The sequence below is a fragment of the Rhinolophus sinicus genome, chromosome 15, assembly GCF_057876585.1.
Source record: "Rhinolophus sinicus isolate RSI-liver-muscle chromosome 15, RSI-T2T, whole genome shotgun sequence".
NCBI classification, from domain to species: Eukaryota; Metazoa; Chordata; class Mammalia; order Chiroptera; family Rhinolophidae; genus Rhinolophus; species Rhinolophus sinicus.
Window position 1 is genome coordinate 89,306 of NC_142515.1, and position 60,948 is coordinate 150,253.

At 48.9% G+C, this 60,948-nt stretch overlaps 2 protein-coding genes across 2 annotated transcripts; both read right to left on the minus strand.

Annotated features, from left to right (window-relative positions):
• Positions 1-16,198: 16,198 nt before the first annotated feature.
• Positions 16,199-29,198, minus strand: LOC109439856 (scavenger receptor cysteine-rich domain-containing protein SCART1-like). The gene is made up of 12 exons (XM_074338731.2): positions 28,823-29,198; positions 28,139-28,462; positions 27,256-27,546; positions 26,269-26,583; positions 20,885-21,190; positions 20,439-20,756; positions 20,049-20,363; positions 19,660-19,974; positions 19,121-19,189; positions 18,735-19,049; positions 17,969-18,112; positions 16,199-17,542 (listed from the first exon to the last, which is right to left on the minus strand). The coding sequence occupies exons 1-12, from the start codon at positions 28,881-28,883 to the stop codon at positions 17,220-17,222; spliced, it is 3,096 nt and encodes a 1,031-aa protein (XP_074194832.2). The 5' UTR covers positions 28,884-29,198; the 3' UTR covers positions 16,199-17,219.
• Positions 29,199-29,559: 361 nt separating this feature from the next.
• On the minus strand, positions 29,560-41,111 carry LOC109445733 (scavenger receptor cysteine-rich domain-containing protein SCART1-like). Its single transcript, XM_074338730.2, has 14 exons — positions 40,572-41,111; positions 38,906-39,223; positions 38,439-38,735; positions 37,208-37,516; positions 36,578-36,883; positions 36,132-36,449; positions 35,742-36,056; positions 33,847-34,161; positions 33,609-33,677; positions 33,217-33,531; positions 32,908-32,943; positions 32,279-32,404; positions 31,776-31,993; positions 29,560-31,328 (listed from the first exon to the last, which is right to left on the minus strand). The coding sequence occupies exons 1-14, from the start codon at positions 40,636-40,638 to the stop codon at positions 31,212-31,214; spliced, it is 3,126 nt and encodes a 1,041-aa protein (XP_074194831.2). The 5' UTR covers positions 40,639-41,111; the 3' UTR covers positions 29,560-31,211.
• Between the last annotated feature and the right edge of the window lie 19,837 nt (positions 41,112-60,948).

The window sequence follows — 60,948 nt, forward strand, 5'->3', positions numbered from 1 at the left end:
CATTCCCTTCCACAGAAGAAATCTAACTGTAAGATAGTATTATAGTTTGAACTTCCATTACTTGGCCGACTTTCTTGGTCACCTAGTTTGTATTGGGGCCAGGCTTCTGAACAAAAGTATTTCAGACGCTGCTTCTTCAGGGTTTGGGGTCAGACTTGTCCCCATGTTTTAGAATACAACCCAAATGGGTGCAGGCACTTGAGAGCTTGCTGCCCATATGAAAAAGAGGCGGGAGAGAAGAAAGGCATCCTTTTGCTGTCTCTTCCCTGCCATCACCTAATTCCATGGTGTCCCCTGGACCTGTGGGTCCTGACGCTCTGTATGACCAGACGCCAACAACCGAGGAGGCATGGGCGCCAGGAGTAGTCATGGTTGCTGGGCTGTGCCACCCATGCTCCCAAACCTTGCTTTGCTGTACCCATCGGGAGGGGTATTTCTTTATGATTGTCTTTTTTCGACTTGACCATGGGCGATAGAGTTGATGGCCAATGATTAAATGCCCAGTAGTAGAAGGTTGTATGCCATGACCTCTGGCATCTTGTAGGCCTGCCACCCATTTCCCCGTATCTTTTTCCCTCATCTAACAGGAAGTGGACTATTGAGATGATACTCAGAACTTGTAGGGGGGCCACTTTTATAAGAGGAAACAAACTTTGATAGCTAGACGAAAGCGATTCAGAAATCCTATAAAAGACTCACAGAGGGATGCTACATGGCCAAGATGTGTAAGGTCAGTGAAAGCCTTACTAGTATTCCGGCAGCGGGAGAGGTGGACTAGAAACTGGCTGAGATGTTCTGGCTTCGAGGGGTGCAGTCCTAGATGTATCCGGTGGATGGTGCAATCACCAGGAAATTGACACTGAGTATATGCTACACAAAACAACATGCTCCTTCTCCTTCCATTGACTGCAGGACCATCGGCTTGGGCAAAAGAAAAGATGACGAAGACGTGCAAGCCAGAAGACTGGGCTGAAACGTAGCCTCTTAGTGAGAGGTGCCCAGCTGAAAACAGAAATGGGGCCGATAGAATATGGCCCCTCATAGTGAGAAATAAGGCAGAAAAGGAGGAGAGCTTGAGGTCCCCCGAGGAAGCTGGCAAGGTGGCAAAAGAACAGAGGGGATGACAAATGAAGTCTCCAGAGAGACATTGTGCCATTCAAACAGACCTGACAGGTGTTTGGGTTTGTCTTGAGTCCGGCAGGTCCTGAATGAGCTGTTCCAAGACCGGGTTATCCTGTCACGGAGTCTTCAAGCGGCAGACGCCGTACTGTCTGTTTAACTGTCCGACCATGCCCACAAAGGACGGCAAACAAAAAAGGTTACAGAAGAATTAGCCAGAGGTTTTGGGGTACCCTAAATGGGGCTTACCTCCTGGCTGGCTCACCAAAATATGTCACCGGAGAGTGGGCGTTTCTGGGCACTACATCCAGGTTCCTGGCATCTCGAGCAAAGAATTGAATGAGATACCGAGGTAAAGTAGTGAAAGAGCAGTTTATTAGAAGGAAAAGTACACTTCAAAGAGGTAGAAGCGGCAGGAGCAGAAGTCAGTGGCTCAAGGCCATTATTAGAAGAGAAAGTACACTCCAAAAGGATTGGGGCGGGCCTGAGCAGAAGAGTGGGCTCAAAAGGCTCAAAGGCTCAAAGGCGCTCACTGGCGAGGACTTGGAGTTTTTATCCCTTTTTTCTCTAGAGTGGGCTGTTCCTTTCCAGTTGTGGGACCACTTGATTGACACCTCTGATTGACAAGGGGTTATTACCTCATCTTTTTAGACTGAGCATGTTCCCTCCCAGAATGCAGTCTGTTACAATGATATTAATGAACTTCCGGGCATATGCATGCTATTATAATGATGGTATAATGAGGCCCAGGTGAAATGAAGGTCATTGTGGCCTTTACTATGCAGGTGTGAGTGACGGGTTTAATCCAGCCAGGTATTTTGTACCCATTTGTTCCCTGATAGAGGCAGATAATTTTAGTGAGAAGGGGAAGTTTTGGACAGAGGGGAGGTCTTCTGGGTGGTCGCATTCTGTGGGTGCAGGAGTGCAGAGACCCGATGTCTATCTCTAACTGCCTGCCTTATTTCCCCATAAAATCTCTATGGGAAGTTGAGGGACAGAAGGTCTTTTCTTCTGTATCTGCTTCCTGCTGGACAGGGGCATAGAGTTGTCCCTACCTATTGAGGATTCACGGAACTCTCGCATTATCTGATTCTTAGATGAGAGGAAGGAATCTCGAGATCCTCATGGAAGACCGTGCTGGCTTCTTTGGTTGGGACTGGTGATCTTGCTGGGGTATCCTCTGTATCCACAAGGCCCCTGAATGAGGAAAAATAGATTTTGGTTAAACAGAGTTAAAAGTGTTGGCCCAAGAAGCAGGACCCAAAGCCATCGACGCAAGGGCTGTGGGATAGAAATTCCGTTTAGCTTTGTGGAGCCTGTGGCCTTCTCCTCTGGTTAATCTGGTCGTTTAGGTGGCGGTGTTCACCCAGGAGCTGGGCCTGGAATGGAGCAGGGGGCAGGGGACTTCCTATGATTCAGGCTAGGAACAGTCTTTTGTTTAAGATGAAACAGCTGATTTGAAAGGTGATTCAGGCAGGAACCAGGGAGCTCTCACTATTTATGTGCGGGAGCTCCGCAGACCTCCATGTTACACACCTTCTGCACCACCCTCCTTCACATTGACCCACTTCCAGCTTCCCATTAGAATGGTTTCTAGGTATTTTCCAGAGCTTTTTTGTGTGTGGTTAGAACTGTTGACCTAAAATGTAAAAGGCCAAACTGAGAGGCAACACGCATCTATTTAAGATCCAAAAGAATAGCTGCTCAGGAGGCACTGGATCCAGGCGCGGCGTCTCAATTGGGAGATCACCAGGAAAGACACGGGGCGTTGGGAGGTGGAAGGGAAGCAATTACATGACAGAAGGAAGGAATTTCTGTGGGTACACATAAGCCAACAGTGATGCTAATCCCGGGAATTTGTCTTTAATTTTCAGTCGTAGTCAGTGTCTGCTTTCCTGTCACCTTTGCAAACAGTTGTTTGGGACAGGAAGCTGCGAAGCTGCGAGGGCTCGGTGCAAAGGTCACTTTGTCTGTTCTAACATCCGAAGGTTTGAGGACTGAGATGAGCACAGCCAGGCAGCTCCTCTGGGACAGCAGCTCTCACTCCATTTGAAGTGGCTCTGTTTATATAACTTTCTAGAGAATAAAGAGAATGTTTTTAATTGTCTCTTCTAACTGGTGACATAAGGGAGATCTTAAATCACAGGTTATAATTTTACATTTTTTATAAGTCATGCATATTTGTGCACAATAGAAATCTTTGTATATGTTGAAAGATGAAAAGAAAAACATCGCCTTTTATACTTTTATTTACATAAAAATGAGGCTGTACTCCATACACTGAATTCCAACTCATTTTTTTCTCAATTTATTAGCAACACACACAGGCAAGCCCTTGATTGTTCTGCTTTGAAAGTGCAGCCACATTACAGGTGCTTACTTGTTAGCTCTCTTGTATTATGAAGGGGATGGGCTTCAGGCAGGACTTCAGGAGTCTTTGCTCCTTTCCAGCGTTTTGCACTCCGCGGACCTGGGAACTGACAGGGCAGACTCTGCCCCACTTGCACTTTCTCTGAGCAGTGAGGATGAGGACAGCATGCGTGTGAGGTAGGCAGGGCTCCTGGCTCGCCTGAGAAAGGCCACACTTTCACAGCTCACCTGAGCTGTAGTGGGCGTGGGGAGGCAGAGGGCAGACCACAGGTGCTGCTGTGGTCCAAGTGGAGTAGCCCTTCTCTGGGCACCCAGACAGGTGTGGGGGAGCACGAAGGGCATGGAGTGGGGGTGGAGTTGGGAACGCGCTCAGAAGACTTGATTTAAGGAACCTAGCCTGGAAATTTCCTCTTGTTTTGTGTGGTGAAAGGGTAGCGAGCCCCAAATTAGAAATTTGAGCAGACAAGTCTGTCATGTTTAATGTGCTCTTGGTTAAAAATAATGACCTTGAGAACTGCCAAAAATCTTTTCCAAGTAAAACAAAAGCAGAGGATACAACATTGCAGTGTCCAAAGGGCAAGCGAGCTTGGCTCAGGGACACACGCGTCCACTCAAGGGATCCACAGATTACATGTGTGTTACCTTATTTGTCACTCAGCTCTGTGAGAGATTCTGGGAGCAAGCCTACGTGCAAAAGTGTTACCCCCTCTGGGTGGAATCAGGACTCTCACGAACTCTGGATGGCGACCCCCAGCTAACAAGACTCCAAAGGAGATGCCAGTTGTTCACCTAAAAATAAAAGTCCTTTCAAAGTGAGAGGCAACAAGCATTTATTGAGACTCCAAAAAAAAAAAAAAAAAGAAAGAAAAAAAGCTATTCTGGAAGCACTGATTCAGGCAGAAATCCAAAGAGTGTTCCAATGAGGACACCAAGACCAGGGGTGTTTATGAGAAGGGGAGGGGACAATGACATCCATAGAAGGAAGGCATTGGTGCAGATAACGTGACACTAATTCTAAACAATGTTTTCAATTTTCAGTCTGGTTGGCATTCGTCCTGTACTCATAACATTTGCTTTCTTGTTGTCTTTGCAAACAGTTCTTTGGGACACAAGGTTGCTTTAGGCCCCGTCCTAAGGTTACTTTGTTCTAACATCTGAAAGTTTGAGGAGAGAGACATGCCAGGCGGTTCGTCTGGGATGGCAGCTCCAGCTCCATTTTGAAGGGGCTCCTTTCATGTCATTTTTTCACACAACCCATCAGTGGTGTTGGGTTTGGCAGCTGAAGGATGGCAAATAACTCACTAGGGAAATGCAAATTAAAACCATAATACAACACCACTACTCACCTACTCAGAATGGCTAAAATGCTTTCCTGTGTAATTACCTAAATGTTTGGCAACCTCCCTTCCACCTACATCTTGTATCACATCCCACAGCCTCCCTCCACAGGTAACACTGTCCTGAATTTTGCTTCGAATATTCTCTGTGATTTGCTTTACATGATTTTACATTGTATAATTGTTCTTACTTTTGAATTTCTAAAAGGGATTTCATAGCACGTATATTCTGAGGCCTGAATTTTTTATTCATTGTTACCCCTGGATGCCCAGTGTGACCTGTGGTTGCAGGGCACTGATTCCATGCCTTGCCTGCTGTCCTGTCAAATCACTCCCAAGTTCTTGGTGTCACACAAGAGTCACTCAGAACACTCGTGCATACTTCCTGGAACACTTTGCAAGAACATGTCTAGGTCAGGTGTGTACATGGGACACATGACACCATATTATTGCTCAAGTATTTGGACCCATTTCCACTCTGACCAGTGTGTCTACATGGTTCTGTATGGTGCATACCTCTCCAACACTTAATACTAGTAGGTTTCTTAATTTTTGCCCACCTAGTGCTATAAATTGTGTGTAATTGTGGCCCCAATTTGCATTTCCCTGATTATGAATGAATGAAGCATAGAATCTCTTTATAGATGTTTATTCATCATGATTGTATCCTCTTCCATAAAACTCCTATTCATGTATTTAGCTCTTCCCTTGGGGTTTCTGTCTTTTCTCATTGTTTGTAGGAATGCTTTCTATATCTGGTTAATAATTCTTTTCTAGCTTTATGCGTTATAAGGATTTTTTCAACTCTTTGGGCTCCTTTTTCACAGTATTTATGGGTTTTTGTTGTTGTTGTTGTTTGTTTGTTTGTTTGTTTTGATAAATAGATACGTTAAAATGATCAGACTTTTATTTTGGGGTAAGCACTCCAAAGGTTTAAAAAACCTTTTCTTTCTTTCTTTCCTTCTTTCTTTCTTTCTTTCTTTTTTTTACCCCACAAAGATTAGAAAGATAGCTGCCTGTTTTAACATTCTACCTTTCACGTTGACATCTTAAATCCATGTGGAATGAATTCTTTGTGCTGTAGGGCTAGGATAAAATCGGTTTCCCCAGACAGATATTAGTTGTTAGTAAGCCTGAAAACACCTTGCTTACAGTCCATTTTGCTTGGTGTTACTGTAGCTACCCTGGCTTTCTGTAGAAGGTGTTAAAGCCCAACACAGTAAGTGGGCAAAGGGCCTGGGACAGGGCACGTGCTGCCCGTGAGCACCTGCTCTGTCTGTGGTGACACCAGCCAGGGACTGAGGCAGCACACACACACACTTTGAAGAGACTGTGATTTCCAAGCACATGAGCCTTTTTCCAGTAATTCACTTGGATTATGCTTTTTAAAAATATTAGCCCATAATGGGTTAGAAAACAGCAAAAACCATAAACTAAACTAATTCTTTACTACAGACAGTCTGAGGGCACTGGTCTAGATGAAGCCCATCTATGTCTAAAACGGTTATTCAAATGTCTTTACTTCTAAAACTGTTTGTTGGCTTGCTTGACTTCATGATGGACAGAGGACCATCAAAATCTTCCAAATTTCTCCCTGTAGGACTATCCGTTTTTAAACATTTTGAGACTACTTTTTGGATGCAGTGAAGTTAGTAAGCCTGAAAACACCTTGCTTACAGTCCATTTTGCTTGGTGTTACAGTAGCTACCCTGGCTTTCTGTAGAAGGTGTTAAAGCCCAACATAGCTGATGGTACCTTGTGGGACCAAAGAGTCATGGGTGGGTCTGTTGCTTGCTTACATATGCCTGGATTCTGATTCTGGGATGCGGTGCTTGGAACAAGACTTACACAACACACAAGAAACTTCTGCCCAGCTCAGCAAAAGACAGTCTTCTCTCAATTTCACACCCCTTCACCCAACACAGGACCACACATTCAAATGTGGGGGCAGAAGGAAACACAGGGCATGAGCTTGTCATGCATTGCCACCTGTCACGCCGAGGTATGATCTCTAAGTGGAATCAAAGACCCTCACCCATGCTACTGGCAGTTCACCTTTTCTCCTCCATCTCTGACTCATAAAATGCATTTCAGTTTTCTCATAGATTAGCTAAGAGATAATGGAAACATGAAGATAAGCTTGGGAGAAATATTGGCCTCGAAGAAAAATTTACATTGGTAGAAGCGATAAGGTAAAAATAATAATGGATATCAAAAAAAAAGAACCCACTAATTGATGAATGAAATTTTCGCTGGGTAAATTAAATGCATAAACTAATATAGATGAAAACCATTTAAGTGAAATTAAAATGGAAAACAGTTAGGGATATTTTACCCTCTATAGGAAATTGAGCAACATACTAGACAATATTAAGTGAGTTTTAATGAAATGTTATCAATGGTGACACAATTCTGTTTTACAAGTGTGTATTTATGAGAAAATGTCACTGGAGTTAAAATACCTTGCAGTCTATGTGCAGTATAGAATTGTTGGGGATCAAAGGTCTCCTGCCTTCCTGTTAAATGTCCTCCAGGAGGATGACTTCAGCAGCAGTTGAGGACTCCCTGGTTAAACAGCGGGGGGCTGGAGATTCCCCCCCACACACACACACAGGCATATGTTTCAGCTCTACAGCCTGCATGTTCTACTTTAATAAATAGACTTGTCTGGCACTTACCACCTTACACTTGTAATTAACTTTGCCCACATCCTGGCTGCCCATCAGCATCACCAAGAGAGCATTCGAAATACCCAAGTCCAGGAGCCCCTAAAACAATCACACTCGCACCTCTGGGTGTGGGGCATGGCACGGCACGAGGAGAAGACACATGCAGCCTGGATGGAGAGCGCTGCCTCACAGACGACACCTGTAAGGGGGATGGATGGCTTTTCAAAGGGGATGGCTCCAAGTAAGTGGAAAGGATGAGGGAAGGCGCAGAAGAGAGTGGAGAGGACCACAGAGTCTGGAGAATGAAAACAAGCAGGACGGAAGAGTGTGGTTAAGAGATGGTGTCAAGGATTATAAAGTTCTTCTGGGTCTAAGTGAAAAAGGAGCAAGCACACCCAAGCCATTGTTTTCCTTTCTATGATGGTGATGACAATAGTGACAATGACAATAATGACTGCTGATGGTGCTGATGGTGGTGGTGATGGGTGTGAACCCCAAGAAGAAATGCATCTGTCCAAATGGATTTCTCGTGGTTAACAGGGCTCAAATTCATAACCAGAGTCTAGCAGCCGTTGCTGGCAGAGGCCTCTCAGACACTCTGCATTTCAGGTAAAGCCACAGACTGAGCTTTCATCCTCCTGCCACCTGAGTCAACCCTTATACAGAAGTTTCAGGTTTCACATTTCCACCCATGGACTGAGACCTGACTCATCCAACCATAACTGCACAATTATATCCTCATTTGCATCTATATCAACCAATCAGAAAGCATGATACTGACCAATCTGAACTGCACAGTTAGGACCAATCTGAACTGCACAGTTAGGACCAATCAGAAATGTACAATTTGGAAATGTGGTTTGCATAAAATGGACCACATTGGGACGCTAGGGTGGGAAGTTTCTCTATAAAAGGTGTCGTCCCCTTTGTGGAGCACATTTTCAGTCTCCACCATAGGCTACATCTCCCCAGTTTGCAAACTGTTCACCTGAATAAGGTTTCTCCTTTCCACACCTGTTTGGGAATTTTTGCTGACATGGTAATGGCAATGATGGTGGTAATGATTATGATGGTGATGGCGATGGAAGCAATGATAGCAATGACAGTGATGATGACGGTGATGGTGGTGATGATGGTGATGCTGATGGTGATGGTGATGATGGTGATGGTGATGGTGATGGTGATGATGGTGATGGTGATGATGGTGATGATGGTGATGGTGATGATGGTGATGGTGATGATGGTGATGGTGGTGATGGTGATGGTGATGGTGATGATGGTGATGGTGATGGTGGTGATGGTGATGGTGGTGATGGTGATGGTGGTGATGGTGATGGTGATGGTGATGGTGATGATGGTGATGGTGGTGATGGTGATGATGGTGATGGTGATGATGGTGATGGTGATGATGGTGATGATGATGGTGGTGATGGTGATGGTGATGGTGATGGTGATGATGGTGATGGTGATGATGGTGATGGTGATGGTGGTGATGGTGATGGTGGTGATGGTGATGGTGATGGTGATGATGGTGATGGTGATGATGGTGATGGTGATGGTGGTGATGGTGATGGTGGTGATGGTGATGGTGGTCACTAAGACTGTAAGAGGCCTCCATCTCAGGAGATGGGGGCATTATTTCTTGGACTTAAGTCATATGGAAATTGTGATGTGTTCAATATATTTATCTTCTTGGAAGGGTTCATAAGCAGAGAGGTTCTCAGTTTTGTTAACAGCCTTGGATACAAAGCTCTATCTAACATTCTAGAATTTACATCATGGTTGTTCTTTAAAACTGCTGTTATTTATGACAGTAATCTTCTGTCATACACTGTGTAAGATACTATGTATCCAGAAACAACCCCTGCAAAGTCCAGACTCCTAACGTGCATGTCAGGAGATGATAGCCTTTAGATGAACTTCATCAACAAACTGTCACATGAGTCGACCTAATTGCCAAAGTCCACATCAAAGTGATGATGGCAGCATAATGGGAAAAGCTAGTAATAAGGTGCTTCCGAGGACAGGGATGTGGACAGCAGTGGAAACCACTTTCAAAAGTCCTATTTTTTCAAAAATTTGGTTTCATTTCATAATTAGTGACTATGGGAGGAACTGCCTTTTAACTACTTCTAGCTCTATTGATTTCTTTTCAAAATAGGGGGACTGTAAAATGTTTCCATTTTATAATTTGTTAAGATTTATTTTGTTCCCAAGTACATAAATGTTTTTGTTTATTTCAAAATAGGCTTAATGATTACATTACTCAATTCTTTTCTGTCCTTACTAGATTTTTGTACAAATTTGTCCAATTCTGAAATACTGTTTTGAAAGACCCCACTGCAATTCTCCTTTCATCTGGTTTTCCTTCTAGTTCTAGTTTATATAGTTAGTTCTCAGTTTATAGAGTTAGTTCTACGTTGTCTCGGCATATACAGATTTGTGGCTGTTTTATCTTCTTTATAAAGTACACATTTTAAAGAAAACAAATTTTGATTGTATTTTTTTTCTTTATGGAAAAATATGCTACAGCATTTGTGTAAAAAAAAAAAAAAGAAGAGAAAAAGGCATAAACATGTCACTAAAGCCACCAAAATTCACTATGCAAAGAAGATAATTTGAAAACAAAATGTACTTTTTAAAGCAAAAGAAAAAATGTTATAGCATTTCAGATGAATTTTAACCCATAATCATACACCTACAGGTAGATGAGTTGGGTGGGGGATCAACATTCTAATGCTAGCTTTTATCACAGCTCAAACAATTTCATTTACTCTGAAATTTAAAGAAGCTTGTAGGAAAAAGGCATGAACACTTTGTGCTCCATATGTAAGCACCCAAAGTATAAAGCAAAATTATTGTAGTTTGAGAAAAAAGTGAAAATCTCACCAACAGAAAATTTTAGAGTTTGGCTGAAATAAACTCATAAAAATTCTCCACAGGTTTGGACTTTCTTACATGGACAGTGAGAAACAAGCCATGTCTAAACCAGGAAGGGCCCGCCTCTGACTGGATATGCAGGTCCTCAGCGTGGACTTCCAGCCTCCAGCACTGAGAGACTAAATGCCTGCTATTTACTTGGCCTTGGTCTGTGGCATGCAGTTTTACGTCTCCAAAGGAACTAAGACCACATCTGAACAAGTGTTAGGTCCTCCTGGCTTTGTGGGGCCAGTACACTCAGAGATGGTTCTCATCGGGTAGGTAGGAAGGGCGAAATGAGCAGGGAAGGTAGGAACCAGCCCCGTTAGGAGGCCCCCTGGCAGCTGCTCCTGCTTGGGCCAAGGCCCCTGGCAGATGCTGTCACTTGGGGCAAAAACACCCCTGCTTGCTCAGCAGGATACTGAGAACAAGATATGTTATTAGAAGGAAGAAAAGTGCTGGAGAGGGAGGGAAATCATCCCGCTTATCAGAATGTACACCCTGCTCATCAGGGCCATTTTAAGGACCTTCTCAGGTAAATCATGGGAAATGTATGGGGTCGCACTTTTGCCATGAGAAACAACCCTGGGAACCAGAGGGGAGGATGGAACACCTCAGCAGAGAGAGAGGAAGGTAACAGAGAGGGAAACGGGAGATGGTTCTAAGAGATAAAAACCCTCCCACAATGGAAGGAGGCTGCTTCCTCTCTTGGGTCATCCCGCTCTGAGTCTCAACTGTACTGGCTTCTGCTAATACACTTCTTGCTGTCCTAAGCTGCACACACTCTGTCTCCTGACTGAATTCTCTCCTTCAAGAAGACAAGAGCCGAGGTGCAATATCATTCCTGGTAACAGTCTTAACTGAACATGGTTTTGGGAAAGCGAGGGAGTGGCCGAGACCCAGCCCTGACAGACCTGGGAGGACGTGAGAACAGCCATGCTTGCTATGCTCCCGGTGGCATGTGACCCCACGGCTCAGGAGTCAGGTGTCACCAACGTGCTGCTGTGCCAACGTCCTCTCTGGCTGAGCTCAGATGCCCTCGCAACTGGAAGTTGCAGCCAGCTCCGACTGAGAGGGAGGTGTCAGTGCTGCCATCGAGGATTCAGAGAGGGAAAGGCCCTGAGCCTGTGCTCCTCGCTCACCTGCCAGGTGGTTAACGAGGGAAGGCGCTGGGCTCCCGCCAACTGCCCAAGTCACCCACCAGCCACGCACAGCGACCTCCAGTCTGCTTTTGCGTGAAAGAAGTTCCCACAACCCTGAGCTGTGACCAGCTGTCTGTGCAACAGGAAGCACAACCTAGTTCGGTGGCAAGAGCAGCCAGGCAGAGGGTCACTCTGGGGGAGCTGAGGGTTTGCAGAACCGAACACTGTGGGGTAACCAATGGGGCAGAAACCCGTCTCCCCACCGTGGGAGTGGAGAGGTTGCACTTGGGCTCAGCTTGGGGCCTAAAATCGCAGTAGACACGTGTGATGCAGGGACTCAGCTCCCGCTCCCCGCACAAGAACGCAGGATAAGGCCAAAAAGGAACACCCACGGAGCCATGGATAGGGGAGTCACACCACTATATTCTCACCGGCGGCTGGTTTGTAGACACAGGAAGCAGGAGCCACATGCTAGCCACAACCCACCGTCCGTTCCTCTGCAAACCAACCAACCAACAACCAACCCCCTAGTGTAGCCATGGCAGTTATATTACTGGCTGATGGCTAACCGGTAACAGCTGATGGCCACCCAACCACAGCTGATTACAGCTGATGGCCATCTAATAACTGAGCCAGCACTTTTCCACGTGAGGCCGAGAGGCTGGACACTGCTCTCTGGGGCTCTGTCCCCACATAGATGGACCCGAAGCCAAGGAACATGTTACGTGGATCCCAGAAAAACTGAGCGTCCCGGCAACCAGGGCCTTGGGGCCAATTCCCGGAAGAGTGAGGAGATGGAGGGCTGAGTTAGGACAAGGAACGGTGGACAGAACAGGGCAGACACGTCTCACATGACCCATGAGCCCACGACACATAGGTCTCCCAGGCGGGCGAGAGAGAAGCATGCTGAGGAGTCAGGGCCTGGGTGTAGGCCATGGCCGTGACAATGAGGGCTCTCCCGCAAGAGCAGCTAGGGAAAGGAGGGGAAGTCAGGCAAAGAGGAGCCCCGCGCCCAGCGACCTCTAAGAAACCACAGGACACATTCCTCCATGGCCACGCGGTAGTTGTGGCTACTTAGCAGGTAAGCCCCTCCAGCCTGCAGGGAGAGGCACAGGGGGGCGGGACAGCCTCTGGGGACACTCACTGTTGGCAACTCTGCTCCAGGAAGCACATAATTAAGATATCAGCAAAGGCCCCGCCCCAAGGAGACAACTGGAGAATAAGTTCTCCAAGCTAGACCCCTGCACCCCTCCCAGTCCTGCAGCTGCCCCTTACCATGAACCCTGCCTGTGGCTGGGCCACCATCACACATAAATTACACAGCATGAGCTTTCCTTCACGTTGCTCCCAACACTCCCCACACGTCCAGACACAGGGAAGCTCACTGTTGCAGCCTCTGTCGGCCTGTTGCTGTGTGGGGGGGTCTCTGTCAGCAAGTCAGGCACAGCAGGTCAGATTCCCAAAAACAGGACCCAACAGCTGGGACTGGGCCTCAGGACAGGACGGAACTTACGCCCGTGGCTGCTGCAAGATGGGCGCTGAGGCTGTGGGGGAGCAGAGAATAGGGTCCAGGGGGCAGTGAGTGGCTGGGGGCACAGCCTGGACACAGCTGGGCACCAGATGGCTCAGGCTTTTTTGGGAAGGTCCTCCATTGTCAGAGTCAGCTGTGGATTGACCTGGCCACAGCCCATTAGCCTCTGCCTGGGCCACTCCAGGCCGCTCCCTTGGGCAGGGCAGACCCCCATGAGGCAGGAGGAGTGCAGCTGTCCTGGCTCCTGGTTCTACCCCATCCTCTGCTCTGGGGCTAAGCGCTAGCTCATCTCCTGAGGGAGTCAGGCTGGGCTAGGGGCTGGGGTACAGGGAAGAAGGGCACAGACTCAGCTCGCTGCAGCCCCAAGACCTGCCGACACACCCACCCAGCTCCCAGGCCTGCACCACACCCCTCCCGCCTCACACCCCTCCCAGGGCCCTGGCAGGACAGGGCCTGGCTGGGCTGGGGCCCCTGCTGGGCAGGCTTCTCTTGGAGAGCCTGGCCTGCTTAGAGACCAAGCACACTGTGGTTTCTCCCCGCTGCTCATCTGTGCAGTGCTGCCTGCCCCTGGGGCCCACTGAAGTGGGAAAACACATAGCAAAGCAATTGTGGTACATTTTTTCCACAGGAAAGTAGGTCAGGGCAAAAACAAACTTGACTTTTCAGAAACATCAAAAAGAAAATTAAAGACGATCGTCCACAAGGCGAGGCAGGAAAGTTACTCGCTGAACATGGGGTCGTGCCCCCACTTGTCTCCTGTCTAAACATGAGACTTGAACATTTTCAGGAAAAGATGCATGAAGTTCTTACTCTGGTGGAAAATGAGATGTGGTGTGAGGTAAAGGCTGTCTCTCCCAGTCCAGTGACTCTTGTTGGTTGTTGACCTTTAAGCAGAGTCTGTTCCCTTGGGGTGAACATTGAAGTGCTGGGGAGCTCAGAACGCCCCGGGGGACGGCTCTCAGGGAGCAATTACTCCCCCTCACCAGAGGTAAACGGGGAGCCCTGTGGGCACAGAGAAGGCCCAGCCCAGTGTTCAGGGGACAGAGAGTCCTGCCTTGAGGACAGAGAGTCTGAGGAGAGTCAGCGCTGGTGGGCTGTCCCCGGCCCCACGCTCAGCGGGCCCTGGCGGTGATGCTGAGTCACGGTGAGCTCATCGTGGCTGGTTCCTTCCACAGCTGATCGATACAGTATCTGTTGATGGTCTGTTCCCAATATGCCCAACATACAGAACTGACAAAATAACAGGTACAAGGGAAATCTAGCAACTTATCTCAGCGACCAAGTTCAGAAAAAAAGACGTACAGAAATTACTCATTGCAAAGGAACCAAAAAAGGGGCCAGTATTAATGTAAAGTGGTTCTTAACAAAAGAAATAATCACTGGTCCCAATTGTCCTCAGGCCTTTTGACTCAATCGATCAACACATATTTTTAATCTCTGACCAATAATTATCTATTTCATGTGACAGTAAATGCAATCGTTTCAATGACTCACGATTTTAACAATTCTTTCAACTTACTTAGATGCAATATTGCTTCCAATTGTGTCTGATTTTCCTAATCGATACGCCATGTAATTATAGGGATGATGTGGGTTCCTAACAGCAGCCAGTGATGAAGGGTTCCTGCACCACTGTTTATGTCATGGCCAATGACCACAAAGCCATACTTTGTAGCATATGAACCTCAATATTTGTACTAACTGGTTAATAACAACCTGCCACAAGCGTAGAATTGTCCCAGAGCTGTGAGGGTTCTCAAAAAGGTGCAAGAGTCTCTGTCCTCCAGAGGGTTCCAGGTCCACAGAGCAGCAGGATGGCCCACCAGCGAGGCTTCACATTGCTTCCTGATGTCACACTGCTACAAAGCTACAGTAATCAAGACAGTGTGGCACTAGTATCAGAACAGACATATAGATCAAAGGAATATAACTAAGAGTACAGAAAAAAACCCATGTAACTACAGCCAAATGATTTTTGACAAAGCTACCAAAGTCATTCGATGGGGAAAGAATAGTCTTTTCAACAAATGATATTAGGACAATTGGACAGCCACATGCAGAAGAATGAAGTTGGACCCGTACCTCACCATATACAAGAATTAAGTACAAAGGGTTAAAAACCTAAGAGCTCAAACTATAAGACACTTAGAAGAAAACATAGGGGTATATCACCATGACCTTCAATTTGACAATGGATTCTTAGATATGACACAACAGCACTTCCAAACATCTAACAAAGAAATAAAACCAACGCTACACAAATTCTTGCAAGTATTTCTTAAAAGAAGGAAATGTCCTAATTTTTATGAGACCTGAACAATCCTCATACCAAAAAATGAAACAGAAACATTTACAATAAAGGAAAATTACACATCAATCTCTGTGGTAACTATTGATCCCACATATTGCCAAACTGATTTCTGTCATAAATAAAAAGAACAATACATCATGACAAAGGTTAGTTTCTTTAACCCAACGTTGATTTCAGGTTTGAAAATCAATCAATCTATAGAGGCAACCAATGCAATATTTAGTGGGAAAATAATTGCAATATTCCTTTATAATATTTTGAGTCTGGCATCATGTTAGATAACCTTTTTTTAAATCTCTTAATTCTATCCCTTATTTCTATTTAGCAACTTTTCTCAGCTCAATAGGCCCAAATGACTAAGAAAAAACACAAAGTAACCAAGGCAGAGAGAAAACCCAGATTTTCTCAGATACTTTTGAGGTAATTTTAGTCTGATATCCAGCAGAGACAGAAAAATTTGTTTTACTTGAAGACAGCGCCCTCTCTTTTTATGAAGGTCTCATGTGTTGTGGCCCTGCCCAGACAACTGACTGATTTTGCTTCATGTTGTAAAGGCAGGAAGCAAGGAGGGACCTCTGAATGGGAAGAAAAGAAAAAGAAAAAAAAAAAGAAAAAAAGAAAATCAATCAACATAACTCACCACACTAACCACAAAAGGGAAAAAAATCATATATCGTCTTAATAGATGCAGGGAGAGCATTTGATTAAAGTCAACACTTTCATGATAAAAACCAAAACTCTTAGAAAATTAACAGATACACTGGATTTCCTTCAGCAGATACATGGCATCCACAACAAAACCATCAGACATTACGTTTAATAGCAAAATGAGATCTGGAGCAGTCTCACCACGGTCAACAGTGAGACCCAGGCCATGTGCTGCCTGGGCCGATGCCGGGCGGAGGCGTCCAGCCCACGGAGTCAGGCACAGAAAGGAAAGTGGAAAGGAACGGACAAGCTGACAGTGTTCACAGATGACATGATTGCACGTGCAGAAAACCTACAAGATATTTTGGGTTCAGTGAAGTAGAGTTTACAAGAACACAATGAAGGCAGAGGTTGCCGGGTGCCACAGGCCACCAGGGTGCTGCTGGCAGCAGCAGGTTATAGATAATACACGACGATGGTGCTACTTATGCTTTTTTGTTTGTTTTAAAGAAATAGTAAACACAACCATGGATTTCTATATGCGTCAGCACTTATCGTGATGCACAGGAAGTCTGCAGGTTATGAGGCGGAACTCTCCACAGGGAAAATCTCCCAGAGGGGACGAGGACAAGAGGACAGGCGGGGCGGGGGAGGACAGGGCACCAAGAGTGACGTCTCTGTGTCATTCTGAAATTCGACGCATTGAAAAGAAGCAGAAACAACTGTGACTCCGAGGACACGTCAGCTGGTGTGTTTTTCTCCAGGGTCTTCACGGTGTCATCTCCTCCAGCGGAATTGCAGCATCGTCATAACCCTCCTCCACTGCAGACTCTTCATCCTTGAGGCTCGTGGCCTCTCCTGAAATGACGCATGAGACACCATGTCACCATATTGCCTCAGAAGCTATATCTGACTCGTCATGGGTGGCCTGACCTGCTGGTTTCCCTCTCGTTAGGGTAGCATAGCGATGTCACCAAAAAGCACTTGACAGAGCTCAGAGCATCTGGACACGGGCTCCTCAATCTTCCCGTCACAGCGATGTGGGTGGTTCCATTCATGCGCTCCTCCAGGTGAGGACACTGGCTGAGTGAGATGCAGCGCAGCAGAAGCACAGGAGCTACCCACCCCACCCAGTTGCCACCTGCTGGACCCACGCACCTGGCCTCCCCCACCTCAGACATGCCCTCTCTGACTGGAGTCCGGCAGCCCGTTTGCCCTCATTGGTTTGATCCTGCCTTCCCCGTACCCAACGGACTCCTCATATCCAAGCCCCCTATGGTCAGCGGCCCCCTCCTGCTGGTCCTCCAGAGCCCCACCCCTAGGCTCACCCCCAGAGCTGCAGACACACCTGCCATTGCACCTGGCCACACCCTGGTCCTCCTCACCCTGTGGCTTACCCTCAGCCTCCCCAATCTCCTCGTATAGCGACACTAGAGGCAGTTCCCCAATGACATCATACAGGGGTTCTTCAGGAGATGCCTCAGAGCTTCCCAGACCTGAGGCAGAGGCAAGCACAGTCACATACAGAAGACCGGTATGGACGCGGCCGTAGGGGGTGGCGTGGGGGCAGGACTTCCAGGTGGGGACCTCACTCAGGAAGCAGAAAGGCAGAGTGCTCTGGGCAGAGACTGGGGGCTTCAGTGATGGGACCAGGCCCCTCGGTGCCTCCTGCCCTGGACACCATCATCCCCTTGTCAGGAAAGCCAGGCACTGCCCCCAATAAGCCTCAATGGGGCGTCACGTGGGAGCTTCTAGGGTTCAGCTCTGACCAGGGGCCTGAGGCCGACTAATTTCTAAGTCTCTCTCTTTGGCCAATAAAAGGCCGCTTTAAGCAAAACCCCACCTCAGAGACCCCAACACCAGTTGTGAGTTTCCACTCATTTCTCCCACACTGACAACAGGACCCGAGTGGGTGTGTGTACCTCTCTGCCTGGCTCGTGAGATTCGCAGTAGGATCAGGAGGCCCAGGAGGCCCAGCAGGAGACCGAGAAGTGTAGCCAGGACGGTACTGACCGCCCTGAGCGTCAGGCAGGGCTCTGGGGCCGGCAGGGGGCGGGGGCCAGGCTCTGCAAGGAGAACAGGAGTGGCTTCAGGGTGGGTGAGGGGTCCATGAGCCCCTTAGAGGGAGAAGGAGGCCCCGCAGGGCCCACACCCTCACCCTCATGGGCCACCATGTGGCTTCAGAAGGGCTGAGGGAAGCATCTGCTGGCCCCTGCTGGGCAGAGCACCCCAGAATTGGCTGGTGTGTGGTGGGGGAGGTGCCAGGTTTCTGCTCTCATGGAGAAGTCCACCCTTGTTAAAACTATCACTATCGTGGCCCCAAAACAGAGGCTCCTGAGCAGCCACAGCAGGTGACTTATGGGCACAGAACCGAAGCCTGCCCACACCGCAAGCTGCTGTGATGACGACTCTGGTCACTTTTGTTCTCTGCAAACAGAATGAGGTCCAGTGCTTCGGAGTAAAGACACAGTAGGGAACAACAAACGCAGCGCTAGATCCAAGGTGACCCCACTCCCCAGGAGTGAACATGGATTGAGGGTAAAAACAAGACATGTCCACAAAATAGTATTGGAAACCACAACGAAGCAGCTTTTCCCAAGAGACTGCAATGAGGAAACCTCCCACCACATGGACCATTTGCCAGACCACAGAAGGGACACAGAGGGACCTTGGGCCTTGTCCACTCACGGGAGCAGCGCACGCCCGCGTCCTCCTTGTGTCCACAGTCTGCATGTCCCCACGGTTCCGCCGGGCAGCCCCACAGGGACGCCTCGCTGCCCCTGCACGCCACCTCGTCCAGCCACACGGGACCCGAGCCAGGACCAAAGGCAGCCCCCGCCAGGGCGCCCACGGCCCGGCCACAGCCCAGCTGGCGGCACACGACCTCAGCGTCTGCCAGGTCCCAGGAATCATCGCACACGGTGCCCCAGGAGCCCGCGTGCCAGAGCTCCACGCGGCCAGAGCAGCGGTCCTCGCCCCCGCGCACGCGCATGGCGCCCTCCTCTGGAAACACAGTGGCCCAGGTCAGCAGGTACACGGCAAACCAAAGGACAGAAAGGGGACAGGGCACACACCTGGGCAGGTCTGAGTGGCTGAGCAGTTGAGGGTCTCCCCAGGGTCCTGAGGAGCTGGTCCCACCTTTTCTGTGTAGGAAATTAGGACACATCTGATTTTCAAGGTTACCAGTTTCAAATTCTGTGAAATTTTTTCTTTTCCTCTTTTTCTCCCCATCCCCAGAAATGTCTGCTTCTAAAGGAACAAAAGAGAGCTCTACCCATTTAGCCAAGGGGTACCCACACAAACTGAGGGGTTCCACACACTCTCCTGGGCTTCTCCAAAAGGCCCCCTCCATAGCGGAAGCCTGTGGAGCCCAGTGGTCCTGCTTTTCCCACTGGGAGGGACAGGGGGGCTGAGAAGACTTCAGATGACCCGCCGCAGCTCAGAGGCTCGGGACAAGGTCTCCACCCTTGCTGGACCAGCACACCCCACTATTAGAAGCTAAAGTGAAGGTGGGAGTTTCATCCCACAGAGAAATGGGGCGCTGTGGATTGACAACAGGCCAGTGCTGGAGCAGCACCCCTCATAGACCCCAACACACACAGCCCCTCCTCACCTGCACATACAACCCAGGCTTCCTGCTGGCTGGAGCAGGAGTGCTGGTCCCAGGGGGCTGAGGGGCACTGCCACAGGGACCTTTCGTGCTTGTTCCGGCACCTAATGGAGGCTACCCAGAGGACCCCAGGGGCCTTCCGGGAAACGACCCCAGCCTGGAGCTGCCCGTGGTGCTCACAGCCCAGCTGCCCGCACAGGACTTCCAAGGAGGCAGGACTCAGGGACTGGCATATGCCACCCCAGGTACCATTGTAGAAAACTTCTGGCCGCCCAGCGCAGGGCTGGCTTCTGTCCTGAAGCCTCAGGTCTGTGAACCCTACAGTAGAAGAGGAGAGTCAAGAGAATCAACTCTCTGTGAAGTGGGCTGGGAGGCTGGGTGGCTGCACAAACCTGAGCAGAAGACGCCGGCGTCCTCCTTGTGCTCACAGTCGTGCTGGCCCCATCCCCTCGACGGGCACTGCCACAACGCAGACTCGTTGCCCCTGCAGCCCAGCTCATCCATCCAGATGCGACCGGCCCCGGCCCCAAAGTGCGCGGCCCCCGGGGCGCTGAGGGCACGGCCACAGCCCAGCTGCTCGCAGACGACGTGTGCGTCCTGCAGGTCCCAGCCGTCGTCACACACTGTGCCCCACGCGCCTCCGTGGAACACCTCCACGCGCCCCGCACAGCGGCCGGGCCCGGCCGCCAGCCGTACCCGGTGGCTCCCTGCAGAGGGACCGAATCAGGGCGGCCCACCCCCCACCCCAAGGCAGATGGCGGTGGGTGCGGGCCCTCACTCACCAGAGCACACGACGCCCACGTCCCGCAAGGCCCCCGCGGGCACCAGCAGGGATTTGGACACGTTGCACTGGGTCAGGAGGGTCTCAGTGCCCAGACAGCGCGCTCGGCTCAGCCCCACCCCGACCGCCCCACGCCTGGGCGCAGGCGCATCATAGGCTCGCTGGGCCCTTCCGCATCCCAGTTGCCGGCACACGACGAATGCGCCATGTAGGTTCCACGACTCGTCCAGAACACGGCCCCACACGCCGTCCAGGGACACCTCCACGCGGCCATCACAGTGGCTCTGTCCGTCCCTCAGCCGCAGGGTGTGGGAGAGACCTGGGGAGAGAGAGGCTGGCAAGTGTCAGGGGGAGGGACCCTCGGCCTGCAAAGGGGAGAGGACCACCAACTCCCCCAGAGTCCCGTCCACTCTCAGCCCCCTCTGCCCAGTGCTGTTGCTGACCCACCTGAGCAGACCACGGTGGCCACGTTTCCTGGGGCACAGGCGGGGGCCCCCAGGGTGCTCACTGGGCAATTCCACAAATAGGGCTCTGTCCCCACACAGTGAAACACGTCAGACCAGATAGGAGCGTCCCCGTCCCCAAAATGGCCTCCTCGAGGTGTGGCCATTGCACTACCACAGTTGAGCTGGTGGCAGAGGACGGAGGCATCTGCTAAGTCCCAGTGTGCAGCACAGAGGGGTGCCCAGGCCCCCTGACCCTGGAGTTCCACTCGCCCTTCACAGCTGTGGCTGCCGTTGACCAGCCGGAACCCTGGTGGAGTGGGGGTGTCAGCATTTCTCTGGACCCTGCAGACTCTGTGCTTAATGTAAGCTTTGTTAAACACAGTCCACTCCCAGACTTGGGAGGGACAGGCGGAGAGTAAGAAAACAGCTTTTAGGATTGACATCACTATAAATGGCGGATAGGGAATACCAAAATGCACCCCTCCAATACAGTAAGGATTAAGCTGGGGAAAACAGGCAAATCAACGTTTGAGTACTCTGAAATGTAAGCAAAAACACAGGAACACTAATGAGAAGTGACGTTGTGGAATGTTGTCTACATGCAAGCAGGAAGTGAACACTAAGGCAGAAGCAGCTGGTTTGCATAGCTACTGCTTCACTGTCCAGCTGGAATTCCTGGAATCAGCAGAACATGGCAGCCTCCTACTGCAGTCTCTGCATATGCTGTGGCACCTGGCTCACAGTGTGAGCCTAAACACACCCCACACCCTGGAACTGGGAAGGAAAATCTGAGACATGCAAGAAGAGGGAACCCCCAAACTCCATCCCTCCTCTAAACAATGAGTAAGCTGGTAAAACCATCATAACCAACTTTTTTGGAACTGTAGTATCTAATCAAACAGAGAAATTTAATGAAGCAAGAAGTTGGCCAATTTAGCTCTGCCAGGTAAGAAGTGAATGCTAAGGCAGAGTTGGAAAATGGCCTTTGTCAGCTTTGAAGGTGTAATCCAACAAAGAGCTAATATGCAAAGTCCAAAACAGTTTTGAGTTTTGTTTGTTTGTTTGTTTGTTTAACAGATCTCGGTGGTCACACATGACAGAGAATAGAGTCTTTACAAAAAGAAATTAGAAAAGTGACTAAACAAAGAACTATAACCCATAACAATTATCAACAACAAACCCTGGGGTGGGGAGAGAATCTGATTTTCTGAGTTGCCACATTATAATAAGTTTTAAATGTCCAGCTTCCAAAGAAAATATGAAATACATGCAAAGTATCAAGACAGTATGACACATTCGTGTGAAAAAAAAATAGAAAATGTCCTTCAAGAAACTAAGTCATTAGTCTTACAAGACAAATACTTTAAATACACTGTCTTACATATGCTCAAAGAGATAAAGGAAACCAGGATAACGAAGTCTCATTACACAGGGAATTTCAATAAAGAGATATAAATCATTTTAAAAGGAGTCAAAGGGAATTGTTGGAGCTTAAAAGTACAATAGCTGAACTGAAAATTCGCTAGAGGGGGTCAACTTATGTTTTGAGCAGGCAAAAGAAAGAATCAATGAACTTGAAGACAAGCACACTGAAATTATCCAGTCTGGGGAGCAGAAAGAAAAAAGAATGAAAGAACATAAATAGATCCCTAAAAACCTGTGGCACACCATCAAGTGTACCAACATATGCATAGTAGGAGTCCTATTAAGAGAGGAGACAGAAAATGGTAGGGAAAATATTTCAGGAAATAAAGGTTTTTAAATAACATAAAAACCCTCCCCAGGTTTGATGCAAGACATGAACCTACACATCCAAGAAGCTCAACAAAGTCCAAGTGGACTATACTCAAAAACATCCACACTGAGACACACTATAATCAAACTGTCAAACACCAAATATAAAGAGCATCCTGAGAGCAGCAAAAGAAAAGTGAATTACCGTTTACAAGGACCCTCAATAATTTTAACAGCTGATTTCTTATCAGAAACCATAGAAAACATGAAGCACCAGAATGACATACTTAAAATGCTGAGAGACTAAAAAATTGTTACCCCCAAATTCTATATGCAGCACAGCTATTCTTCAAAAATAAAGGAAAAATTAAAACACAGCTGAGGGAATTCATTGCTAGTGGACCTGTCTTAGAAGAAATGCTAAGGGAAGAACTTCAGGTTGAAATAATAGGTGGACAGTAAGTCAAAGACATATGACTAAATAACACTGATAAAAGTAATTACATAAGAGCACAAAGCCAACATTATTGTATTTGGGGTTTATTACTCCTCTGTTTTTCCTATATGCCTTAAAAAACAAATACAAACAACAATAATTATAAATCTATGTTAATGGGCACACAATGTATAAAGATGTAATTTATGACAATAAATGCATAGGTGCAGGGCTTGTATATACTTTGAAGCTAAGTTGGTTTTAATTCAAAGTAGAGTTTTAAAATTTTAAGACGTTAGTTATAATGGCCAAGTTAACCACTAGTGAAAAAACTTTAAAATGTACGCCCCCCTCCCCCCAAAAAAGATAAGGGAATCAAAATGGTACACTACAAAACTCAATTATACACAAAAAAGGGCAGTATTAGAGGAACCGAGAAACAAAAAAATACATGATATACAAAAAAAAAAAAGCAAAATGATAGACGGAAATATTCCCTTATCAGTATTATTTTAAATGCTTAGAGATTAAATTCCCTAATTAAGAGGCAGAGAGTGGGAGAATGGATTAAAAAATAAAACATAGTCCAATAATATTCTATCTTCATGAACTCACTTGGGATCTAAAGACAGAATTGGTTTAAAGTGAAAGGCTGAAAAAAAAGCTATTCATGCAAATATTTACCAAAAGAGCACTGGAATGGCTATACTAATATTAGACAAAAATAGACTTTAAGTTTTAAAAACAATGTTATGAGAGGAAAATATTATATATTGATTAAAGGGTTAATCCATGAAGAAGATATAACAATTATGAATATATATGCATCTAATAACAGAGCCACAAAAACTGACAGAATTAAAGGGTTATTTTAAAATAATGACTAGAGCCTGACCTTGTAATAAACGAATACAACTATCTAAGGCAAAGGGAACAAGCAAACTAAACATTTTTAAAACTAAAAATTTAGGGAGGCATATTTTCTGTAGGTATTCTGTTTGATTATGTTATAGTTTCTGCTTGGCCCAAGGATCTAATTTCTATCTGATGTAAATAACAGACTCAGCCATGTATCCTACATCTTTTACTGGGGAAAATGATATGCAAATTTGTTTTTCTTCTTCATAGTGGTGTTTACCATGAGTAGCTTGGGTTGACTTGTGAATTTTCTGTGTTTATATTCTATTAAGTGCCAGGCTACTTACAGTCTAAACTTTCCTTTCGAATGCATTTTAAAAAATTATTTTTAGTATAGAAAATTAAATGTATACTAAGATAATTTCCTCTAATTTCCAATTAGAAGGGGCTTAAAGGTTAATACATTTCTCTTGATAAATTATATTCTATACATGACAAGGAAAATTTCTTTTAAGGACCTTGGTGTATTTGGTTTTTAAATACATGAACTTGCTGGATTTCCAGTGCTGAGGCTAAGATATTTTAACTTTTTCTTTTTCACTGATTCACCTGTTGGCACTATTTTGATATATATCATCAATTGATTTAGACTTGTCGAAAAAAAACTTTGTCATTTGATCTTAATAGATCAAACCTTTTCAGTAATACAAAATTATGATTGTTCTGGTTATGTGTGGTTGATACCCACAACCACTTGTGGATTGCCTATTCTTCACTTTTCACAATTTTTCTCCTTGTTTTTGTAATACACAACCTGGGTGGTTTTTTCAAAAAATAAATAAATAAATAAAAATAATGACTAGAGCACTAATACCTCATTTTAAATCACGAATAGACCATGTACACATAAGGTAAATTAGGAAGTAAGGAACTGCAACAATACTATAAACCAACTAGACCTAACAGACATGTGCAGCGCATGACTTTACCCAACAACAGCAGAATACACACTCTTCTCAAATGCCCATAAAACATTCACCAGGACAGACCATTTGTGCTGGGGCACAAATCAAGTCTGAATAAATGTTAAAAGACTGAAATCATAAAAATATCATCTCTGACTACAGCAGAATGAAGCTAGAAATCAGTAACAGAAGGAAAACTGGAAAATTCACAAAAGCAACACACTCATAAACAACAGATGGAACACAGAAGAAATCACAAGGAAAACTGACAATACTTTGAGATGAATGAAAATGCAAACAACATACTAAAACTTATAGACTGAAGCAGAAAAATTGTTCAGAGGAAAATTTCTAGTGGCAAATGTCTATATTATGAAAGGAGTATCTCTAATGAATACCCTAAATACACCTTAGGAAACTAGAAAAATAAGAATAAACTGGATCTGAGACTAGTGAAAGGAAGAAAATAATAAAGGTTACAGTGGAAGTAAATAAAGTATAGAATAAAAAACAATACAGAGAATAACGAAAATAAAAGTTTATTCTTTGAAAAGGTCAACAAAATTCACGTTTAGCAAGATTGGCCAAGAAAAAAAAACCCCAGAAGGCCCAAATTACAAAAATCAGATGAAAGTGGAGGTATTACTAGTGAACTTATAGATACAGAGGAACATAAGTGACTGCTATGAGCAGACACCCCAACACATAGGTAATTTCAATGAAATGGACATATTTCTAGAAACACACAAAGTACCAAAATTGACTCAGTAAGAAATGGAAAATATGAACAAACTTATAAAAAGTAAAGTAAATGAATCAATAAACAAAAATCTCTGAGCAAAGAAAAGCTCAGTACCAGATGGCTTCACTAACAACACGAAGGAAAAGCAAAGTAAAACAATCGATGCAGAAAAGGCATTTGACCAAATCCAACAGACTCGTGATAAAACCACTCAACCCACTGAAAAGAAGGAACATTTCTCAACACGATAAACGGCATTTAGGGAAAACCCACAGCTGACAAACTCAGTGGTGAAAAGCTGAAAGCTTTCCCCTGTGTCAGGAGGAACACAAGGGTACCACTCTCACCACTGCTACTCAACACTGTCCTGGAAGTTCCAGCCAGAGCAACGAGGCAAGAAAAAAGACATAAAGGGCATTCCAGTTGGAAAGGAAGAAGTAAAACTATCTCTACGCGTATTCACAGAGATGTGCTCTACATAGAAAAACCTGCAGAATTCACCTAGAACTATTAAAGCTAACAAAAAGTTCAGGAAAGTTGAGAGTGCAAGATCAATACACAAAGATTAGGTGTATTTCTATATTCTGGCAATGAACAGTCCTGACAAAAATTAAGAGAACAATTCTCTTTACAATCACATGAAAACTTACTTTCCCCTGAACACCTGAGCCCAGCATCCTGGCTGTGCCCACACTGGTGCCCGGGACCCCGAGGGCAGTGGAACAGCTGGGACTCATTGCCCACACAGTGGAAGGCCTCCGTCCACACGACCCCGGAGCCCGGACCAAAGTGGGAGCCGCCAGGCATGGACACAGCTGAGCCACACTGCAGCTCCCGGCACACCACGTGGGCCGTGGCCTGGTCCAGGTCAGCATCGCAGACGGTGCCCCAGGTCAGGCCGCGCCTCACCTCCAGACGCCCAGCACAGGGGTGCTCGCCGTCCGCCAGCCGGGCCTCGGTGTGTCCTAGAGGTGGACATTGGACTGAAACAGTCCCTCCGGGGCAGAGCAGGTGCTTTGCAGGCCCCTGGGCAAAGTGACCCATTTGCCCTGCCCTCCAGTCCCACTGGGAGGAAGGACACAGGGAAACCAGGACCACCTGGCCTGGCACAGCCCTGAGGAGCCCCAAAGAGGGCACTGGGATTCCTGGGGGCCTGCAGGCTGGGAGGACCCTCCCCTCCCATCCCTCAGCATCTCACTCAGTTTCTGACAGCATTCCTCACCCCAAGGCCTCATTGAGCCAGGGGTAAATGAACACAGTCCACTCAGCCCTACACCACAATCTGTCATCACCGCATCGTCAGGCTTGGACTGCATGTCTGGCTTGCACTTTAATTGCCTGGTCAGTTTTAAACCCCAGTGCCTAGCCGCACCCCGGTACGTGCCATCAGAGCCGTGTGGAGGTCCTGGCACAGGAAAGGATCACCTCCCAAGGTGACTTCAGACCACCAGGAGAGAAGCAGGGTCCTAGGAAGGCTCCATGTCACTCTCCCTCCAGGGGCGGCGTGCAAGCTGGTAGGCAGTGGGTGGACAAACTCCCCACCTCTCCTCCAGGCAGTGGATGTCCCCTTTAGTCCCCCAAGCACAACTGTGAGAGGATGCCTCCCCCTCAGAGACCCTTGGGCTCTGCATCCCTACCTGAACACACCACCGGGGAGTCCGTCTCAAGCATGCAATGTGCCCACAAGTTGAAGTTGAACCTGCAGTTGAAGATGCTGGACTCTGTTCCCTGACAGGTCACGACCTTTGGGCTGAGGAGGGGTTTGGATGCCTGGAGTGCCTGGCCGCACCCTAGTCCCCTGCAGAAGACACTGGCCTCCTCTGCATGCAAGCCACAATTCACGTTATAGCCATCTCCAAACAGGATGTCAGGGGTCCCTGCACAGGGGCTGCTTCCTCCACTCAGCCTCTCGGTGACCAGCTTCCCACCTGCACACATACAGGAGCACGCCCTGCTCCTCACCTGAGCAGGTCTGGGAGGGTTGCACCCCACTCAACCCACAGTCGTCCCCCCCCCCCCCCAGGAGGGCTTGGCCTTTGGCGGATGGAGTGAAGCCAGAGACCTGTCTGCAGAGAGGCCCTTCCTTCCCGCCCAGGACCCCTGAGGAGGGGAGAGGCAGCAGCTGCACCCACCTCACCCTTCCTTGCCTGAGGCCCCCCCCACTCCCACTGCACAGCAGAAATGAGCTCCAAGCTTTCCAGCTCCTGGGGCTTCCATGCTCCAGGGGGAGGACTCCCCTCCCCAAACAGAGCAGAGGGGCCAGGACCACCACGCCGGCCGGCCTGGCCTGAGCCATGGGCGACCCCAGAAGTTTGTGTGGTCACCACTGGGCCCCACGCTTGAACCCAGAAAGGGTTGCCCTGGTGTGCAAGTCCATCTGCGAAAGCGCACGTTCCTCACCAGTGTGGTGCCCGCCTCAGAGGGGGCGCTGCTGCAGTTGGGGCCATCGCAATGCGATGAGGGTCTGAGGGGCACGCATCGGGCCCCCTCACGAGGGTGGGGACACTGCCGGCCGCCTACCTGAGCAGTGCAGGGCGCTGATGCACTCACACGCGCAGCCCTGCTCGGGCTCCCATGGCCCCAGCGAGCAGTCCCAGAGGGAGGCCTCGTCGCCCTGGCACCTCACAGCCTGCAGCAGAGACCGCTGCCTCTCCCTGGGCCACAGCACGTACATGGGCGTGAAGAGAGCGTGGCCGCAGCCCAGCTGCCTGCAGATGACGTCCCCCTCGCCCTGGCCCCAGTGGTCTCCGCACACCATGCCCTGCTGCCCTCCGCGCTGCACAGTGACCAGGCCCCCGCAGGGGTTCCCGCCCCTCAGCAGAGTCACGGAGTCCTCGGCGAGGCCTTTGGGGCAAGAACACCAGGAGCGGCCATGGCAAAGATGCGCTGGAGAACTTTTTGCCCAGAATTTTCCAAAATTAGAAATCTAATGTTCACCTTCCATCCCAGTTTGCAACCTTAATTTCGATTTCCTCAAGTATTCTCACTCTTTATTTTGATGGTGATGACATTAACGAAGTAAAATGTTAACAAAAATGACTGTCTAAGGACCGTTTTCTGTGGAATCTTCACACGGGCATGGCCCATGGTCACTTTGCCTGCAGAGGGCTAAGACTCCCATGATGCACCCCCCCTGAGTTATGTCGTGCCCTCCCCTTGTGGACCAGCCTCAGAGCCCGGAGCCCTCCAGATCCCAGCACTCACCTGGAGGGAGGTTCCAGCAGGCCAGGAGGAAGGGCCACAGCCTCAGAGGGGACAATGCCATCCCTGGTCACCTCTGCTGCTGCAGCCACCCCAGGCACAAGCGAGGGTGCTCCACCCAAGTTCAGGAGGTGGCCTCCAACTCAGTGGGAAGCCCTTCTGAGAGGGAACCCTGGGAGTACCACCTGCCCCCCGGTGGTATCAGAGCTGTCAATCAGAGCTGCTAATCAGAGCCGCCATCTGTCCCAAGAGCAGGAGCTCACCCACTGGGCCTGAGCACAGACGGCACCAGTGGCATGTGGTGAGGCCCCCACTGGGCTTCCTGCACAGCAGCTGCCTGGCACAGACCCAGGCTCGAGACTCCCAGAGGAGCCACCACCTCAGGGCCAGGGCCCAGGGCCAGGGACGTGAAGGTTGTTGGGGAGACACGCCTTTCTCTGCCGCCAACAAAGGTGTGTGGAAGAACAAGGCTCACTGCAGTGTTCCATGAACAGACACAGCGGTTTGACCAAAACTCGTAAGAACGTGCCTCACCTGGGTACATGCAGCTCTCTGTGAGGATGGAATCCTTGAAAAGCAGCCAAAGGTACAAGAGGAGAGGAATAAATAAATGACGGAAGATACATGTGAAGGAATAATAGCAGCCACTGAAAATGGGACGTTAGCTGCATGTTTTAGGTGAGAAACACACAGGGAATATAGAGTATGCACCTAATGCATTACTGTAAATCATATTCACCTCTGAGCCTTCGTGCAAAGAAAAGTTCTTGATGGATACAAAGCAAGGTGTGGACATATTTATTTGAGTGATACAATAGTACTTTCCATTTTCTTTCTTGGTTCTATGAGTTTTTAAATTCACAATAATAATGTGTATTATTTTGTAAGCAGAATAACATCAATAAAGTTACGTTTCAAAAGATTTGCCAGAGAACCAGTTGAAGAGGGCAGCTTGGGTCTTCAGACCTGTGTGCATTTCCAGGGAGGGCGGGAGGACCCTGTTAGGAAGCACCTTCTGTGCAGGAGCCCCAGCTCCTCCCACCACAGCCAGCTGTGCCCTGAGCTGTACTACCAGCTGGGGGCAGAGGGGAGGGTGCATGTCACTCAGAGATGCGTAAGAAGGACCCTGCAGGCCACAGGGGGGCGGGGGGGGCGAGAGCTGTTGGGAAAGAGCACAGCACACAGCCCTGAATGGATGCAGCCTGGATGCTCAAGGCAGGTGCCAAAGATGGACCCTGCGCCCTCTCCTCAGTCCCAACCTTCTGACTGCTGGGTCAGTGTCCTGACTCTCCTCCCCATGTCTTCCAGGTCCCCTGGCCCATGCTTAGACCCCCACCCCGTTTCCTGCCAGCTCCCTTCTCTCCTTCCCAACCCTGGGAACGCCCTGCCCCTCACTGGGACCAGTGACAGCGAGTATACACCTATGAGCCAGGGTGGCCGACTCTTGAGGCCAAAGAGCAGGCCTTGTGAGCACAGCGGTGAAGGGCAGTCTCAGTGTCCAGGACATACCTTCTCATGCCCAAAGTCTGTGTCAGGAGCAGTTCCAGCCACACCCCCAGAACCTGGCAACTTCCCTTCCTCAGCCTGCTTCACCCCAGAGGCCCTGTCCAGCCTCTCTGGATGTCACTCTATCTCCCTTGTTAGGGTTTCCTGTCCGAAGGGACCCTCAAGTTTCCCTTGAGGGCACAAGCAGCACCTGCCCGCCAGCCAGAGGGGTGAGCATGGGGGGCTGGAGGGTGGGAGGCAGTGCTCAGGAGACCCCACAGCAAGCTGGCCAGATGCGGTGGAGGACACTGAGAGATGGGGGGCAACGCTGGCATCACTGGGGGCCCGATCCAGACAAGGGGCTCACAGGATGATTAAACCTGGTGTTTCCCGGGTGCCGACATGCGAGAGTAGGAGTCAAAACAGATGTAGGTCTGAGTGGTGTGGTCACTTGCAGACCTACCCCAGACACACAAGGAAAGAGGGTACAGAGAAACACTTCCCAGAGCGGTGTGCTGAGTGTGGGTGTGATCAGGGAGGTGTGGCACAAAGGACTTGGTGGGGTCATCAGAGTACTGGGGATTCTGGCACAACACCTGAGCCGGTGGGGGGGCTGTCTGCAGATGGAAGGTGGAAGGCCAGGAGCTGGTTCATAGGGAGCCCCACCCCCCTCCCCTGGAGAACCTGTGGCTATGGGTGAGGACAGCTAAAAACACTGAGCACCCACAACATCAGAATAGGCTGAGGCAGAGGAGGCCACAACCAGAACCTGGGCACTGGTGGTTGTCTGAAGGTCCTTTCAGGGATGAATGAATGGATGAATGAATGAGTTCAGGGGAGTTTAATAACATCTCATTTAGAAATGAGGAAAATGGAAGCCCCAGGGGCCCTGGCTTCTCTTCCACCCTCAGGTCTCACTGATGTCCCCCATGGCCAGCTCATGGTCATCACATCCTGAGGCAGGGGCCATCGTGGTCTTCTGTCCCAGCCTGAGCTTCGGGGCCCAGGCTGCAAGGACCCCCATCTGCATTTAAGGAGGGAGACATGCATTGGGACCCTCAGCAATTCCTCAGCACCCCCAGGACTTCTGGGCCCTAGTTTGTCACTACACCTTGAAGCCACAGGCCAGCCAAGCACTGGACAGTGTTAGTCGAAGTGAGAGTAAGTGGCTCCTCAAACCCTGAAGCTGACTGGGGACAAGGTCCTAGAGGGACTGTGTGCACAGCCACAAAAAGAAAGCGAAACAAAAATGTGGGGCCTCCCTCAACTCCACGTCTGCCCATGAGAAGATTCCCGTGTGATGACAGCCACGTATCCTGAGGCCCAAGCCTGTCATGGGAGTGAGGGTCACGGACACAGGCAGAGGAGATTCTCAGGATCTTTAAATGTAAGCGCTGGCCAGAGCGGGGCCCTGGGCACAGGAGCAGTAAAGCAGGAAAAGCACTGTGGGTACCAAGGCACACAGGCGTACACCTGTGGGGCTCAGGGGCAGGCCCCCATCCTCGTCGTCCCCTTCCTCGTCATCCTCGTCCTCATCGTCCAGGCCAGGCTCTGGCTCCCAGGCATCGTCATACTCCTCCAGCACCAGGTCCCAGGACACACTGGGCTCCTCATCTTTCTCCCCCATGGAGATGGCTCCAATGTCCTCATAAACCCCTTCCAAGGGAAGGTTCCCCAACATTCCAGAACCTGCAAAGACCACATGAGAACCTCTAGGCTGGACACTCCTACAGTCTAAATCCACTGCTGCCAGACCCTCCAGACCCTCAGCTCCTCCTGGCACAGTTCCCCACAAGGGGACGCACACTTCCCCGGCTCCCAGTTGTGGGTCACCAAGAAGCCACCATAGGAGAGTCAGGGTGGGACCAGGAACACAGCACAATGACCAGAACAGAGAGTCAGCATCTCAGCATGTGCCCCCAGCCTCCCCATTCCCAGGGCCCTGTGTCAACCCCGACGGCCATGCCCACCTACCTCGGCTTCGGTACCACTGTGCCCCCAGGACCAGGGACACAATGCCCAGGAGGGTGCCCAGGACGAGGCAGAAGGTCATGGGCATGGTCCCAGCCTTGAGCGCAGATAGAGGGACCAGGGTGGGGCCTGTAAGGACAGTGAGAGGCGGGTCTTCCTTGTGTGCCTGTACTGCATGGGGAATTGTGACCTTGGGCCTGGACCACCTGAGCCTCCCAGGAGGGGGAGGGGGACCGGAAGGGGGAGGCGCCTTGTGCTGCTCCTCCCCACAGGGCTGAGGGTCAGGAGGGAGGGGCCAGGAGGGCAGCTCTAAAGGTCCTGACCACCCACTGTCCTCAGTTGTGCTTTGGACACAGTCACAGTGTCCAACAGGCCACAGCATAGCCAGTCTGGCAGGGGAAGAGCCCAGAGAAGTGGCTGGGCAGGGCCTGGGCCTGGTGTCTGTCCACCTCGCCAGAGGGCGGGGGTGGGGGGCAGCGGTGTTCCTCAGAAAAGGGGCGTCTCCATCCCCCTGGTCCTGATCTTCTTGACCTCAGCCCCACTGGATGCAGGAGGGACAACTGAGGCACAGGACACTCCATGTGACCTGATCGCAGGGCTCCTCTAGGTCAGGGCCAGGAGCTGGCACGTACCTGATGCCAATGGCAGGACAGTGGTACCCCTGTCACCTGTAGGAGAAAGGGCAGGACTTTAGGGCAAGGCAGGAGAGGAAGCAGCCCAGCGCCTGGGAGCAGCTCCAGCCCCACTCAGCCTGAGCCTGACTTGTCATTGGAGCCCCACTGAGACAACGTGTGCCCCACCACCCAAGAGGGACCCAGCACTGGGGCAGCCGCAGGGCCGGACTCTGGAGCATGCAGGGTGAGGGGATGTTCCAGGGGAACCCTCCTGGCACCCCGTTCTTCCCCCGCCCCCAACACTCTCCTTGCTTCCCGCCCACTCACGGGAGCAGCGCACGCCCGCGTCCTCCTTGTGTCCACAGTCTGCGTGTCCCCACGGTTCCGCCGGGCAGCCCCACAGGGACGCCTCGCTGCCCCCGCACGCCACCTCATCCAGCCACACGGGACCCGAGCCAGGACCAAAGGCAGCCCCCGCCAGGGCGCCCACGGCCCGGCCACAGCCCAGCTGGCGGCACACGACCTCAGCGTCTGCCAGGTCCCAGGAATCATCGCACACGGTGCCCCAGGAGCCCGCGTGCCAGAGCTCCACGCGGCCGGAGCAGCGGTCCTCGCCCCCACGCACACGCACCGCGCCCTCCTCTGCAAAAGGGGGGGGGGTGGTCACTGCAGGGCAGGACTGGGCTGAGGAGTGGACAGAAGTACTGACAGAGGGGTACCTGGGCAGCTGTGGGTGGATAAGCAGTCGAGGGTCTCCCTGGATTCCTGCCACGTTTTCTCTGACAATCCTGTTGGATTAAACAGCAGCCGTCCCAGTGTGAATGCCCTGACAGCTTCAGAACCAAGTTTGTGGAGCCCAGGTGACCCCAAGACTCCCTGCCATGGGTCAGAGGCAGCCCCTGCAGTGACTTGTCTGGATATGCAGCCCCCCCGCCCCCAGAGACGCCAGGGCCCCACCTGCACAGGTGATCCAGACCTCCTCTCCACGGGCACAGGAGCGTGGATGCCATGGGGCTGACGGGCAGTGCCATAGCGTGGAGTTTTGCAGCCTGCGGCACTCAATGTTGTCCACCCAGGAGGTGTCCAGGCCAGTGTGGACAGGCCTGTTCTCCAGCCAGCCCTGCTCCCCACAGCCCAGCTGCTTGCAGATGACGGACAAGGAGGTGTCCTTCAGGGCATTACTGCACACGCCACCCCACGTCCCATTGTAGAAGACATCCAGCCACCCCTCACAGTGCTGGGAGCCACCTCGCAGCCTCAGAGCCACTGACCCTGGAAGACAAGTACAGTCCCCACTGCAGGTAGCAGGTAACCACAGGTAACCAGATTTAATCCCCAGTTACAATGTCTTAGCAGGTACGTAAGCTGATTGTCCAGAAACCATCCTTGCAAATTACTTGAAATACAGAATAATCTTTTTGAACAAGACGATCAATTTAGCAGTGATTATAAAACTTGAAAAATTTGAAAAAAAGAAAGTAGCCCTGAGCTCCATGTTCAGACATAGCATCAGTCCTGGCGGCCCAGTGCCCACGTCCCGTCACAACACGCTTGACCAGTATAATTCCAACAGGGACATATTAAGCAAACTCTAACAGTGCCACACAATAGAGTATTAGACAACCCTTTAAAATGTCATTGTGAGAACCTATAATACATGAAAAATACCTATACCAGGATCAGTGAAGAAATTTGGATATGAATTGCATCCGGCAGAGTCATAACTAATTAATAAATTTAGAAAAAACACGGGAAGGAAATACATCTGTGACAGATTATAAAAGTGGTCACAAAGATCCCCTGCCTGCGTCCACGCCCCTTGCAATGTCAGTGTCCCACTCCTGAATCTGCACTGGCTACAAGACTCCTGCCCACTGAATGAGTGGGCAGAGGTGACCCATGCCCGGTCCACGCCTGCCTCTGCTCTTGGCTCTGGGAACCTGCTAACAGGTAACAGAAACAGCATCCCTCGCCCTTGGCAACAGCCAGACCCCGCAGAGTCCAATCAGTCAGTGAGTGAGGGCAGCAATCTGAGGGAGCTCAAGCACAGACAGAGGAAGGAAGGGCTTCAGGGACATTAAAAACACAACAGCAAACTGAATGTACATCCAGGAACATAAGCCCAGAATTGCCAGAAAAGCAAATCAGTGATATGGTAACACCTGGAGACACCTCTCCCAGAGATGAACCAAAATGGTGGGGAAGATCCAAAGGGATGAACCTCAGTGTTATTACAAAGAAACATGGTGACTGAAACAGATGCAATCATCTAAGACAGAGACGAAAACTTTCCTAAAGCAAAACAGGAACCCAAATCAGTGAGAAGAGACCACACACTTGGATGCCCAAGCCCACCCAGGAGGTGCCTAGGGCGGCAGTGCCACCGAGACCCCTCGCAGACTCACCACCTCAGGAAATGAAAAAATCCTGTCACTCAAGAATGATCACACACAGATGAGAGACACATAAAGAACCTCAGATACGTATGAACTAAAAACCAAGCCAAAACTCTTAAAAATGCTCTGGAAAAATTCCTCCAGCACGTTAAAGTATGCAATAAAAGAGCTGGAGACAGGGAGACCTGGAGAGAGGGGAGCTTGTCAGGGAGAGAAACCCAGGCAGCAGGCGTTGGGTCCAGGACCACCAGCAACTCCCTCCTGGCAAAAAGGAAAGTCTCTGTCATGCAGCATCACTGGGGCCAGAGGACACTGGCACAGTGTAGACTCCTGCACACCAGGAGAGAGGAGGCCCTGAAGATACCGGCCACCTGTGTGGAGCAAGTGTACATTATGCTGACAGCACAACTGCGGGTACCCAACTGGCCCACGAGGGACTCAGCTACCAGGACTGACCTGAGCAGAAGACGCCGGCGTCCTCCTTGTGCTCACAGTCGTGCTGGCCCCATCCCCTCGACGGGCACTGCCACAACGCAGACTCGTTGCCCCTGCAGCCCAGCTCATCCATCCAGATGCGACCGGCCCCGGCCCCAAAGTGCGCGGCCCCCGGGGCGCTGAGGGCACGGCCACAGCCCAGCTGCTCGCAGACGACGTGTGCGTCCTGCAGGTCCCAGCCGTCGTCACACACTGTGCCCCACGCGCCTCCGTGGAACACCTCCACGCGCCCCGCACAGCGGCCGGGCCCGGCCGCCAGCCGTACCCGGTGGCTCCCTGCAGAGGGACCGAATCAGGGCGGCCCACCCCCCACCCCAAGGCAGATGGCGGTGGGTGCGGGCCCTCACTCACCAGAGCACACGACGCCCACGTCCCGCAAGGCCCCCGCGGGCACCAGCAGGGATTTGGACACGTTGCACTGGGTCAGGAGGGTCTCAGTGCCCAGACAGCGCGCTCGGCTCAGCCCCACCCCGACCGCCCCACGCCTGGGCGCAGGCGCATCATAGGCTCGCTGGGCCCTTCCGCATCCCAGTTGCCGGCACACGACGAATGCGCCATGTAGGTTCCACGACTCGTCCAGAACACGGCCCCACACGCCGTCCAGGGACACCTCCACGCGGCCATCACAGTGGCTCTGTCCGTCCCTCAGCCGCAGGGTGTGGGAGAGACCTGGGGAGAGAGAGGCTGGCAAGTGTCAGGGGGAGGGACCCTCGGCCTGCAAAGGGGAGAGGACCACCAACTCCCCCAGAGTCCCGTCCACTCTCAGCCCCCTCTGCCCAGTGCTGTTGCTGACCCACCTGAGCAGACCACGGTGGCCACGTTTCCTGGGGCACAGGCGGGGGCCCCCAGGGTGCTCACTGGGCAATTCCACAAATAGGGCTCTGTCCCCACACAGTGAAACACGTCAGACCAGATAGGAGCGTCCCCGTCCCCAAAATGGCCTCCTCGAGGTGTGGCCATTGCACTACCACAGTTGAGCTGGTGGCAGAGGACGGAGGCATCTGCTAAGTCCCAGTGTGCAGCACAGAGGGGTGCCCAGGCCCCCTGAACCTGGAGTTCCACTCGTCCTTCACAGCTGTGGCTGCCGTTGACCAGCCGGAACTCTGTGGAGAGGGGGTGTCAGGTTCCCTCTGACCTGCAGACCCAGCAATTTCTTTGTAGCTGGTGGTGGCCGGGAGCAGCATCCTGGCTCTTACCAGCTCCCTATGCCCCTCAGCTCAGCGTCTGCTCACACACTGTGCAGACGGGCCCACATGCCAGGTTGTAGCCTCAGGGCACCTCTCTCTGTGACCCTTTCCCCCTTCCCTCAACCCAGCATAGGCACCCTCCTGGCTGGAGGCACCTTTGTGAGCTGGGGTCAGAGCACCCAGGTGGAGTCCAGGAAAGGAAGCCTGGCCGAGTCTCAGAGCCCACCCTACCTGCCTCACCTGAGCACCTGAGCCCAGCATCCTGGCTGTGCCCACACTGGTGCCCGGGACCCCGAGGGCAGTGGAACAGCAGGGACTCGTTGCCCACACAGTGGAAGGCCTCCATCCACACGACCCCGGAGCCCGGGCCAAAGTGGGAATCACCAGGCATGGACACAGCTGAGCCACACTGCAGCTCCCGGCACACCACGTGGGCCGTGGCCTGGTCCAGGTCAGCGTCGCAGACGGTGCCCCAGGTCAGGCCGCGCCTCACCTCCAGACGCCCAGCACAGGGGTGCTCGCCGTCCACCAGCCGGGCCTCAGTGTGTCCTGGGGGAGGACACAAATTCTCAGGGACAGCTGTTCTCAGGTGAACAGCTCTACCTGGAGCCACGCCCATGGGCCCCAGAAGGTGCCAGCCAGGGAGATCTGCGTCCAGGCAGTGGGTCTGCCAAATACCAGGTGGAAGCTGAGAGCCAGAGGCCCATCTGCCCTGCACCCAGAACAAAGCAGGTGTCCCTGGTGGCTTCCCCTAGGTCAGAGGCTAAGTTCACCTGCTGCAGGTACCCACGTGTATCACACAGCCTCTGCTTGCCCAGGGCAATGGCAGCGAGGCCCTGTATAATCTTGGAGACAAGGTCAAGGCACCCTCAGGCCACAGAGCACTGCCCTCACCTCATTTTAGCTTGCCGTAATTCCAGGACCTATGAGGGACAATTCAGTCACATCTGACACAGGGCTGGGCGAGAAGGAGTCACACCCAACCTGACTCATGTCAGATATACAACCGTCGTAGCTGAAACAGCACAGATGCCGCAGCGACAGCCAGGACCCCCACCAGCCTAGGGCTCTGAGCCAGGACCCCTGCGCCTGCTGTGAGCCAGCAGAAAGCGCTCTGTCCTCTGGGTCTCTGTCCCAAGAGCGACGAGCTAGAGAGGCCAGATTTTCAGAGCAGCATTCCTTCCTCTCGTCCTTCCCTTCCCTTCCCCAGCCTGCTCTTATTTCCTCTGAAGCAGCAAGATGAACAGGTGTCCTCGAGGAAAATGGCAGCAGGAGCCCTGGGCAGGAGGGCCCCCAGGCACAGAGGGTGCCTCACCTGAGCAGCAGGGAGCCCAGGGCACGGAGGGTGCCTCACCTGGGCAGCTGGGAGCCCAGGGCACGGAGGGCGCCTCACCTGGGCAGCAGGGAGCCCAGGGCACGGAGGGTGCCTCATCTGGGCAGCTGGGAGCCCAGGGCATGGAGGGCGCCTCACCTGAGCAGACCACCTCGGCATCCTGCTGGAAGTCGCAGCCACCGCGGAGGTTGTTGTTGAGCCTGCAGTTCCGGATGGTGGGCTCTGTGCCCTTGCAGGTCATATACTTCCTGACAATGCCCACGTCCTGGCGGGAGGCCTGCAGCACGGGGCCGCAGCCCAGCTCCTGGCAGAACACGGTGGCCTCCTCCTTGTGCAGGCCACACAGGCGGTCCGCCGCGTTCACGTTCCTGATCTCGGGGAGCCCAGAGCAGGGGCTTCGGCCCTGCACCAGCCGGATCTCGCGGAAAGTGCCATCTGCCAGGCACAGGCACATGCTCAGGAGGTGTGGATGCTGCTGGCCACGCGGCCTGCATCCATGAGCAGCCATTTCCACTGGGCATGGCAGTCCCTCCCAGGCACTCCATCTGGGCCAGCTCAGAGCCCCCGACCCACCCTGCTCCCCCCAGCCCTCCTGGATGACTTACTGGAGCACAGTGCCACCACCAACCACTCGTGGGGGCAGCGGCTCTGCGTCCATGCTCCGAGGCTGCAATCCCACAGGGAGGGCTCGTCGCCCCGGCAGGACACGTTGTGCAGCCTGGGCAGCACCATCTCTCCGGGCAGCGGGACGTACTTGGGGGCGCCCACGGCAGAGCCGCAGCCCAGCTGCCTGCAGACCACGGAGGCCTCCGCCAGCGTCCACTCTTGGTTGCACACATGCCCCCACACACCCTCGTGTCGGACCAGCACCACTCCATCACACTGACTGTGCCTGTACGCCAGCCTCAGGGCGTCTGGTCCATCTGCAGAAGCACAGTCCAGCCTTAGACGGGCCACAGCTGTCTGTGCCAGGTGGAACGAGCACTGGCCACATGCTGATGACATCTGCATTTGCCTGAGGCCACCGCCAAGCCCTTGTCGTGAGGTGCCACCTCCCAGGCGAGCCAGTCCCGAAACGTGACCATGGGCACTTCCTCCTACCACAGCCTTTCTAGGCCTCTGCACCCTGCTCCTTCCCACCTCCTCACAGCCCCTTGACCCTCCATCCTTATGACCCAGTCCTGGGCTGGTGCAGGGGAAATAAACAGCAGTCCTGGGGAGATCTGCGTAGGTGGGGCTGAGTCGTCCCAGCCTGGGCCACCCAGACCACCTCCAGGGCCTGTCCTGGAGAAGAGAAAGGGCAGACGCCCCGTGGGTCGAGAGGGAGCCACTTCCCCCAAAGCCCCTTTGTCACCCTCCCGACCCTCCTAGTTCTTGTCCAGATATGCATGTGCACCGATGTCTGCATCTCCAACACAAAACGGGTCCCCCTGCGGGTATCACACATCACTCAGCCCCTCCACGTGGCTGCCCACAGATTCCCTCCTCCACCACCTGTGTGCCCCTTCTGTCCAGCTCGGTGGTGACCTCCTGGCTGGACCCCTGGATCAGCCTGCCCAGGAATGTTGTCTTCCGTCAGCTTCCAGGATACTGCGACCCTCTCCTGCCTCTCTGCCCCACACACTCACACTCATGTACTCACATGTGCATGCTCACATTGGCACACTCTCTCACACTCACCCTATCACAGGTCCCACAGTGCCGTACGCTCACTCTCTCACCCGCAGCCTCTCCACACTGTGCCTTCATGACTGCCATGCAGGCCCCCTCTCCACAGCTTCCTGCCTATACATGTATCTGCCTCTTAGCTTCTAGGCCCAGCAGCCCACCCCCCCATAGCCCTGTGTCCCCCATCCTGGTGTGCTATCTCCCTGGGACTATAGTCCTGTCCCAGGGGACAGTGGATGGAGTAGCCCTTGCATAAGACCCATCAGCACGTCCTGTCAGTCTGGGTGATTGGGACCAAGTGCCAACCATGTCCCCTCATTTCATCCGTCCTTGATCCAGCCCACACCCTCTGCTCTGAGTAGTGGGGTTGAGGGCCCTGGGTTCATCCTGGGATTGGGCCTGCTCAGTGTTGGGACAAGAGTCGCCAGTGGTCTGCACTTTGGAGCCCACATGCCCTCTTGCCCCAGGACATCCCACCCACCTCTGGGCTGAGAGAGACCCAGGCTGCTGGTCATAGCAGGAGGTGCTCCCACCTCAGGGTCTCGGCACCTACAGAGCCACTGTCCCCAGGAGGTTCCATTGGTGAAGGAAGGAGAAACTTACCGATGGGGACCGCCCAGAGAGCGACGACAAGGCGCCCGACTCCCAAGGCCCAGAAAGCTGCCCTCATGGCCTCAGCCAACTCTCGCCACTCAGCTGGGGCAATGGCGGAAATGAGGGTCCAGAGTAAAATGTACAGAAGTGAGAGCCACCAAGAGCCTCCCAGGACCAATGGGGGCAGCGAGAGCCTTTCCAGAGCGTATCAGTGGCTCTGATTCGCAGTCTGTGAGAGGAGCAGCCAATGGCCTCAGCAGCTCTGAGCATTGCCAGACATGAGCGAGGGGCCCAGGCTGTGGGTTCCTCCCTTGGTGATAACTGCTGACGGGGTTGCTTCACTCAGACCCCACGATCAGGCAGGCAGTCCAATCTGCCCACAGCCACAGCAGCAGCAGAACTCTGTGTGTGCCGGTGGCTTCGGCTCCCCACCATAGACAGTGACACAGTGACACCTGACATCCTGGGAACCAGCAGGGATGAGTGGGGCCTCTGCTCCCCAGAAGAGTGAGCTAGACCAGAGGGTCTTTGCCAGGACTCTGAAAACTAAACTCATTGGAACCGAAGTCCACAAAAGAAGGTCAGAACCTACACCCTAAGCTGAAACAGGTGACCACCTGCTAAAATAGAAGATTTAAAAACAATCACGAGTCTGTTGACATCATAACCAAAATGTCCACAACCTGATGATAAAAGACAATTAACTGATGCCAACACCAAGATGAATTAGGGCTGTCAGAATTATCTGACAAGGATTTTAACACAGCAGTCATAAAAATGCTTCCAATGTAAATTGCAGATTCTTCTGAAACAAATGGAAAAATAGAGAATCTCAGCAAAGAAATAGAAGCTGGAAAACTGAGCCAGTGGCAAGGACGTGGAGACACTGGGATACTCATATTTTGCTGGTAGGGTTGGAAAACAGTCCACAGTTCTCCAAAATGGTAAACACAGAGGTGCCCCATGAGCTGTCAAGTCTACTACTAGGTACAGATAAAAGAGAAACGAAAAGTTACGTCCACACAAAACTCTGTCCATGAATGTTCATAGCAGCATTCTTCATAATAAACAAGCAGCAGAAACAACCCAACTGTGCATCATTGATGGATGGATGGATAAACAGACGTGGTCAGTCCACACCATGGAGACAAATTCGGCATTAAAAGGAATGAAGCACTGATGCTCGCTACAATGGTGTCAACCTGAAAACATGATGCTGAGTGAAAGAAGCCCGACACAGGAGGCCACAAATGTGCCTCCATTTATATGACATGTCCTGAGCAGGCAAATCCATCCACCTAGAAAGTGGGTTCGTGGTTGCCAGGTGCTGGAAGGGTGTGGAAAAGGGGCACAGGGTTTCTTCTGGGGTGAGGGAAAGTTCTGAAGTCAGCCAGTGGTGATGGCGGCATAATTCCAAGTACACTACACCACTGGATCAGACACTTCTAAAGGATGCGTCTGTGCTATATGACTCATATCTCAATAAAGCTGTTGATTTTTAAAGAAACAAATGGATGACATAGAACCAAAAATATAATAACTGAAAAAAATTTAATTCATGGAATACATCAATCGTAGAATAGAAATGACAAAGGATAGTATCCGTGAACTTGAAGATAAACAGATAGAATTTACTCAGTGTAAACAATAGAGAGAAAATAGAAAAAAATAATAAAGCAGCAGAGATCTCTGGGACAGTCACAAAAGATCTCATATTTATGTCTTGCATACATGAAACATTCACCAAAATTGACTATATTCTAGGTCATAAAACAAACCCTAATAAATTTAAATATATTAAATCGTACAGAGTATGTTTTCTGACCATTATAGTATCAAACAAGAAATCAATAACAGAAAGACAACAGAAAAATCTGCAAACAGTTGGAAATTAAACACACTTCTATCTAAGTAATCCATGGGTCAAAGATGAAATCTCAAAGAAAAATTTAAAAGTCCAAACAACAGAATGGAAATGAAAACACAACATATGCAAATTTGTGGGAAGCAGCTAAAGTAATTCTAAGAGGGAAACTTAGAGTGCTACCTGCTTACATAACAGGAAGGATCTCTAATCAATCATCTAAATTCTATCTCAAATAGCTAGGGAAAAAAAGGAGCTAAATAAAGCCAAAGTACACACAGGAAAGGAAACAAGAAAGAGAAAAGCATAAATCAATGGAATTGAAAACAGGAAAACACAGAGAAAATTAATGAAACATAAAGCTGGTTCTCTGAAAAAAAAAATCAATACAATTAATAAACCTCTAAAAAGATTGACAAAGATTTAAAAAGATAAAACACAAATCAGTATTAGGAATTTAAAAGGTGGCGTCACAACAGATCTGCAGGCATTAGAAGGATGACAGGGAAACACTATGACCAACTGTAAACTCATAAATTTGGCCACATTAGAACAAACAGACCAACTCCTTGAAAACCACAAACTACTAAAACTTAGCCAAGATAAAATAGATAACCTGAAGAAAAAACAAAAGATAACCTGAATATTCCTGTTACTATTAAAGAAATTAAATTTTTGTATTCAAAATGCTCTAGATGCCAGGGTTCTCATGGTTAGTATGGACATTTACAGATCAGCAAATGGTGGGAGGGGCTAATTCATCACGTGTGGTGATGAATTAGAGTTGGAGACATCAGGAGGATGTCGTGCTTAGCTAAATATACATACAGACGGTAACATACAGAAATAATTATATACATATGTGTATATAGATATGTGTATGTATTTATAGATGTGTGCGTGTATTTGGATTGATACGTGGATACGCACATGTATTTCTGCGCTCTGTCAGCTGAGAGGGCCTAGAAGCAAATACACTCCAGCAGAGATAAGCAAACCTGGTTCCGGACGTTGGTCTCTAACACCATCTCCAACAGAAGGAAACAGCGCTCCTGGGAGAAATGGCTGATTCTAGGACTGGAGCCGGAAATACACAAGATGAGCCTAGAGCACCTCGTAGGGCCAGAAAGTAAAGAAGTGATCAAAAGCAAACAATAACAAAAAACATTGACAAAGGTATGCCCAAGGTATACAGGGGCTAATTGAAAAGCTCCCAAAGGTCAAAGCTGGAACAATTTGAAAAACACCAAAAAAATAAAGCAACATTGGATTATAACCCAACGTTTATAATACAAATATCCATGAGTCATACTGATATAAATGACGGAATAAATAAATAAAGGCGAAGACACAAATCTCCTACGCAGAAGAATTCCAAATAATTTGTATACACACTCTCCTTTCAAAGAGGGAGAGCATAAACTTCCACTCCTTAAGTGTGGGCCTCATATAGTGCCTTCCTTCCAAAGAGTCATGTATAGAAAGAAGAGGAAACGGATGCTTTTCCAGTGGAGAAACCCGACAGACATCACCTCAACCAGGTGATCACAGTCAACATCGAAGGTCATAATCACGTTTGTTGTACCGACCCTTGACATTATGTGATGAAAATGGCACTTTACCTCTGTGATCTCCCTCCCAAAAACCCATAACCACAATCTAATGAGAAAAAGATCACACAAATTTCAGTAAAGGGGCATCCTAGAAAATAAATATCTGACCAGCACTCCTCAAAACTATCAAAGTCACCAAAAACAAGGAAAGTGTGAGAAACTGTCACAGCCAAGAGGAGACTAAAGAGACATGAGACTAAATGTAATGTGCTGTTCTCATGGGATCCTGGGACAGAGAAAAGAACACTAAGGAAGTCTGAATAAACTATGGAGTTTGGTTTATAATAACATATCAATCGGTTCACTAATTGTAGCAAAGGTACCACACTAATGTAAGAATTTAATGATAATAAAACTGGGTGTGGGGTATATGGTAACTCTCTTTACTATCTTCTCTAATTTTGTGTAAATTTAAAACTGTTCTAAAAAATAAAGTGTAAGTTCTCCTCTAAAAGAAATGTCTAAGCCCAGATGGTTTCACTAGAGAATTGTACCAAACACTTAAAGAATATACCAATTTCACACAATATCTTCCAGAAAATAAAAGAAGATACACCCCTTTCCAACTCATTACATAAGACCAAGAATACCCTGATACTAAAATCTGACAGAGAGAGCACAGAAAAAGAAAGCTGTAGAGCAATGTCTCTACTGAATATAAAGGCAAATTCCTCAACAAAATTTTATGAAATATAACCCAATATACAAAAAGAATAATACACTACAACCAAGGGGAATTATTCCAGGTGTGCAAGTCTGGTTCAACATCTGAAAACCAATCATTGCAATCTACCACATCAATAAGGTAAAGAAGACAAATCACACGAACATATCAAATGATGCCAGAAAAGCATTTGGCAAAATTTACACTCCATTTGTGATAAATGAAAATAAACTCTCAAAAACTAGGAACAGAGGGGAACTTCCTCAACCTCATAAAGAGCATCTACAAAAAAACCCTATAGTTAACATCATATATAATGTGAAAGACAAAGTTTTCCCTCTACGATCAGGAACAGCACAGTCATGTCCATATTGCCACTCTCACACAACACATTGTTGGTAGTTCTAGCTACGGCAAAGGCAAGAAAAAGAAAACAAAAGCAAATAGACCGGAAAGGATGACAATTTTTTTTAAAGTCTCTATTTACAGATGACATAATGGTCTATGTAGAAAATACCAAGGAGTGTCCAAAAAGAAAACTCCTAGGACTAATAAGTGAATTCAGTAATGTCTCAGGATACAAGATCAGAACACAAAAATCAATTGCATTTCTATATACGAACAATTCACAGGTGGAAACTAAAATAAAAAAAGCAATACAATTTACAATTTCTCCAAAGAAAATGAAACACTTAGGCATAAATCTGACAAAATATGCAAAGGATATGTCTGATGAAAATTCCCAAGTGCTGAGGACAGAAATCAGAGAAGACCTGAATGCATGGAGAGGGGTGTTAATGGAGTGGAAAGCTCAACACAGCAAAGATACCAATTCTCCCTAATTTGATGTATGGGTTTAAGGCAATTTCTATCAATATCTCAACAAAGCTTTTTGTAGACACAGACAAGCCTATTCTAAAATTTATATGACAAAGGAAAAGTCCTAGAACATAGTAATCAAGACACATAGATAAGTGGAATGGAGTGGAGAATCCAGAAACAGATTCACACAAATATACCTAATTAATTTTGACTAAAGAATAAAAGCAATTAAATGGAGGAGGTATAGACTTTACAATAAGTGGTCCCAAAAGAATTGGATACCCATGGTGGGAAAAATGAACCTCAATCTAAACTTCATACCTTATACAAAAATTAATTCAAAAAGGATTGTGGATGTAAATGTATAATGTAAACCTGTAAAACTTCCAGAAAAAATAGAACAAAATCTTTGGTACCTAAGATGAGGTAAAACATTCTTAGACTTGACACCAAATGCAAAATTCCATTAAAAATGATAAATTGGGTCTTGTTAAAATTAAAAATCTTTGCTTTGTGAAAGTATTGTAAAAATACACATTGGGATAAAATGCTTGCAAATGACATATTCAACACGGGACTTGTATTCAGAGTATAGGTATTTTTAAAAACTCCAAAAACTCAACATTTAAAATATTCACTTAGAAAATGGGCACACAAAGTCCTTTCTCCAAAGACGATATTCATGTACAAATGTGAAATGATGTTCAGCCTCATTAGCCACTAAGGAAATGCAAACTAGAAACAACGAGCTATCACTACAGAACCACCAGGATGCCACCAGAGACTGACACACGCATCGGAAATGGAGCCACAGTCACTCACTCACTCTGTGAAATACTTGGCAGTTCCTTTTAAAGCGAAAACTAGACTTACCATATGACTCAGCAATTGCACGTCTGGGCATTTTTACCAGAAAAATGAAAATTTACTTTCATGCAAAAATTCCACAGCAATGCTTATAGCAGCTTTATTCATGGCAGCCAGAAACTGGGAACTACCTCAATGTCTATCAAAAGGCAAATAGTTAAATCAACGGTGGTGCGTCCACACCATGGACAATTAATCAGCACTAAAAAGGCTCGAGCTACGGAACCACGCAACAACTTAGGTGAACCTTAAGGATATGATGCTAGATTAAAAAAAAAATCTCAAAAGCACACACTTCATGATTCCATTTAGGAAACATTTTGAAATAACATAATTACAGAGATGAAGGCCAGATTAGTGGTTTTCTGGGGTTAGGTATGTCAGGGGTGGAGGGTGGTGTGACTATAAAGGGTTGCATGTGGGAGTCCTACGGTGACAGTTCAGGTGACTAACCTGATTGCAGTGGTGGTTACATGAAGCTGCACATGGGATCAACTTGGAAGTTACGCAGACACACACGAGTGCATGTGTGATCAGCGAAATCGGAATAAGCTCTACGGCCGTACCAATGTCAGTTCCTCGGACGATTTGCAGTTTGGGCTATTATAAGTAAAGCTGGTGTCAACTCTTTGGTGTGAGTTATTTTGTGGATATGCCTTGTCATTTCTTAAATGTCTAGGGATACAATTGCCGGGTCATAGGTGTATGTAACTTTAAAAGAAACTTTAAAAGAAATGTTTTCCAAAGTGCTGCACCACTTCATATTCTTACTGGCCACGGAGGAGAGTCCTGGCTGCCTCACACCCTCACCAACATTTGGTGTTGTCAGTCTTTTAAACTGTACACTCTTGTGTGTGGCAGTCCTTTCACTGTGGCCTCAGTTTATTTTTCCTGATGACTGGTGATGCTGAGCCCCTGCTCATGTGCTCACTCGCCAATCACACATGTTCTGAGAATCAACTGTTGGAGTTATTTGTCCTTTTGTTGTTGCTGTTTGTCTTTTTACTATTGATTTGTGGGAGTTCTTTATGTTTTCTAGATACAAGTTCTTGGTCAGATATGTGGCTTATAAATATTTTCTCTGGCTTGTCTTTTCATTTTGGTATCTTTTGATGAGCAGAGGTTTTAATTTTTATGGAGTCCAATTTATGAATTTTTTCCCCTTCAAGAAAGTGTTGCTTTCTTGAGGTTGTAAAGGTATTTCCCATGTTTTCTTCTAGACACTTCACTGTTTTAGCTGTTACGTTTAGGTCTAGGACCACCTTACTCATTTTTGTATGTGGTGTGAGGGAGATGCCAGGGTTTTTTTCTCACGTGGATCCCTAACACAGTTGGTTGAAGTCTTCCCTTCTCCCGTGAAAATGCCTTTGCATTCCGACTGAAATCAGCTAAGTGCATGTGTGGGGGGGGGGCGTTTCTGGGCTCCCCATTTGCTCTACCCTGACGCCAGCCCCACACAGCCGTGGCTGTAGCGATAGAATGAGGGTGAAATGAAACATTGTTAGTTCCGGCATTTTGTTCCTTTTCAAGATTTTTCTGTGGCCATTCTAAGTCCTTTGTGTGTCCATATCTTGGATTCAGCGTGAATAAGCACTGAATTTTCTCAGATGGATTTTCTGCATCTATTGTAAGGAGCATATAATTTTCCCCTTTATTCTGTTAATATGGTAAATTACTTTGATGAATGTTAAACTAACCTTCCATTTTTGGGCCAAACTGAACCTGGTTATGATATTTATTTTCTTTTTTCATATTGTTAAATTTTAACTATAAATACTTTATTAGGGATTTTATGTTCATAAACTGTATTGTTCTGTATTTGGCTGACAGACTTTGGTATCACAGCTGTGAAAATTAATACAGGGAAACCTCATTCAAAATGGATTCGGCCTAGTAGTCATCTGACACCATACATAGTTATTGCCATATTATTGACTATATTCCTTATGCTATACCCCCCCCCCCATGACTACTGTGTAACAATCAGTTTGTACTTCTTTTTTTTTTTAACTTTCATTTTTAAGTGCGTTTTTCCAGGACCCATCAGCTCCAAGTCAAGTAGCTGTTTCAATCTAGTTGTGGAGGGCGCAGCTCACACTGGCCCATGTGGGGGTCGAACTGGCAACCCTGGTGTTGCAAGCATCGCACCCTAACCGACTGAGGTAACCGGCCGTCCCCAATTTGTATTTCTTAATCCCTTCCCCTCTTCACCCACCCATCTGGCAACCATAAAATGTTCTCTGTATCTATGAGTTTGTTTATGTTTCATTTGTTTATTTATTTTGTTCTTTGGATTCCACTTATAGGTGAAGTCATATGACATTTGTCTTTTGCTGCCTGACTTGTTACACTCAGCACAATACCCTCTAGGTCCACCCATGTTGTCACAGATGGCAAGGTAAAGTATAGGGAATATAATCAATAACATGGTAATAGCTATGTAGAATGCCAGGTGGGTACTAAACTAGTCAGGGGGGTCACTTCGTAAATTATATAAAAGTCTAACCACTATTCTATACACTTGAAACTAATATAAAATAATATTGAATGTCAACTCTAATTGAAAAATTTAGAAAGTGGGGGAAGATCACTAATATTGTGATAGCGTGGTGCACTGTCAGATGGGTGGCCATGGTGATCACTTTAGCACAGGGAATATAATCAATAATGTGTTAATAACTCTGTATAGTGCCAGGTGGCTACTGTTGAATAACTATGATGTACACCCGAAACTGATATAATACTGAATGTTAGCTATATTTTAATGAAAATCCTTAAATATTAAATACATAAATACATACATAAATGGAGTTGGGATGCCAGCAGGGGGCGCTCACAGCAGGACCAGGATGAACCACGGGAAGGACGGCCATCCCAGACCTCGACAGCAAGACTCCATTCCAGGCCCAGCAGGAAAAGACGTTCTTGTGTCTCCTACAAGAAACCCTGCAACTCAGTCCAGTCATCACCTGGGCTCTCACTTTCCCCGTGAACTTTCGTTCAGAACGGCCCCTCCCAGCTTTCTCCGTTTTCTCTATAAAATAACGTTCCTCTCCGTTGGACTTGCCTATGGTTTTTGCCATAGCATAAGCGTGTCCCAAACTGCAATTCTCTGCTATTCCCGAATAAACTCATTTTTGACGGTAAAATAGCTGTTGTATTATCAGCAATAGGGCTATGCTGGCCTCACTGAAACATTGGGAAGTTAGTTCCTTCCCCTCTGTTTTTACTTTCCAGTTTGTGTGTGATTGGCCTTATTTTTCCTTAAATGTTTGATAGAATTCACCAGTGAAGTCATTTGGGTCTGGATTTTTCTTTGTGGAAAGGTTTATTTTATATCCATCATCATTCAATTTGAAATATTTTCTCATTTCCATTGTGATTTCTTCTTGGGCCCATGGGTTACTGAGAAGTGTGTAGTTTAATTTCCAAATTTTGGGATTTCTAGATATATTTCTGTTATTGATTTCTAGTTTGATTCCATGTGGTCTGACGATATACTCTTAGGATTTCATTGAAGATGTATTGACATTTATCACATGGCCCGTATGCAGTTGGTCTTGGATAGGCATGTGCTCCTGAAAAGCCTGTGTGTCGTGCAGGCATTCAGTGCAATGTTTATTAATTTTTATTAAGTCTTGTGGTTGATATGTTATGTACATTTTCAATTACTGAATCTTTTGTCTACATATTCTATCAATCACTGTGTGTGGAGTGTTAAAGCCTCCAACTGTAATGTGCTGTTGTCTATTTCTGCTCTTAGGTATGTCAATTTTTGCTTCTTAAATTTTGAAACTGTTAATAATTGCCTTCACCTTTGATTACCAGGTCGTTCTGGTTACTTGGCCCTGTTATCACTATGATAGGGTCCTCAACTTCAGTAATGATCTTTTTCTTAAAGTTTAGCTTGTCTCTCATTTATGTAGCCTCCCCAGATTTCATATACTTAGGATTCGCATGGTACATATATTTTTCATCTTTTAATTTTTATCCTATTTGTGTCATTGTATTTAAAGTACATCTCTTGTAAACAGTATATAACTTGACCTTGTTTTTTTAATCCAGTCTGCCACTTAATTAGATTATTCAGTCTATTTATATTAAATGAAATTATTAATATGGTGGAGTTAAGTCTGCCATTTTGCTATTTGTTTTCCATTTGTCCATCTACTCTCTGCTCCTCTTTTCCTAACTTCTTTTGGGTTAACCAAGTACTGTTTTAGTATTTCATTTTATTTCTCTTGGCTTTTCCGCTATACTCCTAACCTACAAGAGCCTACCTTGAATTAATATTGTAGCGTTTCACATGATCCTTTCATTTCATGTCCTGATTTTGATTCTGTCCAGTGATATTTTTTAAAGCAGATTAAAGAAAATGTGGTGTTGGTGTCAAGATAGACAAATAGATCAACAGAACTGAATCATGAGACCAGAACTAGATTCACAAATATATGGACAACTGATTTCTGTTAAAGGTACAAAGGCAATTCACTAGGAAAGACATGAATTTTGATCCATACATCACACTATACGAAAAAATTAACTCAGAATGCATCATGCACTTGAATGTAAAACCTAAACCTTCTGGAAGAAAACACAGGAGAAATCTTTTTGACCATGGATTATGCAAATATTTCTTAGCTATGTCACAAAAAAATGAAATATGCAAAAATAGATAAATTGTACTTTATCACAATTTAAAACTTCTTCTTGAAATAGACTGTTAAGATAAGAAGAAGACAAGCTACAGACTTTGAGAAAATGTTTGAAAATCATATATAGCTAATAAAGGACTTACATTCAGAAGATATAATGAACTCTCGTAATCAAGAATAAGACAACAAAAAACAACCCAATAATATAATAGGCAAAATATTGAACCTCACCAAAGAAGAAACATGGATGGCAAACAAGTCACTAGTTATTTGCAACACCACTACACACCTATTAGAGTAGCTAAAATTAAAACACTGACTACACCTGTTATTGGAGAAGCTGTGGGGGACAGGAACTCAAAATAGTACAACCACTTTGGAAAACAGTTCAGGGTTTCATAAAAAGCCACGCAAACCCCTGCATGCTGTCCGGCCCTGTTACTTCCATTTCACTACCCAAGAGAAATCAAAAGGTGTGCAAAAAGAGACCTGTGCATGGATGTTCACAGCAGCATGATTCACAATGACCAAAAACTTCAACCAGCTGGAATGTCCGTCAACAGGGATGGAAACACAGATGTGACATTGACCAATAGTGGGTACAACTGAGGGGTAACAATGCTGACCTCTGGACACAGAGCAACATGGTGAATTCAACACCAGGCTAAGTGAAAGAAGCCAGACCCAAAGTGTGCACACCCATGGCTCCATGTATAAAAACTCTAGAAAACGCAAACCTATAATGACAGAAAGCAGGTCAGTGGTGGCTTGCAACGGTGGGTGTGGGGAGGGGCAGGAAGGAGGGGACTTTTGGGGCCGATGGAAATATACAATCTCCTGGTTTTGGTGATGGTTTCATGGTGTATACACACGTCAAACCTAATCAAACTGCACACTTTCAACACATGCTATTTATTGTTTGTCAATTACACCTCAATAATGCTGTTGTTAAATAAAGGTAAACCTCCTGCAGAGAAACCCCAGGCCCAGGGCCAGCACACCAGCCAAGTGCACACAGCACCCTAACTGCCAAGCTGGCTTCTCTCCAGGGCTGCAAAGCTGGTTTAACATGAAAGCATCACTGTCATTTGTCACACGAAAATACTCAGGGGGGAAAAATCATATTATCGTCTTAAGAGATGCAAAAAGATTTATATAAAATTCAACACCCATTTATGACAATAAGTAACGTCTTTGCACACTAGAAATAGCACAGAACTAGGGAACTTCCTTAATCTGATAACACATATCATCAAAACAAAACCCACAGCAAACGACCTACTTTCTGAAATCAGAAAGGGGGGGTGGGGGGGCACCCTCACTCTTCCTGTCTTCCTGTCCTACTTTCCCTGGTCTTAACCAGCGAAGCAAGTTAGGGGGAGAGCCCGTCCTAAGGGCTGAAAGGAGAAAATGCCACTGGAAATAAAAAATCCAGAATCTACAAGTAAGTTAGAATTCCTAAGCAAGTTTAGCAAGTTTACTGGATACAGTCAACAAATGAAAGTCACTTGTTTTTCTACATACAGTCAATACACAGAAAATGAGTTCTTTTAACTAGCTAGCTATTTTAAAAACAGCAAAAAGTATCTAGGAATTACTCTGACGAAAGACACGGGAGACCTTCATGCAGAAAATGAAGGCCGAGAGGAAGGTTCAAGTAAATGTGGAAATGCACTGAGGTTGGCGGTTGGAAGACTCAATCTTGCAAACATGTAAAATCTCCCTGAAACGAAACTACTGAAGGAGATGGACTGGATGTGACAAACTGATTCTAAAATTCCAATGGAAATCCAGATGGGTGGGAACAGCCACCCAGGTGTGGTGAAGGGGGGCTGGGGATGCTGGTGGCCGCAACAGGGACACTGGGCGCCTCCAGGTCCAGTCACAGGGGCGTGGGGAGGCTGGGTCCTGCCCAGAGGGCATGAGCAGGGGCAGGGGTGAGGATGCTGGGGAGGCTGCAGGGGTGGTGTTTCCTTCCGTCTTGTTTATACGCAGGAGGCCTGAGCCTGTTTCCACACTGATGATAGAAGTCAGAAGAGAAGGAAGGGGCAGGGTCCTCAGGGGGTGGGGAGAAGTGGAGCTCAGCTCTGGCTGCTGCACGGGCCTGGGCGGAGGCCCGGGAGGTGGGTGGGTGAAGAGAAAGCCAGTAGCCTGCCCGGGGCTTGTTTTCCAAGGAGGGGGCGGGAAGGCAGGCCAGCTGCAAAGGTCCTGCTACTGGCACAGACTGGGGCTCTCTGGGCGTGTGGAAAGCTGGCCCTGGAGGTCAGGGAGGGGTGGCGGTGCCAGGTCCTGGGCGCTCACTGACGTGGGACAGGGATGCTATGGGAGTGGCCTGAGAAATGGGCAGGGCCTAACCTCCACTCCTGAACCTGAAGGTGAAGCTCTGGGCGCTGGGAAGCTGGGGTGTCTGGGAGAAGGGACTGAGATGGGTGGGGGAGCAGCACCTCAGTCAGCAGGACTGTGCACAGACGCTGGGGTTCCCAGGAGGAAAATCTCTAACCATGTGCCAGAGTCTTCAACAAAAGAGCAAGAAGCCCCAGCCATTCTGCGGCCTGAGATGCTCGGTGCCCGGCCTCGGGGCTGGTGGGGGTTTGTACCAGGGCGAGGAAGCCTGAGCAGACCAGGGGGAGCTCAGGCGCCTGGAAGGTTCTGGCCACCTCTCCGCAGGCTGCCTGGGGGCAGTGGCAGAGCAGAGGCCGTGGAGGGCAGGCAGCCGTGGCCCGGAGCCCGCAGCTGCCCCCACTGCAAGGCCCAGTGGGAAGATGGTGCAGTACTGCTCGTTGCTCCTTGGCCGCCAGCACTGGCCACACTCTGGCTCGCCTAGAAGTACAGCCTCAGTGGATGAGCTCTAGCACCCTCAGGATGCCCCGAACTAGGCAAAGCATGTCACCTACGGTGATGGAGAAGCCGTCTCACCTGGCTGGCCCATCATCCACCCCCCATCCCACCTGCTCCTGGCTGTTTTCTCCCTCGTGCTTGTCGGTGGAAGCCCCAGGCCTTGGTTGCCTTCTCAGACTCATAGAGAAATGCCACCATGCCCTGAGGGACCCCAAATGCCACTACCAGCCCAGCTCTGCACTCCAGACTCCACATCCCCACACAGCTGTCACTTCGTCTCTCCATTAGCACACGGAACCTCCTCCTGACCCCCCCGGCCACGCTGCTCCCACAGCAGTGCTCCTCGTTCTTTCCACCCACATCCAATCCATCAGCAAATCTACAGGCTGGGCCAGAAACGCATCCAGTGACATCCCGGCCCCACCATGGCCGTTGCTGTGCTGACCACAGCCTGCAAGTGCAGCCCTACTAGACCCTGCCCAGCCTGTTGTCACCCAGCAGCCGGGGTCCTGCCGAGAAGTCGCATCAGGCGTCTCCTCTGGTCAGAGCCCTGCAGACTCAGCTGGGTGAGAGCTGGGCTCCAAGGACGCCACCTCGTTACTGACCATGCCCCTGCCTCTGCGCCCAGCTCACCAAGCCACACCGGTTCCCCAGCATTCAGCCCATGCCCGCACCCCACACAGACACCGTAACACCCCCATGCCCAGTCCACACCCTGGCCCCAGCCTTTGCAGTCGCTGTTCCCTGCGCCAGGGTCTGCACTCGCCATAGCATCCCCTGTGCTTCATCCCCCAGCCCTGCGAGCCCAGACCACCTTCATCCACAGTAGCCAGTCCACTAGCATGTTGTGTCTTCCCACCAACACCTGAGCTGCCCACGGCAAGAACTCATCTGCTCACTGCTGTGTTGCCAGTTGAGAGAGCCCCGGAGACACAGTAATGACCCAGCAAATGTCACTGAATAACAGTAAATGTGACTTCTGTAGAGTGACCTGGGGGCAGAGGGATACAGCCAACCAAGCCAACCTTGGGTCACCAGATAGGGCAGCCCAGCAAGTCTGGGCTCCATGGGGGTCAGGACCCCAGGCAGGCCCCTCACCCACCTCTAAAGGTCTGGTCATCTGTCCCCTGTGACCTGCAGGCTCCCTCCTCTGAGCCAGACACTGGCTGGACAGCAGGGGCAGACCCTGGACCCCACATGCCAGGGAGGAGTGGAGGCCCCTGTGCAGTCCTGGGCGCCTTCCCCTCACCTCCCTCTGGGCAGAGGGACCTGCTGCCCGCACCCCTCATAGCTCATGAAGAGGTTTCTCTGTCCACGTCTGTGACCCGGCAGTGGGCCTGTCCGAGATCAGGGAGGTGGGTGACCATGACTCTGAGCAGGCAGCATGGAAACCCACGCAGGAGAGCGGGGTCTGGGGCCTGCCCCTAACTCTCAGCCCTGGCTGGTTAGGGGGTGAGAGCTGCTGAGTGGGGGAGGGTGACCACCTGTACCCACATCCTACCGTCCAGATCACACCTGCCCTGTCTCCACGAGAACAGTGGGGGGGGGGGGTAGGTTTCCATTTGGCCTCTGATTCTGGCCCCTTGGTCACAGGGGAGAAGTCGCCACCAGCCCCAAGTTGGTGTGAGCTAGTGTCGGTGTGCATGGCCCCTTGGTCAGCGGGTGGAAGAGAGCCTGACTCCTGCCACAGGTCCTGCCCCTCTGCCTCTGTCTTCTGTGAGCTCCTCATATGCGAGACGGAAGTGGGTGAGGCCGAGGACACTGCTTTCCACTGGTCATAGGATTATCTTTCGGGCCTGGGAGGGTGGGAAAGTCAGCTCCTGGCTGCCCACCCTCGGCCACTGTCCCCACGCAGAGAGGACGCACCCAGAAGTGGGAATCTGGGGGACCCTCATGCTTTTGCCCCAAAACCTGACTCCTCCTGCAAAATCTAAACATTGGGGGAGGTACCTGCTCCGTCTGGGGCACCAACTGCTGTCCCTGAATAGACTGTCTCTGTGACAGGCAAGGCTGGTCTCATTCCTCCTCCTCCAGGCTCTGTCCTGGATGGTCACAGGGAAGGAGACAGTCCTGCGAGGGGGACCTGCAGGCCCAGTGCCCAGGTCTGGTTTCAGCTGAGAGCAGGACACGGCCCGTCCGAGCTGTGATCAGCCCCCGCCACCCTACAGAGTCACCATCACCCACTCTCCTCCACTGAGCGAGCCCCTCTGAGGCCTCCAGGACCAGCTCAGGAGCTGCATTTGCTGTGTCCCTGCCCCAGAGGGACACTGAGTCCTCGGGAAAGCCAGAGAAGAACTGTTAGATCCTGTCCACAACAGGTGAGGGGTCAGGGCTGGCCAGTGGGAGCAGATGTGGAGCAGGGCTGGGACTCCAGCTTCGTAAGTCTCTGCTCAGGTGAGAGCTGACGGGTGTGTGTCCAGGTGCCTGTGTGTGTGTGTGAGAAGTCAGAGAACACCAGACCCAGGAGCCCCAGACCCAGTTAATGGAGCAACTCAGATCAACACCTTCTTGGGGGACAACCAGATGAGTGAAATAGGTTTTAATCTTCTCCTTTAAAACAGCAAAATGATAAAAGTGAGCAAGGAACTGCCAGTCTGAGGGACAGGAAATGGCTGGTGCCCAGTGAGGCGAAGGCAGTGTTCAGCCTTTGGGCCAGCTGGGGCTTCACAGAGCAAAAGGCCCGGGTGAGCCTCAGACCCCACTGACACGGCGACCCTAGAACGCACACCCTGCGTGGGGCGGGGAAGCCAAAGGGCTGCATCCTAGGAGGGAGGGTGAATGGGAGCAGACCCAGCTCCTGTGCGCCCAGGATAGGTTGGAGTTGTAGCACAACCTAACCTGCTGACTTTGAACTTGGAGGCACATAATTCTACACTATGAGCACCACCATGTGTCCGGAAGATGTAAAAACAAGCAAAACAATCCTAGAGGAAGGTACCAAAGTCCCAGTCAGTCCTTCAAATAATTCTTCAGAGACAGTACTCGGCACACAATCAAAGGTCACCAGGCACATGAAGAAATGTCGTAAGCGGCAGCAGCTGGGGGACTTACCAGAAACAAAGACAAGTACATTTTCAAGTCCCAGAGAGAGAAAACAAGTAGAAAGTCAGAAGGATAGAGAGTTCGACAACAGCGTCAGCCTGACCAGCTGGCAGTCAGAGAGCACGCTGCCCGACACAGAAGAACGCCCTGCTCCTCAGTGGACATGGAACACTCACCAAGATGGTGCCACACTCTAGGCCGTAAGCCTCAAACTTAAAAGAATTAAAAGTAATGCAAAATATGTATTCCGACCATAATAGAATTAAAATAGAAATCAATAAAAGATTCAGATATCTGGAAAATCGCCAAACATTTGGAAAATTTCACACTTCTAAATAACCTATTAGTTAAATAAGAAATCAAAAGAGAAATATGAAAATATTTCAAAATGAATATGAAAACACATCTTCTTAAAAACTGTGAAATTCTACAAAAGTGCTACTTAGAGGGAAATTTATAGCACCAAACACCCATATCAGAAAAGAAGAAAGGCTTAGATCAATGACATCAGCTTCCATGTTGAGAAACCAGAAACATAACAAAGCACAAAGCAAGCAGAATAAAGAAAATAATAAAGATCAACTAAATAGAACACAGAAAAAAAATTGAGAAAAATCAATGAAACCGAAAGTTGTTATTTTGAGAGTATCAATTAAATTGATAGGTCTCTAGTCAAGGTGATCAGGAAAAAATAAGACAGATTCCCAAAATCCAGAGTGAGAGGGTTGACATCACTACAGATTTGATAAATCTGTGTAAGAAGGCTAATAAAAAGAAACTATGGGCTACTTCCGGTCAAGATGGCAGAGCAGGTAAACACTGTGCTCACCTCCTCTCAGGACCACATCAACTACAAGTAAACCAAGAACAACCATCACTGAAAATCACCTGAAGTCCAGCTAAACAGAATCCTGACAACTACCGATGTACAGACGCCGTCTCAACTGGTAGGAGGGGCAGGAATGCGGAACAAGCTGGTCTCACACCCGCGTGTGAACATTAAAAACTGGGAGGGCTATCTCAGCTGCAGAGGTCCCCCCCGTGAGGAGTGAGGGGTCCCAGCCATTCCCCAGACCAGGTTTCAGTGCTGGGGAGAGAAATCCCCATAACTTCTGGCTGTGAAAAGCAGCAGAGATTGTGCCTGAGTGAGACGAGGGGCAGCTAGAGTCCTAGGCGCTTGCTCCTCTTAAAGGGCCCACGCATGGACTTACCCACTGATGGACTCTCTCACTCTGAGTGAACTCCAGCGCTGGGGCAGCAGCTTGAAAGGGGACAGGGACACACAGAGGGAGGAACTGAGTTGTCTGGCCCCAGGGTGAGGGCTGGAAGGGCAGCTTTCTCCTGATTGGAGGAGCTGGCAGAGGCCATCATTTCTGTTAGCCTTTCCCTTCCCTGCACGCATACCCAGGTGGGCGCTACATATGAATCTCCGTCAAACTGACTATCACCTTTCATCTGTCCCCCATCCCCACAGTGATTCCCTGAGACCACGCCCCACCCAACTTTCAGGCACATCCAAGCCACTTCCAGTGGCTTTTTCATTTAAAAGGACTGCCTTTGCTCATGCTGTGGACTTTCCTAAAATATCTCAAAGGTTCACAAACCCAAGCAAGCAGCATCTGGCTTCAGTGTGTCCGGCATCTCTAGCTGAGCAGCTCTAAGCCCAGTACTAGCAGCAGCTGCCTTGGTTTACAACTTGGCCTCTCAAGCACCTCCAAGCACAGCGTGGGCAGCAGCCATCTCTGGATCGCTTTGTGGCTCATGTCAGGTGGCACTGGGAAGGGCACAGACTGTGGCAAAACTTGACCTGTAGCGGGTCCTCTCTCAGGAGGCCCCAGGGCTGGCAGCCCCAGTGGCCAGCTTTGGACTGGGCCCGAGCATCTCCCTGCCATTTCCAAGGACAACACACCCAAAGGGCAGACTGGGCAGGCACCAGAGCCCAGCTAAAGTGAGTCCTGCTCCATAGGGTCAGCCCCTGCACCACAGCTCTTCCACTGGCTGGCCAGGGTCACAGCCAGTCTTCACAACCAATCAGCCAGAGGGTTTAGGTCTTATTTTCGGGGAAACATGGTAGTTACCTACAAGGAAGCTCCCATGAGACTGTCAGCTGATTTCTCAACTGAAACTTAGCAGGTCAGAAGGAGTGGCACAAAATACTCAAAGTGATGAAAAGCAGGACCTACCACCAAGACTACTCTCCCCAGCAAAGCTGTCATTTAGAATCGAAGGACAGAGATGGCCGGTTTGCTAGGTGGTTAGAGCACGGTGCTCATAACACCCAGGTCACTGCTTCGATTCCCACATGGGCTATTGAGCTGTGCCCTCCACAACTAGATTGAGAAAAACAATGATTTGACTTGGAGCTGATGGGTCCTGGAAAAACACACTGTTCCTCAATATTCCCCAATAAAAATTTTTGAAAAAAAAGAATTGAAGGACAGATTAACTGCTTCCCAGACAAGAAAAAGCTAAAGGAGTTCATCACCACCAAACCAGTATTACAAGGAACCTTAGCGGGTTTCTTTAAGACAGGATTATATATATATATATATATATATACACACACACACATATATATGAATAATAAAATGGCAATAAATACATATCTATCAACAATTACTTTCCATATAAATGGATTAAATGCTCCAATCAAAAGACAGGAGGACTGAATGGAACAGATAAGAACACAAACCCTTACATATGCTGCCTACAGGAGACTCACTTCAGATTGAAAAATACACACAGACTGAAAGTAAAGGGATGGAAAAAGATATTTCATAAAAATGGAAATGGAAAAAAAATCTGGAGTAGCAATACTCATATCAGACAAAATAGACTTTGAAACAAAGGCTGTAACAAGAGACAAAGAAGGACCCAGTAATCCCACTTCAGGGTATTTATCTGAAGAAGCCAAAACGCTACTTCGAGGGGACGTGTGCATCCATATGTTCATTGCAGCACTGTTTACAGTGGCCAAGATGTGGAGGCAGCCTGGGTGTCTGTCCTTGGAAGAATGGATAAAGAGGAGGTGGGACATATATGCAATGGAATATTGCTCGGCCATGGGAGGGAGTGGGTTCTTCCCATGTGTGGCAGCGTGGATGGACCTGGAGGGTGTTGTGCTGAGTGGAGTATATCAGACAGAGAAAGACAGATGCAGGGTGATTTTGTTTATATGTGGAATCTAAAGAACAAAATAAACACCAACAACTAAAACATAAACTCATAGATACAGAGAATATTTTGATGGTTGCCAGGTTGGGTGGGGGGTGGGGTGGGATGGTGAGTGGAAAGGGAAGGGATTAAAAAATACAAATTGGTAGTTATGAAATAGTCACTGTAAAGTCGAGCACAGGGAATATAGTCAATAATATGGTAATAACTATGTACAGTGCCAGGTGAGTACTAGACTGGTCAGGGGGATCACTTTGTAAATTATATAAATGTCTAACCACTATGTTGTACACCTGAAATTAATATCAAATAATATTGAATGTCAACGGTAATTGAAAAATTTAAAAGTTGGGGGGGGGGAATGAAGGGGAATAAGAGGTCCAAATTTCCAGGTATAAGACACGTAAGTCACGGGGATGTGATGTACAGCACGGGGAATACAGTAATAATATTGTGACAGCTGGGATGGTGTCAGGTGGTTGCTGGACTTATCATGGTGATCACCTCTTAAGGTAGATAAATATTGAATAGCTATGGTGTATCCCTGAAAGTAATATAATGTTGTATGTTAATACATTATTTGTGTGTTAATACAAATCTTTTCTAAAAAACAATAAATGCTAATGTGATGGTAAATCCTGCTGACAGCTAGCTACATCACAGTTATAACTGCAAGGCTGGGACCCCAGGCTCCTGTCCATGCCGGCCCCAGGCTGACGTCACCCCCTGAGACGAACCTTGAGTTGGTAGGATAGGGGCTGGAGCCAGTGCTCTGCCATGTCGTATCACAATATTATTCTGGTTTTTGATCACATCAGGGAGGGATCAGATTTTCAGAAATCAGGTC

What these genes read in the sequence shown, in the direction of transcription:
- LOC109439856 (XM_074338731.2), bottom strand. Translation starts at nt 28,883, where the DNA reads ATGGCATTGTCCCCTCTGAGGCTGTGGCCCTTCCTCCTGGCCTGCTGG. An exon ending in GCTCAGGTGTTCAGGGGAAA is followed by an intron (nt 21,191 to 26,268) that starts GTAAGTTTTCAT and finishes CCACTCCACCAG; the next exon opens with GGTTCCGGCTGGTCAACGGC. An exon ending in AGCCACTCAGACCTGCCCAG is followed by an intron (nt 19,050 to 19,120) that starts GTGTGTGCCCTG and finishes CTGTGTTTCCAG; the next exon opens with AGGAGGGCGCCATGCGCGTG.
- LOC109445733 (XM_074338730.2), bottom strand. Translation starts at nt 40,638, where the DNA reads ATGAGGGCAGCTTTCTGGGCCTTGGGAGTCGGGCGCCTTGTCGTCGCT. An exon ending in TGCCGAGGTGGTCTGCTCAG is followed by an intron (nt 37,517 to 38,438) that starts GTGAGGCGCCCT and finishes GTCCTCCCCCAG; the next exon opens with GACACACTGAGGCCCGGCTG. An exon ending in TGTCCTGCCATTGGCATCAG is followed by an intron (nt 32,405 to 32,907) that starts GTACGTGCCAGC and finishes CTGTCCTTACAG; the next exon opens with GCCCCACCCTGGTCCCTCTA.